At 37.1% G+C, this 72,089-nt stretch overlaps 1 protein-coding gene across 3 annotated transcripts; it reads right to left on the reverse strand.

Moving 5' to 3' along the window:
- Positions 1–9,150: 9,150 nt before the first annotated feature.
- LOC114079114 (T-cell surface glycoprotein CD1a-like) lies at positions 9,151–25,708 on the reverse strand. 3 transcript variants are annotated; one of them, XM_027920239.3, is made up of 6 exons: positions 25,595–25,708; positions 25,029–25,283; positions 16,758–17,036; positions 16,289–16,570; positions 15,853–15,943; positions 9,151–9,376 (listed from the first exon to the last, which is right to left on the reverse strand). In XM_027920239.3, exons 1-6 carry the CDS (start codon positions 25,653–25,655, stop codon positions 9,373–9,375), a joined length of 972 nt encoding a protein of 323 aa, XP_027776040.2. In that variant the 5' UTR covers positions 25,656–25,708; the 3' UTR covers positions 9,151–9,372. The 3 variants fall into 3 exon arrangements, with proteins under 3 accessions (XP_027776040.2, XP_027776039.2, XP_027776038.2); XM_027920238.2 differs by lacking the exon at positions 9,151–9,376 and adding an exon at positions 15,077–15,679 and having other exon boundaries at positions 25,598–25,708; XM_027920237.2 differs by lacking the exon at positions 9,151–9,376 and adding an exon at positions 15,078–15,679.
- Between the last annotated feature and the right edge of the window lie 46,381 nt (positions 25,709–72,089).

The raw sequence follows: 72,089 nt of genomic DNA on the forward strand, positions 1-72,089 counted from the left end.
AGAGTTATGAAAAATATACAAGAAACAAAAGAGAAATAATTAAAAAATAAAATAAAATATTAGGCACATTGTTAAAGCAAATTTAACCTCTAAAATAACATTATTGCTATGGTTATATAAAAATTCAAAAATTGGGTTAAACAAGAGAAAGTAAAAGAATTTTTAATATTTTCAAGACAGAAGACCTGAAAATTTTCTTCTAAGGCAATGCAGAGATAAAAGCTATTGAAAATGAAAAAAACAAAAAAACAACAACAAAAAAAAAACGTTCAAAAATAGAAAGCCTAGCTGGGTGAGGTGGCTCCCATCATTAATTCCAGAGACTCAGGAGACTGAGGAAGCAGGTTTGAATGTTAGGCCAATGTATGCAACAGTGAGATACTGTGTCAAAAGAAATAAAACTAAAATGTGGCTCAGTGATTGAATGACTCTGACTTAAATTCCAGTAAAAATTATATATATATATAATTTGCACCACTTCACAGTGTATTAGTGTACCTTTTTACCCATATCCTCACCAACACTTATTGTTGCTTGTAGTCTTGATAATTGCCATTCTGACTGGAATGAGATGAAATCTTAGAGTAGTTTGGATTTGCATTTCTCTAATTGCTAGGGATGTTGAATTTTTTTATATGACTGTTGATCAATTGTGTGTGTGTGTGTGTGTGTGTATATATATATATATATATATATATATATATATGATATAGATATATTATAGATATAGATATATAGAGATATATTATCCCAATATGTTCCTATGGAAATTAAAAAATATATATTTTTTTCTAATTAGTTATACATGAAAGGAGAATGCATTCTGATTCATCATACACAAATGGAGAACAAAATTTTATTTCTCTGGTTTTATATGATGGAGAGTCACCCTATTTGTGCAATCATACATCTACATAGGTTAATTATGTGTGTCTCATTCCCACCCCCATACTACCTCTTCTGCTCTCACATCCTTCTGGCCCATCCAAAGTTTCTCCATTCTTCCCTTGCCACCCTCCCATTATGAATCAGCATCCATATGTTAGAGAAAATATATAGCCTTTGTTTTCTGGGGAGATTGGCTTATTTGGCTTAGCATGATATTCTCCAACTTCATCCATTTACCTGAAAATGCCATAATTTGGTATTAAGGCTAATATTCATATATATATATATATCACAGATTATTTATTCATTCATCTGTTGAAGAACATCTAGGTTGGTTCCACAGTTTATCTGTTGTGAATTGAGCTGCTATTGACATCAAATTGGCTGTGATACTATAGTATGTTGATATTAAATCCTCTGGGTATAGAATGAGGACTGGGATAATTGGGTCAAATGGTGGTTCCATTCCAAGTTATTTGAGAAACCTCCATATTGTTTCCCAGACCATTTCACAGTCCCACCAGAAGTGTATTGGTGTAGCTTTTCCCCAACATTCTCACCAACACTTATTGTTACTTGTAGTCTTAATAATAATTGCCATTCTGACTGAAGAGAGATTAAATCTTCAAATAGTTTTGATTTGCATTTCTCTAATTGCTAAGTATGTTGAACTTTTTAATGTATATAATTGTTGATCAATTGTATATCTTGTTCTGTAAAGTGTATCTTCAGTTCCTTAGGCCATTGATTGATTTTTCTTGTTTTTGTTGTTTCATTTTGGTTTGGTTTTTATTTGTGGTTAAGTTTTTCAAGTTCTTTATATATCCTAGAGAATAGTGCTTTACCTGATGTGTGTGTGGTAAAAAAAAATTTCACATTCTGTAGACTCTATCTTCATGTTATTAATTGTTACCTTATCTGAGAAGAAGCCTTTTATTTTGAATCCATACCATTAATTGATTTTGATTTTATTGCTTGAACTTTAAGTGTCTTATTAAGAAAGCCAAGTCCTTATCATACATGATGAACATTTGGGCCTACTTTTTCTTCTAATAGGCCCAGGGTCTCTGGTCTAATTTTTAAGTTTTTTGAATTGAGTTTTTTGCAATGTGAAAGATAGGAATTTAATTTCATTTCCTGACATTTGTTGAAGCGACTATCTTTTCTCCAATTTATGTTTTTGGTGATTTTGTCTAGTATGAGATAACTGTATTTATGGGATTTTGTATCTGTGTCTTCTATTCTGTACCATTGGTCTACACGTACATTTTGGTGCCAATACCATGCCATTTTTGTTACTATAGCTCTGTAGTGTAGTTCAAGGTCTGGTATTGTGTTGTCTCCTGCTTCATTCTTCTTGCTAAGTATGGCTTTCCTTATTCTGGGTCCCTTATTTTTCCAAATTACTTTCACAATTGCTTTTTCTATCTCTATGAGAAGTGTTTTTGGAATTTTAATTGCAATTGCATAATAACTGTACAACACTTTTTGTAGTATGGCCATTTTGACAATATTAATTCTGCCTATTCAAGACCATGAGATCTTTCCATCTTCTAAGGTCTTCTGAAATTTCTTTTTTATTATTCTGTAGATTTCATTGTAGAAGTCCTTCACTTCATTTGTTATATAGATTTCAATGGAAATCTTATATGGAGGAAAAACACATAATGGGGAGAGGATATATTTAAAGCAATTGTGGCTGAGAATTTTCTGGAATTATTAAAACATATGAATATCATGATAGAAAAAAGGCAAAAGCTCCACAGTAGAGTTAATGAGTCTGACAAATTGTTTTTATTTTCCAAAGTGAAGAAAGTCAAGAGATCTAGGAATCTCGGAACATAAAAATAAGTAAAACAAACTTTTATTTGTATATTTGTTATTTCCTTAATAAGCATTCAATCTATTCAATACCAAGGGTTAAATTCAACACTAGTACTACAAAGAATAGAATAATAAAGGCTGAAACTCTAGAGAAAAGTACATATTAACCAACCATAAATATAGAGTGTCAGAAAAGGTAGAGAAAAAAGAATGAGCTTTATTAAATACATTTTATTGTCATTAGCACTGAATATATGGCCTTGTTCACTGTGAGCACCAGAAGTTTGCTGAAGTCATCAGGTATGAGAAAGGCAGTGAGAACACATACCCAGGAGATGATCTCAACTGGTTTTTAATTTAGAATTTTTTTAGATGTCAGAAAGGATTGAAGTTGAACCTACCTTCTAAATACCACATATGATAGCTTCAGAGTTCAGATATGAACTTTCCTAACTCCTCAGTAGAAAGCTGAATAATAAGGGTAGTGTCCTGTATTAGCCAGTTTCCCATCACTCTAATGAAATATCTGAGATAATTAACTTTCCGAGGATAAAAAAGAAAAGTTTTATTTGGCTCAAAGTCTTAGAGGTTGCAGTCCACAATCACGTGTCCCCATTATTTTGGTCTTTTGGCATGGCTGCACATCATACTGGGAGAACATGGCAGAGCAAAATTTCTTGCATTTCAATCCAGGGAGCAAAGAGGAGGAAGACAGAAAAGAGAAAGAGCCAGAGGTCCTACAATCCCTTTCAAGGGCAAACTTTCAATGATCCAAGAACTTTAACTCCTAAAGGTCCCATCACTTCCCATTAAACCCACCCTGAGAACCAAATATTTAACACATGAGCCTTTGAGGACATTCACCATCAAAACTATGGTGTGACCCCCCAGGACCTGATCACCTTCCACTAAGACTCACCTCTTTAAAATTTCCAACCTCTCAATATTGGATTCCAAGATTCCAGCACATAAACTTTTGCAGGAAAAAACACACAAAATCACAGCACTGCAGTGTTCTGTTTCTTGACTTAATCTCAAGAAACTAACTTTTTTTACATTGGTGTTGATTGCATATTTGTTGTATAAGTTTTATATATTTGCTCTATGCTTTATTTGTTTTTATGTTTCACAGTAAAATAATTTGTGAAGTAGCACCACCACCACCACTAGAAAAAAAGAAAAAAGAAATTTTCAGTTTGCATCTGTCCTGCACTTCTACTTTCTGGAAACCTATTTTCTGTTCTTATCTCAAATAGGTCTCTTCTAGTCAGGCTTTCTATCATATTCCTGGACTTTCAAGATGAAATACAGAGGGGTCCTTAGCAGTTCCTGTGCACTTGTTCAAAGTGTTGCATAGATTCATATTTCTGAGAAGGCTTTCCTTGACTCCAAATGTACTGTAGAAAATTTCTGACCCTTGGTTTCACTTATTTTGTAATTCTTACTAGAATTTGTGCCTTGAATTGTTTCAGGCATGGTGTTAAAGATACTGTTTTCTCAGGAATAAAATACATAAATGCCTGAATATTTCTATGTATTCTATGCCTTTAGCCTTTAGAAAAAAATTTCAATGATTTCACATGGAAACCCTACAGGTTTCTTAAAAAAGTCAATATTACAGACATTTAAGTCTCCTCAAATTAAACTAGATATCTATGCAATTTAAAAGAAATTTAGTAGGTATTTCCATGGAAGTTGACAATTCTATAAATAATTATTAGTAAGAAATGAACCAAGAATACCCAAGATGTACTGGAAAAATACAAAGTAGGAAAGATATACTATAATTATTAAGATTTCTTATAAATTTAAAGGAACTGAAACAGGGTTATATCAACACAAGGATAAATATATAAAAAAGTGAAGTGAATAGGAGTCCAGACCATAGACATAGATAGATGATATATGATAAATAGATAAATGGATACACAGATAGATACATGTGTATAGATATGATATACTATGTTTGGGGTGTATGAGTTTTATAGAAAATATGTCCAATCAAAAGCTGTTACAGTGAGTCCATGGTGGGTCTCCAATATACTTCTTTTTTTTTTTTTTCATAAAGAGAGGTCCGTCTTGCCTCTGAGCCACTTCAGCCACTTCAGGTGGGACAGAAATACATTTTACTTTCTCCAGTCCCTATGATCTAGGCTGCTATATCTGCATTCCATCTTAGAACTGGACCAAAAATTTGCTAGAGTTTTTCCTGCCCTATGGCCTAGTAGCTACAGGGTATTGCTATTTTTTTTTTTATCTTTGCCAACATTTCCCCATGATCACTAAGGTGGCTACAACACCACAATCCCAACTACTTGGAGACCATGCCAAGCAGAAAGTCCAAGATTCAGGCTTTCAAGCCCAGGTGGCAACATGTAACCCAGAGAGCAAGTAGCTTTGAAATTAAAGGAAAAAAAAGAAAGAAAGACCATTTATGATCATGGAGTAGAAGAATTTATGTTGTTAAAATGTACATACTGTTCAAATTAATCTATGGATTCAAAGTAATCCCCATCAAAATACAAATGGACAATCTTCACAGAGCTAGGAAAAGAGGTCCTAAAATTCATGTGTAAGCACAAAAGACCCCACAAAGTCAAAGCAATCTTGAACATAAAGAAGAAAGCTGTAAGCATCACAATACTTGATTTCAGGACAAACAATAGAACTGTAGTAACAAAAACAGATTGATATTGGCATAAAAACAGACACCCAGACCAACAGAACAGAAGACAGATCCCACATAACTACATCCAACTGATTCTCAACAAAGGCCCCTAAAACATATATTGACTAAGTGATGGTCTCTTAAAATAATAGTGCTGGGAAAAATCTATATCCACATATAGAACACAGAAACTGTACCCCTATCTCTGACCCTATAAAAACTCACCTGAAAATAGAAAAAAGACCTGAAATCTTAAAATTAGAGGAAACAGGGGAAGTATCTCAAGACATTGACAGAGACAATGATTTCATGGACAAAACCCCCCAAATCATATAGAAGAAAAGCAAAAATTGAAAAATGAAATAAAACTTGATAAATGAAATAAAATCTAAAAAGCTACAAAAATAAAATAATACTGAAAATCTCTGTACAGAAAAGGGGACAATTAACAAAGCAGAGAGACAATATACAGAATGGAAGAAAATTCTTGCCAACTATGTATCTCATGTAGGGTTAATATCAAGAGCTATAGTAACAAACATGGCATGGTATTGGCAACAAAATGTACAGAATAGAAGACACAAAGACAAACCCACATAAATATGGTTAGGTCATACTAGACAAAGGTGCCAAAAACATTCACTGGAAAAAAAAAGATAACCTATTCAACAAATGGCGCTGGCAAAACTGGAAATCCATATGCAGCAAAATGAAATTATATTTATCTCTCTCACCCTGCACAAAACTCAACTAGAAGTACATCAAAGACTTAGGCACTAGAACAGAGTCCCTGCACCTAATAGAAGAAAAAAATAGGCTTAAATCTTCACCATGTCAACCTAGAATCAGACTTCCTTAACAAGACTCCTAAAGAATAAGAAGTAAAATCAAGAATCAATAAATGGGATGGATTCAAATTAAAAACATTTTTCTCAGCAAAGGAAACAATCAATAAAATGAGGAGAGAGCCTACAGATTGGGATAAAATCTTTACCACATGCACCCCTGATAAAGCATTAATCTCTAGGGTATATAAATCACTCAAAAAGCTTAACACCAAAAAGAAAAAAAAAATAACCCAAATCAAAAATGGGCTATGGAACTCAACAGACACTTCATAGAAGAAGAAATATAATTGATCAACAAACACATAAAAAAGTGTTCAACATCTCTAGCAATTATAGAAAAACAAATCAAAACTACACTAAGATCCCATCTCATTTTTGTCAGAATAGCAAAAATACAGGCAACACTAAACGTTGGTGAGAATGTGGGGAAAAAGGCACACTCATGTGTTGCTGGTGGGACTGTGAATTGGTGCAAACATTATGGAAAGCAGTGTGGAGATTCCTCAGAAAACCACCATTTCACCCAGCTATCCAACTCCTTAGTCTATACCCAAAGGAATTAAAATCAGCATACTACAGTGATGCAGCCATATCAATATTTACAGCAGCTGTATTCATTATGGAACCAATCTAGATGTCCTTCAAGAGATGAATGGATAAAGAAAATGTGGTGTATATGTTCAATGAAATGTTACTCATCTTTAAAGAAGAATGAAATTATGGCATTTACCAGTAAATGAAGGGAGTTGGAGAATATCATGCTAAGCGAAATTAGGTAATTCCTCAAAACCAAATGCTGAATGTTTTCTCTATTATGCAGATGCTAATTCACAATAAAGCAGGGGGCACTAGAGAAGAATAGTATTACCTAGGATTAAGTAGAGAGAAGGAAAGGGAGGAGAGAAGAGGGGATGTGGGAATAGGAAAGACAGTAGAATAAAACAGATATTATTACTGAATATATGACTACATGAACAATATGATTATACAATCTGTAAACTCAGAAAAATGAAGAATTATATCCCATCTATGTATGATGTAGCAAAGTACATAAATGCATTCTTCTGTCATATATAACTAAGTCAAACAAATAAAAATAATAAAAAATATATACTAATGAAATTAAAAGCAAAAAGTAGTCCACTTAAAAATGGGCAAGTGATCTAAAAAGGCACTTCTCAAAAAAATACCAATAAGTAAATGAAGAAATACCCAATATAATGAGTCATCAGGGAAATGCAACTCAAAACTATAATGAGATATCATCTCACCCTATTTATAATGACTGGTTTAGTGCAGTGTCACACTCTCTTAATCTCTGACTCAGAAGGAGTTCAAGTTCAAGGTCAATGTGGGCAATTTATCAGGACTTGTCTTAAAATAAAAAAAAAAAAAAGAAAGAAAGAAAGAAGGAAAAAGAACTGGAGATCTAACTCAGTCGTAAAATTTCCCTGGATTAAATCCCCGAACCAAATCTACATATATATAAAGATAGATAGATAAATAAATAACCTGTTAGTGCTGGTGAAAATAAGGAACTCTTACACACTGCAGGTGAGAATATAAATTAGTGCAGTCACCATGGAGAACAGTATAGAATGCAGTTTCCTCAAACAAACTGAAAATAGATCTACCACATGATTTAGCCATTTCAATTCTGGGTGTTTCTCAAAAGAAAGCAAATCATCATGCAAAACAGAAAGCTAGGCATTCATGTTTGTTCAATGTTTTCCATAAGAGCTAAATTACAAAATAGGCCCAGTTATCAATAGATGGAAGAATTTATATATATATATATATATATATATATATATATATATATATATATATATATATATATATATATATACACACAATGGACTATTAGTAGAACATAAAGAAAGTCCTATTTGCAGCAAAATATATGGTTCTGGAGGACATTATATTAAGTGAAAGAAGCACAGAAACTGAAAGACAAGTAGTGTATATTTCCTCTCATATGTAAAAGCTAAAAACGTGAAACCTGAAGATAGAATAGTAATCAATAGCAGTTGTGAAGGAAGGGGGCAGTGGATAAAGAAAAATGAGACTGGATCCTGGCATGTTATATGCATGTGTAGATATGTCACACCAAACACCATTAATATGTGCAGTTAGTATGTGTTAATAAGTAAAAATAAAATGTAAAATAGAGAAATTAAAAAATAAAACACATCATCTCTGATTCAGAAATCTCATTTCTATGTGTATTCTCAAGAGAAACAAGTGCTTACGTTCATAAAGACACACACAAGCCAGTAATCCCAGCTATTTGGATAGCTGAGGCAGGAGGATCACAAGTTTCTGGTCACCCTGTGCAACCTAGTAAGACTCTATCTAAAAATAAAATTTAAAAATAAAAGAATATGTGGCTCAGAAATAGAGTTCTACTGGATTAAATCTCCAGTACCATCAAAAAGGGGTATATATATATATACCTGTGTGTGTGTGTTTGTGTGTGTACAAAAATTCTAAAAGTGTTATGGTTCAAAATAGCTAAAATCTGGCAAAAATTCAAATATCTATTTACAGAAGAATGGAAAAAATATTCTACAATCATGTGACATAACAGTACACAGCATTGAAAAGGTTGAACTACTGCCGTGGAAAAACATGGATAACTGAAACAGAAATAATGTTCAGCAAAAAAAGAGGCATATCATAGTACTTACCATTAAGATTTCAGAATGTGAGTTTCAAAAAATTGAATCAAAACTACTCTAGGTTGGTAGAGATCAGAGTATTGGTTGCCTTTAAGAGGTTATTAACTGGAATGAGAAGCCATGATGGAAACTTCTAAGTGCTGAAAATATTCTGTATAAGAGTAGTGGATCATGCTTGTTTTTTTTTTTTTTTTTTTTTTTTTTTTTTTTTTTTTTTTTCACAGTGGAGATCTGAAAGAGAAAACCAAAGTAGTCTATATTGGCATTGGGAGCTTTAAAAATAAAACTTTATTTAGGGACATGATAACAGAGACCATGAGTGGGACACTAGGAAGGGTAAAACAGGAAAGGAGGGAAGGCCATTTCATGATGTTATCAGGCTTCTCACTGCTACAAAAAAAACCTGGGATCTGATCTTGCTGGGGGCTTCTGATTCTTTATACTGATTTTGTCTCTGAATTATCTACCTGAAAAATAAGAAAAGTACATATTCATGACCTCCCATCCATTAATTGTCAAGGATTGTCCACTGAGTGTTACAGCTTGACATTTGCAGTTCTGAGCATTGACAAATGCTAAGTAGCTTCTCTCAGGTGTCCCAATCACATTGCAGGAAAAGTCTAGGGACAAAGGCACAGAGGATATAACATGCAACTGAAGTGAGCCTCTGTCACAATTGCTTCAAGAAAATGGCACAGAGATGTATGCTACTGTCATGTTATGTTGTCACACATGTACACAAAATTCAAAAATCAATCTTTTTGTTTATTCCTAAGAAAGCCTCAATTATCTATATCTACAGCCTTACAGCCTTGGTTAACTGTTTAGCTCTCTACGCCACCTAGTGGTGGAATATAAACATTTTACAAGTGTCAGCGGGATTTCAAAAAGAAAATTTGCTGTTTCTCTCTGTTCCAAATTGAGATGCTGGTGCCTGATGTAGAATGCTCACTGCAGTGACAGCTGTTTGTCTGTTGGAAATATTTTTCTTTACCTTCTACTTTGAGATGAACAGGCAAATCCATTTGGCACTTTTAAGTAAAATATATTCATGTAGGGAGATTTGTAGATGAAACTTTGCTGTAAATGGAGGGTTTTATCTGCATCTGGGCTACTTCCTGTATATTTTCCTTAAGTTATGATCAGCTTTGGGGCTGGGGATGTGGCTCAAGTGGTAGCGCGCTTGCCTGGCATGCGTGCGGCCCGGGTTGGATCCTCAGCACCACATACAAACAAAGATGTTGTGTCCGCCGATAACTAAAAAATAAATATTAAAAAATTCTCTCTCTCTCTCTCTCTCTCTCTCTCTCTCTCTCTCTCTCCCTCCCCCCCCCACTTCCCTCTCTCTTTAAAAAAAAGTTATGATCAGCTTTAAATAACATCTGCACACTGCATTTGTAATCTAAAGAAGCCAACTTTTGTTTTGGAACTATTGTCAGTTAATATATTTGCCATTCAGAGAGTAAAAACTATTATGTGTTGAAAGAAGGAAGGACAAATGAATGCAGGAATGAATTTTTCAGAATGAAATCTTTGGGTGTGGGGACAAGTGCATGGAGTACTGCATACATCACATATCTTAAGGGCGTCTGAGTGGCAGGCAACTCTTCCAAGCTAGGCATGTGAGCGGCAAACCACTTACTCTCTGGTCACAGCCCTGGGCATGAGGCTGCGTGTTGCAGTCTCTGTGCTTGCTCCATGGCCCACTCCTCAATTGATTGCTGCTAGGACAGTAGCAGAAATTGCATTGGTGGCAAACTGTAATCTGCTTAGCTACTGACTAAGTACATACACATGGTAACTGCACAATAAAATAAGACCTGCTTCCTGCTTGGTCTCCAGAGGTCTTGATTAGCAACTCCACAGCCACACACTCCTCTACCCTGTTCCATGGACTTCCTCACTTAATGAAAGAGTATATGAGCATAGAAAAATTTCTTACACATGCTGTCACCTGCACCTGGTCTCTCTAGATGTTCCTGTTTTCCTGGGTTGCCTCTTCTCAAATGTCTAAGCAAATTAAGGCTAAGTCACTTTCCTAGAATTCATTTCAAGCAAGTCCTTCCAGGAAGCTAAGGACAAAAAAAAACAATGAAAATAATAAACTGCAGAATCAAATTGGGTAGACAAAAATTTCAAGCTCAGAACACAGTGATGATCTTTTTTCCTCCCAATACTTTATACTCAATATGTACCTGATGCATAGTAAGTGTATAGTAGGTGCCTAAGAACTGTTTTGTTACATCAGTTTATGGATTTTAAAGTAACTAAAGTCTGGTCATGCATGTCTTAACTCTCATTATCAGTTGGGGTCATTAGTCAATCCCCATTAGTTAGGACTTCTGAATTTCTAATTTGTCTACCTATGGAAACTTTTATCACCTCAAATTAAGTACTCTCAGTGCTTTTGCAGACATTCATAGATATGTAGAGAGTGGTGCATAATGTGAGTTAAATGAAGAACGCATTTCCTATGAAAGTTAAAAAAAATTGAAGCTCTGTCTTGAGGTTTCACTTCTCACTACAGGATGAGCATCCTTTGTGTGGGCTGGTGAGTACCATGATTTTCATACTTTGTGCTCTTTGTTACTGATTTTGTCAATTAAAATGACCCCAAACACATCTCTAACATGCTATCAAATGTTCATAAACTGAAGAAGGCTGTGATGTGTATAACAGAAGATGTTTTTTTAGATCAGCTTTATTATAATTATAATGCTATTGCCTGATAGTTCAATGTTAATGAACAATGCAATACACTGGAAAAAGAAAGATAAAATTTGATCATTGGTAGATGAAGTTATGTTATAAAGTAACAACTATGATAAAGCTATGACAAACAACCATATGTGTGGCTTCCTGAGATGACAACAAATTTTCTTTTTTTTTTTTTTTTTTTACATATGGTAGATAGCATTGTAGAAAGGTTGGAAGCCTAGGAAATTTGTGGTCACATTAAACAGGTTCAAAAAATTGTTAAACACTTCTCAAATAATGTTTTTGTTTAAAGATATACTGCATAAATTCTTAATTTTAATTCTTATGCCATAGGAATCTTATTAAGGAAGTTGGGGCCATTGCCACATGATGGAAATTAGGGCCTAATTTTTCTTCTATTAGACACAGGGTATCTGGTTGTATTCTTAATTCCTTGATCTATTTTGAGTTGAGTTTTATGCATGATGAGAGTTGGGGTTTAATTTCATTTTGTTGCATATGGATTTCCAGTTTTCTTAGCACCATTTATTGAAGAGGCTATCTTTTTTCCAATGCATGTTCTTGGCACCTTTGTCCAATATAAGATAATTGTAGTTTTGAGGGTTAGTCTCTGTGTCCTCTATTCTGTACCATTGGTCTACTAGTCTGTTTTGGTGCCAATACCATGCTGTTTTTGTTACTTTTTGGTATAGTGATGCCACCTGCTTCACTCTTCCTTCTCAGGATTGCTTTAGCTATTCTGAGTCTCTTATTTTTCCAGATGAATTTCATGATTGATTTTTCTATTTCAATGAGGAATTCCATTAGAATTTTGATTGGAATTGCCTTAAAACTGTATTGTGATTTTGGAAGTATGGTTATTTTGATAATATTAATTCTGCCTATCCAAGAGCAATGTAGATTATTCCTAAATGGGATGGACTCAAACTAAAATGTTTTTTCTCAGCAAAAGAAACAATTTGTGAGGTAAATATAGAGCCTACATCTTGGGAACAAATCTTTACCTTTCACACGTCAGATAGAGCACTAATCTCTAGAATATATAAGAACTCAAAAAGCTAAACACCAAAAAATAAAAAATAAAAACCCAATCAATAAATGGGCCAAGGACCTGAAGAAAAACTTCTCAGAAGAGAATATACAATCAATCAATAAACATATGAAAAAATGTTCATCATCACTAGCAAAAATATAAATGCAAATCAAAACCACTCTAAGATTTCATCTTACTCCAGTCAGAATGTCATCTATTATGCATACAAACAACAATAAGTGTTGGCAAGGATGCAGGGTAAAGGTACACTCATACATTTCTGGTAGGACTGCAAATTGGTGCAGTCAGTATGAAAAGCAGTATGGAGATTTCTTGGAAAATTGGGAATGGAACCATCAATTGACCCAGCTATCCTTCTCCTCAGTCTATACCCAAAGGACTTAAAAAATAGCATACTATGGGAACATAGCCACATCAATGTTTAGAGCAGCACAATTCACAATAGCTAAACTGTGGAACCAACCTAGATGCCCTTCAATAGATGAATGGATAAAAAATGTGGCATATATACACAATGGAATATTACTCAGTAATAAAACAGAGTAAAATCACGGCATTTGCAGGAAAATGGATGGAGGTAGAGAAGATAATGCTAAGTGAAGTCAGCCAATCCCCCAAGAAACCAAATGCCAAATGTTTTCCTTGATATAAGGAGGCTGATTCATAGTGGGATAAGGAGAGGGAACATGGGAGGAATAGATGAACTCTAGATAGGGCCGAGTGGTGGGAGGGGTAGGGAGGAGGCATGGGGTAATTAATGATGGTTGAATGTGATGATCATTATTATCCAATGTACAGGTTTAAAGACACAATTTGGTGTGAATATACTATGTATAAAACCAGAGATATGAAAAATGTGCTTTATATATGTAATGATAATTGTAGTACATTTTGCTGTCATATATAAATAAAAAAGATATACTGCATACAATGAATTACTTGTAAGAATATTTTTTTAATTGGTTGTTCAAAACATTACAAAGCTCATGACATATCATCTTCCATACATTTGATTCAAGTGGGTTATGAACTCCCATTTTTTACCCCAAATACAAGTTGCAGAATCACATCGGTTACACATCCACATTTTTACATAATACCATATTAATGACTGTTGTATTCTGCTACCTTTCCTATCCCCTACTATCCCCCCTCCCCTTCCCTCTCATCTTCCCTCTCTACCCCATCTGCTGTTGTTTAATTCTCTCCCTTGTTTTTTTTTCCCCTTTCCCCTCACAAACTCTTATATGTAATTTTGTGTAACAATGAGGGTCTCCTTCCATTTCCATAGTTTCCCTTCTCTCTCCCTTTCTCTCCCCCCACTCGTCTCTGTTTAATGTTAATCTTTTCCTCATGCTCTTCTTCCCTGTTCTGATCTTAGTTGCTCTCTTTATATCAAAGAAGACATTTGGCATTTGTTTTTTAAGGATTGGCTAGCTTCACTTAGCATAATCTGCTCTAATGCCATCCATTTCCCTGCAAAATCCATGATTTTGTCATTTTTTAGTGCTGTGTAATACTCCATTGTGTATAAATGCCACAGTTTTTTAATCCATTCATCTATTGAGGGGCATCTGGGTTGATTCCAAAGTCTAGCTATTGTGAATTGTGCTGCCATGATCATTGATGTGGCAGTATCCTTATAGTATGCTCTTTTAAGGTCCTCAGGGAATAGACCGAGAAGGGCGATAGCTGGGTCAAATGGTGGTTCCATTCCCAGCTTTCCTAGGAATCTCCATACTGCTTTCCATGTAAGAATATATTAAATAAGATTTTTAAACAAAATACACTAAACAAGGTTATGTATTCATCAGGTAACAAAAATATTGTGAACAGACACTCAAAGGAACCTACCCCTCTGTTTACCCTGGAAGCATGGCTCAGTGTTCACTATGGCAGTGTTTGCAGCAGAAACTGTAGAGAACATAACTGCTGAGAATGCACCTTACTCACCTGGACCTACTTCAATCCCCAAGGGCAGCACTTTGATTCCTCTTTTTTGATTCCCTTTTTAGTGATGCACTGATTCCATTTTTCACATATCACCACACTGAGGTGCCTTTCAACCTAAAAATGCACCTGTGAATCTTCTCATGATTTTGTAAAAATGAAAGTTATAATTCAGTAAGTCTGAGACCAGGCCACAGACTCTACATTTCTACCAAACTCCAATGTAATGAATCTGCTGCTTGGACCATAAACCACATTGAATATGGAGGACCTTCATCCTTCCTTGCTCTTTTAGTTTTGAGAACTTGGAACAAAATTTACATGCTAATATTTTCCTAAAATTGAGTAACAGAATTGGTAAGAAGCAAAACTGCATTTCTTCTCAGAGACTTAGAAAAAACTATAGAAATAAGAAAGCATTAAGTCTCTGGGCCAACCAAGACTTTTAAGTCAAGCATCAAATATATGTCAACTACAACACAGGTGTCAGGATGGCAGAGAATTTAAAAAAATACAAACCTACCTAAATTCAACAATTTTTTTTTATTGAGAACATGTTACATGCAGGCAAGACAATTCACCAGGGATACACAAACTTAAAAAGCATGTGCTTTGCTCTCAAACTTTCAAAAACTTAAAAGAAGAAATGAACCTACACACCTGCCACAGAAGCAAGGATATGGGGGTTAGAGTTAAATGTGAGGAAACAGAGGACAAACACTTCGCACCATGAATTAAAGAAAGACCTCTGGAGGGTGTGATATCTGAAATGCATCAGATGATCAAATATACCTACCAGGAAGACATTGCTAACACCCTATTCCATTCAGAGTTAAAACCCCACAAACCAGGTTAGAACAACCAATCCTGCAAGATTACATTGAGCATATATTGGTAACTGATCATGGAATGAAAATGAATTACAAAGGTTTACAAAGAGAGTTGATATTATGTCATCTGCATGTGGCGTTCAGGTGTAGACTGGGCACCTGGGTAGCTGGGTCCTCACTTCAAAAGGAAAGCTCTGCCAGGAACTTCACGGTGTGTCCTAAATGAACCAAATGAGAACAGAGAAATAACAGACCTTCATAAGCTGGAGGTGACAACTGAGCAGAAAATGGAAATGGGGCTGAGAGGAGAAGGAAAAGAGAGGAAAAAGACAAAACAGAAAAGAAGACCATTGGAGATGAGGGACAGGAAAGAAGAATGCAAAGAACTCACCAGTGTTTTCTAAGCCAAAATCCAAGACCTGTCAGAAGAGCCAGGGCCACTATCACTGCCAAGAGGATCAAGCCCAGGGATCTATGAGGTGCTGCAGATTCAAGTGGACACCAAGATGTTGTTTTCAATCCATTCCCCCATTTTACCCCTCGCACTCCCCGTTTGCTGTATTAACCTGTACTATTTTTCTGGAGTGTCTACCTTACAAATCATTTTTCCTTTTTTTATCTCATCTCTTTTCAGAGATGAATCCTTCTTCTATCCTACATCTTTTTATATCTACAGATCCATCATTTAAAATTCTTCCATTCTTTGAAATAAATATTTGTCTTCTTTTGGGGTCTGGAATTTGTAAATGTCATTTTTTTTAGCTGGTCCTCATGCTCTGCTATAAGATCCCCTCTTCCCTTCTGGATCCTGGGCCCCCATCTCTTACCACCCCAGTGGAGGATGAGGTCCTGCCCTCCTAGGCTGCTGTGCTTCACCCTGCAGGCCAGGCCAGCTGCCTCCCCAGCTGCCACATCCAGGGTTGCTCGGAGATACCATGTGCCATCAGCATTGGGCAGGATGTCACCTCTCTGAGTGCCCTGCTGCTCCTGTTCCCCTCGCATCCACATCACCCACACAGGCTTTGGGTAGAATCCAGACACATGGCACACCAGCAGCAGATGGCCAGGCCCAGGACTGGGGCCACTGGACAGCCAGGCCTCGGGCTTCACTGCAAATAACAGAAAACTCATCCAGACACAGACTCTAACATAGACTATGATGTTGAGAACTCCATGTAAGACTACCAAGACACATCATTCCCACTTCTGGAAATGTCACTCATTATCCTTTTCTCTTTTTATCCTGAATTTGACTTTAACATAGAAAAATTCTTTGAAATGGGCTACAAGACTGACCTTGTCGCTGGAGATAAGTCTTCCCTGCATCAAGGAGACCCAAGGTGAAACGTGGGCAGATGTCACTGATGAGCCTATGTATCGTATGTTTGAAGGCTGGGCTGAGATTGAGTAGTAGGCAGGCTTTCTGGGCTTTTTCCCCACCCTTTGGGGATGGTAAGAATGTTTCATTCTGAAAGCTCATGAACTCAAATCCTTGGATTGCTATCTGCAGGAAGCCTACAAATGCCTTCCCAGAATGCAGTTCACAGCCTAGTGTAACCTGTAGATCAAAGGAATCTGGGGAAGAGGAGTAATGAATTAGAGGAGAAAAATAAGAAAACTGGAGTGAGCAGAAGCCAAAGACAATAGATGCAGAAGAGAGTTTAGGGAGTTTAAGGGAAGGGACCCCAGTGTGCTTTGATCAGAGATTCACATTAATAAGAACTGGTCAGAGATAGTAGAGGGAACTGGGACCAAAGACAGAGCAGGCCCAGCGGCCTGCTGAGGGGCAGAGCCGCCCCCCACCCCCCTCGCCTGCCAGGTAGGGGAAGGGTGACCACCGACAGAAAAGGCCCAGTGGCCCAGGGCGGGACAGAGCTTCCAATCACTCCTGCAAGGTAGGCGGGCCTGCGACCCACCGGCAGAAGAGGAGCAGCCGCCTGCTGAGAGGCTGAGCCGCCCCCTCCCCCTGCGCCGGCATAGTAGAGAGAACTGGGACCAAACACAGAGCAGGCCCAGCAGCCTGCTGAGGGGCAGAGCCGCCCCCCACCCCCCTCGCCTGCCAGGTAGGGGAAGGGTGACCACCGACAGAAAAGGCCCAGTGGCCCAGGGCGGGACAGAGCTTCCAATCACTCCTGCAAGGTAGGCGGGCCTGCGACCCACCGGCAGAAGAGGAGCAGCCGCCTGCTGAGAGGCTGAGCCGCCCCCTCCCCCTGCGCCGGCATAGTAGAGGGAACTGGGACCAAAGACAGAGCAGGCCCAGCGGCCTGCTGAGGGGCAGAGCCACCCCACACCCCCCTCGCCTGCCAGGTAGGGGAAGGGTGACCACAGACAGAAAAGGCCCAGTGGCCCGCGGCGGGACAGAGCTTCCAATCACTCCTGCAAGGTAGGCGGGCCTGCGACCCACCGGCAGAAGAGGAGCAGCCGCCTGCTGAGAGGCTGAGCCGCCCCCTCCCCCTGCGCCGGCATAGTAGAGGGAACTGGGACCAAACACAGAGCAGGCCCAGCGGCCTGCTGAGGGGCAGAGCCGCCCCCCACCCCCCTCGCCTGCCAGGTAGGGGAAGGGTGACCACCGACAGAAAAGGCCCAGTGGCCCAGGGCGGGACAGAGCTTCCAATCACTCCTGCAAGGTAGGCGGGCCTGCGACCCACCGGCAGAAGAGGAGCAGCCGCCTGCTGAGAGGCTGAGCCGCCCCCTCCCCCTGCGCCAGCATAGTAGAGGGAACTGGGACCAAAGACAGAGCAGGCCCAGCGGCCTGCTGAGGGGCAGAGCCGCCCCCCACCCCCCTCGCCTGCCAGGTAGGGGAAGGGTGACCACCGACAGAAAAGGCCCAGTGGCCCGCGGCGGGACAGAGCTTCCAATCACTCCTGCAAGGTAGGCGGGCCTGCGACCCACCGGCAGAAGAGGAGCAGCCGCCTGCTGAGAGGCTGAGCCGCCCCCTCCCCCTGCGCCGGCATAGTAGAGGGAACTGGGACCAAACACAGAGCAGGCCCAGCGGCCTGCTGAGGGGCAGAGCCGCCCCCCACCCCCCTCGCCTGCCAGGTAGGGGAAGGGTGACCACCGACAGAAAAGGCCCAGTGGCCCGCGGCGGGACAGAGCTTCCAATCACTCCTGCAAGGTAGGCGGGCCTGCGACCCACCGGCAGAAGAGGAGCAGCGGCCTGCTGAGAGGCAGAGCCGCCCCCTCCCCCCCGCGCCTGCAAGGTAATCGGAACTGAGACCACCATCAGAACAGGTCAGACCTGCAACCGAGAGACAGAACAGGCCCAGTGGCCTGAGGAAGGGTAGAGCCGCCCCCCCCCCACGCCTGCAAAGTAGGCGGACCTGCGACCCACTGGCAGTACAGCCCCAGAGGCCTGCAGAGGGGCAGTGCCGCTGCCTGCGCCTGCAAAGTAGGCAGAACTGCGACCACCGACAGAACAAGCCTAGCGGCCCGCAGAGGGACAGAGCCGCCGCCCGCGCCTGCAAGGACGGCGGACCTGCTACCGACTGGCAGAGCAGGCCCAGCGGCCTGCCGGCGTGGTAGGCACATTGCCCCAATTGGCGGAGGGGCAGAGCCGCCGCCCGTGCCTGCGAGGGAGACTTTGCAACTATACAAGACCAATATAAATATATAGGGGGAAAATTCAATAGCACAACAGTTTCACCAAGAAGAAAGGAACGCGAACAGTATGAAGAGACAAGGAAAGAAAGGACCACAAGCATTGCAGGTCAACTCAACTTTAGAAGAGGTAATAGCTGCAGCTGATGGAATGTCAGATAAAGAATTCAGGATATACATGCTTCAGATGATCTGGAGTCTCAAGGAAGACATCAGACAGCAAAATCAGACAATGAAAGATCACTTCAACAATGAATTACATAAACAAATCCAAGAAGCAAAAGATCAACTATACAGGGAAATAGAGGTTATAAAAAACAAACAAACAGAAATCCTAGAAATGCAGGAAGCAATAAGCCAACTTAAAAACTCAATTGAGAATACTACCAGCAGAGTAGAACACTTAGAAGACAGAACATCAGACAATGAAGATAAAGTATTTCAACTTGAAAAGAACATAGACAGCTCAGCAAGACTGTTAAGAAACCATGAGCAGAACATCCAAGAAATATGGGATAACATCAAGAGACCAAATTTAAGAGTCATTGGGATACAGGAAGGAACAGAGTTTCAAACCAAAGGAATGAGCAATCTATTCAATGAAATAATTCGAGAAAACTTCCCAGACTTGAAGAATGAGACAGAACCCCAAATCCTAGAAGCCTACAGGACGCCGAATGTGCAAAATCATAAGAGACCCACACCTAGACACATTATAATGAAGATGCCCAACATACAGAACAAGGAGAGAATTTTAAAAGCTACAAGGGAAAGGAAGCAGATCACATTTAGGGGTAAGCCAATCAGGATAACAGCTGATCTTTCAACACAGACTCTGAAAGCTAGAAGATCCTGGAATAACATATTTCAAACACTGAAAGAAAATGGGTTCCAACCAAGAATTGTGTTTCCAGCGAAATTAAGCTTCAGGATGGAAGATGAAATTAAAACCTTCCACGATAAACAAAAGTTAAAAGAATTTGCAGCTAGAAAACCATTTCTTCAAAACATCCTTGGCAAAACATTACAGGAAGAGGAAATGGAAAATAACAATGAAAACCAACAGTGGGAGGTAGGACACTAAAGGGGGGAAAATAATCAAAGTGGAAAACAAACCATGTTTAGTAACATAAATAAACAAATATGGCTGGAAGAACAACCCATATCTCAATAATAACCCTAAATGTTAATGGCTTAAACTCACCAATCAAGAGACACAGGCTAGTAGAATGGATCACAAAACAAGACCCAACAATATGCTGCCTACAGGAGACGCATTTGATAGGAAAAGACATACATAGGCTGAAGGTGAAAGGTTGGGAAAAATCATATCACTCATATGGACTTCGGAAACAAGCAGGAGTATCCATACTCATATCAAATAAAATAGATTTTAAGCCAAAGTTAATCAAAAGGGATAAAGAGGGACACTACATACTGCTCAAGGGAACCATACACCAACAAGACATAACAATCATAAATATATATGCCCCAAACAATGGTGCAGCTATGTTCATCAAACAAACTCTTCTCAAGTTCAAGAGTCTAATAGACCACCATACAATAATCATGGGAGACTTCAACACACCTCTCTCACCACTGGACAGATCTTCCAAACAAAAGTTGAATAAGGAAACTATAGAACTCAATAACACAATTAATAACCTAGACTTAATTGACATATATAGAATATACCACCCAACATCAAACAGTTACACTTTTTTCTCAGCAGCACATGGATCCTTCTCAAAAATAGATCATATATTATGTCACAGGGAAACTCTTAGACAATACAAAGGAGTAGAGATAATACCATGCATCCTATCTGATCATAATGGAATGGAACTGAAAATCAACGATAAAAGAAGGAAGGAAAAAGAATATATCACTTGGAGAATGAACAATAGGTTACTGAATGATCAATGGGTTATAGAAGACATCAAGGAGGAAATTAAAAAATTCTTAGAGATTAATGAAAACACAGACACAACATATCGGAATCTATGGGACACATTGAAAGCAGTTCTAAGAGGAAAATTCATTGCTTGGAGTTCATTCCTTAAAAAAAGAAAAAACCAACAAATAAATGATCTCATACTTCATCTCAAAATCCTAGAAAAAGAAGAGCAAAACAACAGCAAAAGAAGTAGAAGGCAAGAAATAATTAAAATCAGAGCTGAAATCAATGAAATCGAAACAAAAGAAACAATTGAAAAAATTGACAAAACTAAAAGTTGGTTCTTTGAAAAAATAAACAAAATCGACAGACCCTTAGCCATGCTAGCGAAGAGAAGAAGAGAGAGAACTCAAATCACTAACATACGGGATGAAAGAGGCAATATCACAACAGACACTTCAGAAATACAGAAGATAATCAAAAATTATTTTGAATCCTTATACTCCAATAAATTAGAAGATAGTGAAGGCATAGATAAATTTCTTAAGTCATATGATCTGCCCAGATTGAGTCAGGAGGATATAGACAACCTAAACAGACCAATATCAATTGAGGAAATAGAAGAAACCATCAAAAGACTACCAACTAAGAAAAGCCCAGGACCGGATGGGTATACAGCAGAGTTTTACAAAACCTTTAAAGAGGAACTAATACCAATACTTTTCAAGCTACTTCGGGAAATAGAAAAAGAGGGAGAACTTCCAAATTCATTCTACGAGGCCAACATCACCCTGATACCTAAACCAGACAAAGACACTTCAAAGAAAGAAAACTACAGACCAATATCTCTAATGAACTTGGATGCAAAAATCCTCAATAAAATTCTGGCGAATCGGATACAAAGGCACATCAAAAAAATTGTGCACCATGATCAAGTAGGATTCATCCCTGGGATGCAAGGCTGGTTCAATATAAGGAAATCAATAAATGTTATTCACCACATCAATAGACTTAAAAATAAGAACCATATGATCATCTCGATAGATGCGGAAAAAGCATTCGACAAAGTACAGCATCCCTTTATGTTCAAAACTCTAGAAAAACTAGGGATAACAGGAACATACCTCAATATTGTAAAAGCAATCTATGCTAAGCCTCAGGCTAGCATCATTCTGAATGGAGAAAAATTGAAGGCATTCCCTCTAAAATCTGGAACAAGACAGAGATGCCCTCTCTCACCACTTCTGTTCAACATAGTTCTCGAAACACTGGCCAGAGCAATTAGACAGACGAAAGAAATTAAAGGCATCAAAATAGGAAAAGAAGAACTTAAATTATCACTATTTGCAGATGACATGATTCTATACCTAGCAGACCCAAAAGGGTCTACAAAGAAACTATTAGAGCTAATAAATGAATTCAGCAAAGTGGCAGGATATAAAATCAACACGCATAAATCAAAGGCATTCCTGTATATCAGCGACAAATCCTCTGAAATGGAAATGAGGACAACCACTCCATTCACAATATCTTCAAAAAAAATAAAATACTTAGGAATCAACCTAACAAAAGAGGTGAAAGACTTATACAATGAAAACTACAGAACCCTAAAGAGAGAAATAGAAGAAGATCTTAGAAGATGGAAAAATATACTCTGTTCATGGATAGGCAGAACTAACATCATCAAAATGGCGATATTACCAAAAGTTCTCTATAGGTTTAATGCAATGCCAATCAAAATCCCAACGGCATTTCTTGTAGAAATAGAGAAAGCAATCATGAAATTCATATGGAAAAATAAAAGACCCAGAATAGCAAAAACAATGCTAAGCAGGAAGTGTGAATCAGGCGGTATAGCGATACCAGACTTCAAACTATATTACAGAGCAATAGTAACAAAAACAGCATGGTACTGGTACCAAAACAGGCGGGTGGACCAATGGTACAGAATAGAGGACACAGAAACCAATCCACAAAACTACAACTATCTTATATTTGATAAAGGGTCTAAAAGCATGCAATGGAGGAAGGATAGCATCTTCAACAAATGGTGCTGGGAAAACTGGAAATCCATATGCAACAAAATGAAACTGAATCCCTTTCTCTCGCCATGCACAAAAGTGAATTCAAAATGGATCAAGGAGCTTGATATCAAATCAGAGACGCGCCGTCTGATAGAAGAAAAAGTTGGCTACGATCTACAGTCGGTGGGGTCGGGCTCCAAATTCCTCAATAGGACACCCATAGCACAAAAGTTAATAACTAGAATCAACAAATGGGACTTACTCAAACTAAAAAGTTTTTTCTCAGCAAAAGATACAATAAGAGAGGTAAATAGAGAGCCTACAACCTGGGAACAAATCTTTACTCCTCACACTTCAGATAGAGCCCTAATATCCAGAGTATACAAAGAGCTCAAAAAATTAGACAATAAGAGAACAAACAACCCAATCAACAAATGGGCCAAGGACCTGAACAGACACTTCTCAGAGGAGGACATACAGTCAATCAACAAGTACATGAAAAAATGCTCACCATCTCTAGCAGTCAGAGAAATGCAAATCAAAACCACCCTAAGATACCATCTCACTCCAGTTAGATTGGCAGCCATTATGAAGTCAAACAACAACAAGTGCTTGTGAGGATGTGGGGAAAAGGGTACACTTGTACATTGCTGGTGGGACTGCAAATTGGTGCAGCCAATTTGGAAAGCAGTATGGAGATTTCTTGGAAAGCTGGGAATGGAGCCACCATTTGACCCAGCTATTCCCCTTCTCGGTCTATTCCCTAAAGACCTAAAAAGAGCATGCTACAGGGACACTGCTACATCGATGTTCATAGCAGCACAATTCACAATAGCTAGACTGTGGAACCAACCTAGATGCCCTTCAATGGATGAATGGATAAAAAAAAAATGTGGCATTTATACACAATGGAGTATTACTCTGCATTAAAAAATGACAAAATCATAGAATTTACAGGGAAATGGATGGCATTAGAGCAGATTATGCTAAGTGAAGCTAGCCAATCCCTAAAAAACAAATGTCAAATGTCTTCTTTGATATAAGGAGAGTAGCTAAGAACAGAGTAGGGTCGAAGAGCATGAGAAGAAGATTAACATTAAACAGGGATGAGAGGTGGGAGGGAAAGGGAGAGAGAAGGGAAAATGCATGGAAATGGAAGGAGACCCTCAGAGGTATACAAAAGTACATACAAGAGGAAGTGAGGGGAAGGGGAAAAATAATACAAGGGGGACAAACGAATGTCAGTAAAGGGGGCAGAGAGAGAAGAGGGGAGGGGAGGGGAGGGGAGGGGAGGGGATGGGGGATAGTAGAGGATAGGAAAGACAGCAGAATACAACAGACACTAGTATGGCAATATGTAAATCAATGGATGTGTAACTGATGTGATTCTGCAATCTGTATATGGGGTAAAAATGGGAGCTCATAACCCACTTGAATCAAATTGTGAAATATGATATATCAAGAACTATGTAATGTTTTGAACAGCCAACAATAAAAAAAAAAAAAAAAAAAAAAAAAGAACTGGTCAGAGATGGAGGTAGAGGAAGAGATGATAATATGAAGAAGGGAGGGAATTGTTCAAAGGTGATAGTGATGGTGTGGGGGTGAAGGACTTAATGCGAGAGAGCAGAGACTGTAACAAACTAGGGGGAAAGTATCCATGGTTACTTTAACGGTTTAGACAGGGTTGACAGAAGAGATTAAATGGAAGAGAAAATAATACTTCAAGGAGTCAACCAAGGAATGAGGAAGCTGAGGGTACCTGGTTGAAGACTGGGGAAAAAGGTGGCCACTAGATGCCCTGAGAAGAGATAATAAAACACAGCCCTGCAGTCAATGAGAGAGCAGTTCAATAGGGGAAAAACTGAAGGTTTTTGAAGAATCAGGTTCCGGCTTATAGCCCTTGGCCAGGGTGTGACTGCAGTCTTACGCTGAAGAGAGTTGAATTAGAATCAGAGCAGAGAAGGCTGTTCCCTGAGTAATCAAAAGTTCACTGAGATGCCCCTCCCCTCATCCCTTTCTTCTCCTCAGCAAGGGAACTAAACTCACCTTTAAACATTAATTGAGAAATGTAAAATCCCTGATGGTTAATGAAGTATGTGTGGAAAAACTTTTCCAGATCCATCAACTCATTATTACTGAAGTTGCCCCTGGACCAGGGATACAGGAAAATGATGGTACCCGAGCTGCTGTTCCATCTGTGTGTCTCCAGCTTCCCCAACCAGCCTGAGCCCAGATGTTTCCAGGAATGGTTGTAAAAGGATGATATCTGGATAAGATGGTAGGAGACAGGCTCCTCAAACCCTGAGGCAAAAGAATAGATAGAATGGGTAGAAATCAAACACTGCGAGGAAGAGACTTTGGGAAGAAAGTTGCCAGTGGGAAGACTCAGAATCTGGAAAAGTGGAGAGCCACCATTACCTTAGCTGACATCTGCTGGCCCCCAGAGTCCCATGCTCTATCAACATCCTCCATGACAGCACAGAGGGCTTGAGTATGAATACGCAGAATGGGTCCAGCTTGCCACTAATTCTCTCCAGGTATGTGCAGGGGAAACTACCATCCCCCCACCACCACACACACACACACATCTGTTCAGATGCCCCAGTTCTTACCACCTTCACTGTCACCTCCTGGGAAGAGAGCAGTGAGCAAGGGAAGTAGCAGAAACAGCATGGCACTTGCAGATGCTGTTTCTTTCTCTCAGAGAAGTTGTCCTTTGATTTCTGTTCTAAATAAACCTACCCCCACAGACCTCTCTTCTGACTTCCTTATTCAATCAAAAGACAGAAACCCCTCCTGCCTGCAAAAAAGAAAGTGTGCACCCTCCCAAAACCTTGATCATCTACTCAGTTCCCTATTTCCCCAGCTATTCTGACTCTCTGCCCAGTCTTTCTACTTCTCTCATTGTTACAAACATCCATCGTGTTCATCTTCCCCTATTTCAACTGCTATGAAACAGTCTTACATGGCACTGAAAATTCACCAGACCACTAGGGACACTTAATTCAGTGCTGAGTAATGAAACCAGGATCTTAAGCATTTTCTGTTATTTCAATAAGTTTTAATTATTCCCTCATGTGTTCTCGTTACTACCTTATCTCCCATTCCAACACCTCCATATCTATGACATCACTGGGTACTTTATTTACTTTTTCAGAGCACCTATGATTGTCCTCTATAATAGTATCAACTAATGAGTTTATGATCATGTATCAAGGCTGGCTCCAAGGGACATGCAGCCAGTGCAGTAACACATTTAATTCTCCGTGATCACCACCTTGAATTTTATAATAATTTTATTGAGTTTGTGTTTCATAAGAGAAGTGCAATGAAATTTGTATAGGAGCTCATAGGATGCTCTTTGGCTTATGTGGGGTTCTGCCTACCACAATTTCACCTGGATGTGCAGCACTCTTCCACCTACTCCCCACTATCTGGGGCCTTGGCAACTCTAGACTCAACCTATCCACCTCCATCCTGCCTCCACTGCATGGTCAGGTCTCGTTGCAGGACAGGCCCCTTCTGCCATCAGCCTCTGCCACTACCTCCTGCCTTGGAGGCACAAAGGGAGAATGGGATATGCACCTAACAGTGTGAGGGCAGAAAATAGGTGCAGCTTTCCCATCCAGAGTCTGAACCAAGTTTTTTTTTTTGTAACTGGTAAGGGTGAGCCTGTTGCTCAATCTTGTTCCAAATATCACATGCATCTCCATGTAATTTGACTCTAATTTCTCAGTGCCAAGTGTCAGGGTAATCATTTGTGAAAAGAGAGATTAACTTCCCCATTCAGTCTAGCAACAATAAGAATCATTTGAGCAGCTGGGGCAACAGGAACCAGGCAGCCAGTGTAGCTTGCATGTCATTATGAAGTGAGCATCACCCCTCAGTTGCCTAAGAGTTCCTGGAATCATCCTGACAGTATCCCTGTGCTAAATGGATGCAATATTAGAAAACTAAATAAAAACAGACACATAACCTTTCATAGGAATTAATAAGTTTTGCATTTTAGTACCTTTAAAAGCACCCCCTCCACAACCTCTTAAACCCAAACCTGCTATGATCTGAATCTTTATGTCTTCCCCAAATTCACATATTGGAATCCTAACCACCCATGTGATGGTATTAGGAAATGGGTCTTTGGGAATTGATTAAGTCATATGATTTCAACCTGAGAAATAAGATTAGTGCCTTAGACAAGGGACCCCAGAGAGACCAAATTACCCTTCCACCAGGTGAAGAAATATTTTGAAGGTGCCTTTGATGAACCAAAATGCAGATCCCACTACAAAACAAATATACCATGACCTTGAACTGTCCAGACTCCAGAAAAATAATATTTTAGTGGTTATAAACTGCACAGTCTATGGCATGCTGTGATAATAGCTGGAATGACCAGGACAAGGCTCCACATTTTTGTTTTTCCCTGGATCACACAAAATATATGACTGCTGCTCTTGAGCGTGGAGTGAGAAAAAAAGGAGAAGGTAGTTGGATTTGGATAGGAAAGAGAGGGAGGAAAATAACTAAATAAGGAATGAGGTTCTGGGACTAAAATGTTGTGAGCCTATAAGAGAAATAAAGGATATAACAGATGCAGGAGAAGGAGGAAGAGGAGTCTTTTGGTCAGCATTTTTGTTTCTGTGACCAAAGAACCTGAGAAGAACAATTTCAAGGAGAAAATGTTCATTTGGGGTCTCACAGTTTCAGAGCTCTTAGTCCAGAGATGGCCACCTTCACTCCTCAGGGCCCAAGGTGAGGCAGGACATCATGGCAGGAGCGTGTGGCAGAGGAAAGCAGCTCTGAATGTGGCCACCAAGAAACAGAGAGAGAGAGAGAGCTCCACTCTTCAAGGCCAAAATATATGCTTCAAAGGCATGTCCCTAGAAACCCACCTCCCCAGCCACACCTACCAGCCCACAGTTACACTCAGGTAGTCCCTGTCTGGTGATTTATGCACTGATTGGGTTAAGGCTGTCATGACCCAGTCACCTCACCTCCAAACCTTCTTGCACTGTCTCACACATGAGCATTTCGGGGACACCTCATACCTAAACCATAACAAGGGAGTCATAAAGGGAGGGGAAGAAGAATTCAAAGTTTCTTCCCCTCAACTTTCCTCTGGCAGAGTTTCTCCTGGTGAGGATGCAGGTAGCTGCTGGAGCTTTGGTCAGTCAGAGTCCCACAGAGGATCTGCAGCTCCCCAGGCCACTGCAATCCTGAGTGAGCTCTCAGCTGTGGAGGGTGAATGACAAGGTCTGAGGAGGAGAGAGGAAAGGATGGACACCATTGGGAGCTGCCTGGGGGATGCTGAGAGTTAGGGGAGCTGAGCGAGAGCAACACTGTAGGAGAAAGTCAAGAGACAAAATAGGTGGGAAGTGACCAGGACCAGAAAATAAGAGAACACCTTTGACAGAGGGCTTGGTTATATAGATCACTGATAGTGGTGTGCTCCCTGGTCACAGGAAAACATGAGTAAGATATATGCCAAATGAACTCAGCAAGGCATCTCAGCTATCTTAGAGGCATCCAGGATTCTTCCGTTTGTCACAAGCCCTACTCAGGATGCCTCTTCTTGAATCATTGTTGCTTAGGGAACAAGCATGCTTATGTTCTTCCTGAAATCTCTCACTGTTGCTCCCCTGCCCACCACCACATCTCCTGATTTTCTCCATCAACACACAGCATTCTTCACACCCGGACATGAACTCCCCTCCCCACACAATCTCACTTTTCATTCTGATGGCTCCCACCTCACCAACACCAACCTCAGCTTCCCTCCTGAGAAACCCATGGCCTGTCACCCTTCCTGCCTGTACTGGGCTTCTCCTTTCCCTCCCACACTTCCTCAAGTTTCTGTCTTGCCCTTCTGACTTCCCTACATAGGGCCTGTATTTTTTTTTTCTTTCACAGTAAATTTCTTGCAGTAAAAGGACATTCAACCTGAGCTTCATGGTGATCTCCTAAATGGGACACCTGCATTGAATTACCCTGGCCTCAGTGTCCTTGAATGTAAAATAACTAGAAAGCACTGAACATTTGATATTATCCCTTGTGTCTCTGATGTTCTGTGTGACTTGCTGTCCTCCCATCTCTTCCCATCTGAGTGTCCTCTATCCCACCTCTGCTTCTCTCTCCTTTCTTCTTCCTCCTGCTTCTTCACTTACCTTTAATCTCATTCTTCACTTAAATTTCATCTCAGCTCCCAGGGTCTCATCTCTGTTCTCTTACTCCTATTCATTCAGTCTAACCTTAATCCTTCCTCCTTGGATCCATTTCCAATCCTAGAACAATAATTCATCACACAACCATGAAAATCCTCTGTGTGAAGGCAGCACACATAGTTATGCAGTTGCTTCTGTTGAGATGACCTAGGACATAGCTTAAAAAGACATGACAATAGAAAACACATGAAAATGTGCAGCTATATTTTAAATTGTTTCAAATGCAGAGCTTCATTTACAATGAAATAAAAAGTATTCTCTTGGGAAAAAAGCAAAGAAATGTAAAACTGGAGGGGAAGATAGCATCTGGAATTGTGTACACAAGATATTGTTATGCCCCAGTTCCCTAGTTGTTGGGCTACTGTGGTCTCCTGAGTCAGAAGATAAGGTCTTAACTTCTGGGCAAAGAAGGTCAGAGTTGCAATGCAGGCTTCTTCTATATCTTCAAGTCTATGACAGAATAATCTAAAAAAAGATCCACCCAATTAAAAAAGGAAGGAAGCTATCTATCTACTCACTAAATGTTGGTTACTTTACTTTTGCTTTTCTCATTCTGAGATATACAAATCACTGGTCTGAGTTAGAGTTAACAGATATCTACTTGCATCATCCTAGAATAAAATGCATTATAACAAAAAAGTGAATGCAAATGTTTGACAACTCAATGAAACTGGTAAAATTTAAAGCAAAGTTGATCAAGAGAACTCGCTCAAACAAGCTCTGAAGGATACACACACAAAAGCCTTTCTTAACATTAACTACAATGCAAAACAAGAGGACATAGATAGAAATAATTCTCCATAAATGGAAGTTGTTAGACAAAACAGTTTAATTCCCCTCAGTAAAATTACACAGACAGGAAGTTACATTTCAAATGCTGAAAGATATGAAAAAAATCATACAAGAAAAATAATAATATTTAAAGAATAAAATACCAGCACATTGGTAAAGCAAGTTTAACTTCTAAAATAACTGTTATTGCTATGATTATGTGAAAATTCAAAAAGTGAGTTAAACAAAAGAAAGTGAAAGAATTTTGAAATATTTTGAAATCTGAAGATCTGAAAAGTTTCTTCTAATGCAATGCAGAGATAAAAGCAATTGAAACTGAAAATGGCATTGAAAGATAGAAAGCCTAGCCCTGTGAGGCAGCTCCCACCATTAATTCCAGATACTCAGGAACTGAGGAAGCAGTTTTGAATGTTAGAGGCCAGCCTGGGGAACAGTGAGATCCTGTCTTAAAAGAAATACAATTAAAATATGGTTCAGTGATATACTATCTTGGGTTGAAATTCCAGTAACAATTAAAAAAAGATATAATGATTATACAAATCCCAATATAATTCAAAGGGGATTTTATTTTTTCTCCATTTGTTCTAATTAGTTACACATGAGAGCAGAATGCATTTTGTCTTGTTGTACACAAATGGAGCACAACTCTTCATTTCTCTGGTTGTATACAATTGAGAGTCACACCATTTGTGCAAATATACATGTACATAGGGTGATTATGTTTGTCTCATTTCACCATATTTCCCATCCCCATCCTACCTTCTGCCCTCAATTTCTCATCCCAATCCAAAGTTCCTCCATTCTTCACTTGTCCCTCTCTCATTATGGATCTGCATATATATGTTAGAGAAAACATTTAGTCTTTGTTTTATGGGGGATTGACTTATTTGGCTCTCCATAATATTCTCCAGCTTCATTCATTTACCTGCAAATGCCATAATTTTGTTCTTCTTTAAGGCTGAGTAGCATTCCATTAAGTATATATAGCAGAGTTCTTTATCCATTCATCTATAGAAGGGCGTGTAGTTGGTTAAACTGTTTAGCTATTGTGCATTAAGCTGCTATGAACATAGCTGTGGATCTCAACTCATTTCTCAACCCAAATGCTCAAAGCTAGGAGGTAACTGGAATAACAAATTTCAAGCCCTGAAAGAAAATGAATTCCAACCATGAATTTAATACACAGGAAAAAATGTTTCAGATTTAAAGATGAAATTAAAACCTTCCATGATAAACAAAAATTCAAAGAATTCACAACTAGAAATCCTACACTACAGAACAATCTCAACAAAATATTCCATGAGTTTGAAGTGAAAAAAAAGTGAAAACCTATACTAAAGGGACACTCAACCAAATAACAAACTAAGACAAATCAAAAACCAGAAATAAATCAAAATGATAAGGTATACAAATCATATCTAACTAATAACCTTGAATGTAAAGAGCTTAAACTCATCAGTCAAAAGACATAGACTGACAGATTGGGTTAAAAAGTAAGACCCAACTATATGCTGTCTTCAAGAGACTTACCTCATGGGCAAAGACATCCACAGGCTCAAGGGGAAAGGATGAGAATAAACTTATTACTCATATGGATTGTGTAAACAAGCAGGGGTTTCCACTCATATCTCAGATTAAGTATATTTCAAAGTAAAGTTAATCAGAAGAGAAAAAGATGGATATTTCATACTTCTTACAGGAATTTTATATAAGCAAGACATAACTGTTATAAATATTTATGTCCCAAACAATGGAGCATCTATGTAAATCAAACAAATCATTCTCAATTTTAAGAGTCAAATAGACCACAATACAAAACAAAAATACTGGGTGATTTTTAACACATCTCTCTCGATACTGGACATATTTTCCAAACAAAAACTAAATAAGAAAACTATAGAACTAAATAATATAATCAGTAATTTAGACTTAACAGACATATATAGAAAATTTTATCCATCAACAAGAAAACATACTTTCTTTTCAGCAGAATGTGGCTCCTTTTCTAAAATAGACCATATTTTAAGCCACAAAGCAACTCTTAGTAAATAAAAAAAATGCAATAATACCATGCATTCTATCAGACCAAGATGGAATGAAATTAGAAACTATAGATAAAATTTAAAAATGCAAGCTACAGCAAAAATGGAGACTAAATAATACACTATTGAATGATGACTGGATAGTAGAAGAAATCAAGGATGATTTCTTACAGGTAAGTGAGAACACTGATATAAAATATGAAAATCTCTGAGACTCTATGGAGGCAGTACTAACAGAAATGTTTATTGCATTGACCACATTCATTAAAAGAATAAAAGTCAACAAATAAATGACCTGAAACTACATCTGAAAACCCTAGAAAAAAAGAACAAATCAACATCAAAAGCAGTAGAAGACAAGAAATAATTAAGGTCAGATCGGAAATCAATGAAGTTGAAACAAAAGAAACAATTGAAAATAAAAATGACAAAACAAAAAGTTGGTTCTTTAAAAACTAAATAAAATTGATAAACCCCTGGATATGCTAAAAAAGAGAAAATTCAAATTACTAGAATGAAGAAGTAAATATCAAAAGAGACATTTCTGAAATACAGAAGATAATTAGAAACTATTTTGAAAATTTATATTCCAATGAAATAGAAAATATAGAAGACATAAACAAATTTCTAAACACATATAACCTACCTAAACTGAACGAGGAGATTATAAAGAATTTAAACAGATCAATGTTAAATAATGAAATAGAAAACATCATCAAAAGCCTACCAACTAAGGAAAGCCCAGAACCAGATAGATTCTCAGCCCAGTTCTACAAGAATTTTAAAGAAGAATTAACACCAGTACTCCTCAAAGTATTCCATAAAAAAAGAAAAGGAGGGAACACTTCCAAACTCATTCTATGAGGCTACCACCACCCCAATATTAAAACCAGACAAAGACACATCAAGCAAAGAAATCTTCAGACCAATAACACTGATGAACATAGATGTAAAAATTCTCAATAAAATTCTGGAAAATTGTATATGAAAACATATTAAAAAGATAGTGCACCATGATCAAGTGGTGTTTATCCCAGGGATGCAATGTTCGTTCAACATACAGGAATCAATAAACATAATTCATCATATTAATAGACTTAAAAACAAGAATCATATGATCATCTCAATAGATGTAGAAAATGCATTTGACAAAATAAAGCACACCTCCATGTTCAAAATAGTAGAAACATTAGGGATAGTAGAAACATACCTCAATATTCTAAAAGCTATATATGATAAACTGAAAGCCAGCATCATCCTAAATGGAAAAAAATTAACAGTACTCTCTCTAAAAACTAGAACAAGACAAGGATATCCTCTTTCACCACTTCTATTTAACATCATCATTGAAAATCTAGCCAGAGCAATTAGAAAAAAAGAAAGAAATTAAAGGAATACAAACATGTAAAAAAGAACTCAAATTATCACTATTTGCTGATTACATAATTCTATATCTAGAGGATCTAAAAAATTCCACCAGAAAACCTCCAGACTAATAAATGAGTTCAGCAAAGTAACAGGACATAAAACCAACACCCATAAATCAAACACATTCTTATACATCAGTGATGAATCCAATGAAAGATAAATTAGGCAAACTACCCCATTTACAATAGCCTCAAAAAAACCTGGTAATCAATCTAACAGAAGAGGTGAAAGAACTCTACAATAAAAATTACAGAATACTAAAGAATTTGAAGAAACCTTAGAACTTGGAAAGATCTCCCATGAAAATAAGGCCAGCAGCTGCATCCCATGCTCCTAGATAGTGAGGATTGGTAATGTCAAAATGGCCATATTGCCAAAATGGCCATATTGTCAAAAGTGTTATACAGATTTAATTCAGTTCCTACTAAATCCCAATGACATTCTTCATAGATATAGAAAAAGCAATCATGAACTTTATTTGGAAAAATAAGAGACCCAAAATAACTGAAGCAATCTTAGCAAAAAAAAAAAAAAAAAAGAAAAGAAAAGAAAAAAAAAAGTTAAGTAAGAGGCATCACAATACCAAACCTTAAATTATACTACAGAGAAATTACATGGTATTGCCACCAAAATATACTTATAGACCAATGGTACAGAATAGAGAACACAGAGACAAACCCACAAAATATTGTTATGTTATACTAAACAAAGGTGCCAAAATATTCATTTGGGAAAAGATAGTTTATTGAATAAATGGTACTGGAAAAACTGCAAATACATATGTAGCAAAATTAAATTAAACCTCTATCTCTCACCCTACACAAAAATCAACTCAAAGTGGATCAAAGACTTAGGCAATAGAACAGATACCCAGTGCCTAATACAAGAAAAACAAGGCCCAAATCTTCACTATGTTGGCCTAGGATTTGATATCCTTAAGAAGACTCCTAAAGCACAAGAAGTAAAACCAAGAATCAATAAATGAAATGGATTCAAATTACGGAACTTCTTTTCAGCAAAGTAAACAACCAATAATGTGAGGAGAGAGACTACAGACTGGGAAAAATAACTTTCTTTCATTCACCTGCAATAAAGCATTAATCTCTAGGATGTATAAAGAACTCAAAATACACCAAAAAAATTAGCCCAATCAATAAATGGTCTAAGAACTGAACAGACACTTAACAAAAGAAGAAATAAAATCGATCAACAAATATATAAAAAATGTTCAACATCTCTTGCAATTAGAGAAATGCAAGTCAAAACTACTCTTAAGATTTCATCTCAGTCCTGTCAGAATAGCAATCATCAAGAATGCTGGCAAGATATTTTACCTCACTGGCCTGCATGGGATCCAGGCTCAGAGTAGGTCTGGTTCTATCCTTCTACCAGCAGACACTGCCCAGAGCCCAGCCTCAGGCACAGGACTGCCCCTTCCAACCAGCACACTACTGTTGGAGTTCAGGCCCTGACCAGATCACCCAAAATCACTTGTGTGGGACCCAGGTCTAGGGTAGGTCTGAGTTTGCCCTCTCCACCTGGAAGCCTAAGCCTAACCCACTTCCATAGTGGGACACTGCAGTCATCACCATAGCCTTCTCCACACAGTAGCCCCTAATTTTTTGACAACATACAGGGCCTAGAAGCAGCTGCATCTCAGAGAAGGCATCCCAAAGAGAGTGTTATAACCACCCTTTCAGCCCCATCTCTGTAAGACATTGCATCCATCTGGAAGCACATCAGCTATTATCTAGAGTTACCTGAGTTACATTGGCTATTGCTGCCACCACCTTTGTTGCAATATCATACATTGAGGGACACCAGAGGGTCTGGAAGCTCAACATCAAGGTGAGGTACAGACAATCTGCATGGGTACTACAAGGATATAGAGTAGAAACTGTAATATCTCAGATCCACACTGCAAGAAAGGAAGACACATAGACAACATGAAAAAATAAGTCAGTAAAGTGCCCACAAACAAATAAGAGTACTGCAATATCAGAATCCATGAACAGCGAAGTTAATGAAGTGTCACAGCAGGAGTTCAGAAGATTCATAATTAGAATGATCTGTGAATTAAAGGATGACCTAAATGAGCAATACAGGCAAAAATTAATCACTTCAACAAAGAGATAAGAGAGCAAATACAGGTAACAAAAAATTACTTCAAAAAAGAGATAGAGACTCTGAAAGAAAAAAAAACTAGTCAGAAATCCTTGAAATAAAGGATATAATAAACCAAATAAAAAACTCAATAGAAAGCATAACCAACAGTCTAGATCCCTTGGAAGATAGATCATCAGATAATGAAGACAAAGTATACAATCTGGAAAATAAAGTTGATGAAATAGTAAAGATAGTAAGAAACCATGAACAGAACATGCAAGAATTATGGGACAGCATAAAAAGACCAAATTTAAGAGTCATTGGGATAGAGTAAGGCATAGTTTCAAACCAAAGGAATGCACAATCTTAATAAGAAAATACCATAAAATTTTCCAAGCATGAAGAATAAATTGTAAGACAAAATACAGGAGGCTTACAGGATGCCAAATATACAAACTTACAAAAGATCTACACCACGGCTCATTATAATGAAAATGCCTAGCATACAGAATAAGGATAGAATCTTAAAAGCCGCAAAACAAAGGAATCAGATCACATATGGGGGAGACAAATTTTTATCTCAGTAGGTTTTTCAAGCCAGACCACCAAAGCCAGGATATCATGGATTACCAAGCTCTGAAAGAAAATGAATGCCAACCAAGAATCTTATATGGAGCAAAATTAAGCTTTAGATTTAGATTTGATGATGAAATAAAAATTTTCCATGATAAAAAAAAAAGTTAAAAGAATTTACAACTAGAAGCCTGCACTACAGAGCATCCTCAGCAAAATATTCCATGAAGAGGAAACAAAAAACAATGATGAAAATCAGGTAAAGGAAAATATAATTAGAGGAGAAACCAAGTCCTTTTAAATACCAAAAATAAACAAAAATGTCTGGGAATACAAATCATGTCTCCAAAAAAAAACTAACCCGAATGTTAATGGTCTAAATTCACCAATCAAAAGACATAGACTAGCAGATTGGAAAACACGACCCAACAATATGCTGCTTCCAAGAGACTCATCTCAAAGGAAAAGACATCCACAGACTAAAGCTGAAGGGAAGGGAAAAATCATACCACTCACATCGACTGTGGAAGCAAGCAGGGGTTTCCATTCTTAAATCAAATGAAGGAGACTTCAAGCTAAAGTCAATACAAATGGATAAAGCAGGACAGTACATATTGCTCAAGGGAACCATTCAACACCAAGACTTAACAATTATAAATATATACGCTCCAAACAATGGAGCATCTACATTCTTCAAACAAACTCTTCTTATGTTGAAAAGTGAAATAGACAACAATGCAATAATTTTGGGTGAATTTAACAGACTTGTTTCATCACTAGATGGATCTTCCAAACAAAAGCTGAACAAAGAATCTGTACAACTCAATTATACAATCAATAACTTAAACTTAACTGATATATATATATGGCTTCATCCTTCAATGAGGGAATACATTTTCTTCTCAGCAGCACATAGATTCTTTTCTAAAATAGACCATAGATTATGCCATAGAGCAACTCTTAGCAAATACAAAAAAAGTAGAGATACTACCCTGCATTCTATCAGATCATAATGGAATAAAATTAGAAATCAATGGTAAAATTAGAAATAAAAGCTACTCCAACTTCTGGATACTAAGTAATATGCTACTGAAAAAAACAATGGATTGAAGAAGACATCAAAAAGAAGATTAAAAAATTAGAGGTGAATGAAAACACAGATACATCATATCAAAATATCTGAAACAATATGAAAATATTTCTAAGAGGACAGTTCATTGCATGGCGTTCATTCCTTAAAATAAGAAAAAGTCAATGAATAAGTGACTTAACATCACATCTCAAAGCCCTAAAAAAGAGAACAAATCTACACCAAAAGCAGTAGAAGACAGAAAATATTTAAGATCAGAGCTGAAATCAATGAAATTGAAAAAAAAGAAACAATTGAAAAAATTGACAGAACAAAAAGTTGGTTCTTTGAAAACATAAATAAAATTGATAGACTAAGGAGCCATGCTAAGCAAGAGAACGAGAGAGAACACTCAAATGACTAACATACATGATGGGAAAAAAAATCATGACAGACAATACAGAGATACAGAAGATAATTAGAAATTATTTTGAAAACTTGTATTTCAATTAAAAAAACATAGAAGCATTGACAAATTTCTAGAGTCATATGATTTGCTCAAATTGAATAAGGAGGATATACACAATTTAAATAAATCAAATTCAGGTGATAAAATACAAGACACCATCAGAAGTCTACTAACCAAGGAAAGTGTAGGACAGGATGGATACACAGCTGAGTTCTACAAGACCTTTAAAGAAGAACTAATACCAATACTCTTCAATTTATTTCAGAAAATATAAAAGAGGCAGCACTTATAAACTTATTCTATGAGACCAATATCACCCTGATTCTAAAACCAGGCAAAGACACATCAAAAAAAGAAAACTTCAGACCAATATCTTTAATAAACATAGATTCAAAAATTCTCAATAAAATTTTGGCAAATCAAATACAAAAACATATCAAAAAATCATGCACCATGCTCAAGTTGGATTCATCCCAAGGATGCAAGGTTGGTCCAACATACAGAAATCATAAATGCAATTCATCATATCAATAGACTTAAAGATAAGAATCATATATTCATCTCAACAGATGCAGAAAAAGCATTTGACAAAATACAGCACCCCATCATGTTCAAAACACTATAAAAATTAGGGATAACAGGAAAATATTTCAATATCATAAAGGTTATCTATGCTGAGTTCCAGACCAATATCATTCTAAATGGAGAAAAAATTGAAGGCATTCCCTCTAAAAACTGGAACAAGACAGGGATATTATCTTTCACCATTTCTCTTCAACATAGTTCTTGAAACACTGGCCAGAGCAATTAGACAGACAAAAGAAATTAAAGAGATATGTATAGAAAAATAAGAACTTAAATTAACTTTATTTGCTGATGATATGATTCTATACCTAGAAGACCCAAAAAATTCTACCAGAAAATTTCTAGAACTAGTAAATGAATTCAGCAATGTAGCAGGATATAAAATCAACACCCATAAATCAAATGTATTTCTGTGTATCAGTGAAAAATACTCAGAAAAGGAAATGAGGAAAACTACCCCATTTACAATAGCCACAAAAAATGCTTGGGAATCAACTTAATGAAAGAGTATTTCATTCTCTATATGTATTACATTATATATATATATATATATATATATATATATATATATATATATATATATATATATATATATATTATATATATTATATATATATATAATGAAAATTATATATATATATTTTATATATATATATAATATATATTATATATAATATATATAATGTAATACATATATATATATATATATATATATATTATATATATATATAATATATAATGAAAATTACAGAACCCTAAAGAAAGAAGTCAAAGGAGACCTGAGAAGATGAACAAATCTACCTTGCTCTTGGATAGGCAGAATTATTATTATCAAAATGACCATATTACCAAAATCAATATACGGATTTAATCCAATGACAATCAAAATCCCAATAACATTCCTCATAGATATAGAAAAAGCAGTCATAATATTAATCTTGAAAAACAAGAGACTCAGAATAGCTCAATCAATTCTTAGAGGAATTAGTGAAGCATGTGGCATCACTGTACCAGAACTTAAACTATATTACATAGAAATAGTGACAAAAATAGCGTGGTATTGGCATCAAAACAGACTGGTAAACCAATGGTAAAGAAGAGAGGACTTAGAGACTAACCCACAAATGTACAGCTATCTTTTATTAGACAAAGTAGCAGAAAATATTAATCAGGAAAACAAATAGCTTCTTCAACAAATGGTGTTGAAAAAACTGGAAATCCATATTCAACAAAATGAAATTAAATCCCTATCTCTCACTATGCACAAAACATTCAAACTGGATCAAGGACCTAGGAATTAAACCAGAGACCCTTCATCTAATAGAAGAAAAATTAGGCCCTAATCTCCATCATGGGATATTTCTTAATAAGACTCCTATAGAACTAGAATTAAAATCAAGAATCAACAAATGGGATGGACTAAATGTAAAAAGTTTATTCTCAGCAAATGAAACAATCTGTGAGGTCAATAGAGAGCCTACATCTTGGGAGCAAATCTTTACTCTCACACATCAGATAGAACATTAATCCTTAGGGTATATAAAGAATTCAAAAAGCTAAGCACCAAAAACCAAATAACCCAATCAATAAATGGACCAAGGACATAAACAGACACTTCTCAGAAGATGATATACAATCAGTCAACAAATATTACAAAAAATGTTCATTGTCACTAGCAATTTGAGAAATGCAAATCAAAACTACTCTAGGATTTCATCTCACTCCAGTCAGAATGACAGCTATTATGAATAAAAACAACAATAAGTATTGGTGAGGATATGGGGGAAAAGATATGCTCTTACACTGCGGGTGGGAGTGCAAATTGGTGCATTCACTATGGAAATCAGTATGGAGATTTTTTTGGAAATTCGAAATAAATCCACCATTTGACACAGCTATCCCTTTCCTTGGTCTATACCCAAAGGACTTAAAAATATACCACAGGAACACAGCCACATCAATGCTTATAGAAGTACAATTTACTATAGCTAAACTGTGGAACCAACCTAGATGCCTTTCAATAGATTAATTGATTTAAAAAAATGTGGCATATATATGGGAGAGGGACCATGGGAAGAACAGATGAACTATAGATAGGGTAGAGGAGTGGAAGAGGAAGGGAGGGTACATGGGGTTAGAAACAGTAGTGGAATGTGATGGACATTATTATCCAAAGTACATGCATGAAGACACAAATTGGTATGAATATACTTTGTATTCAACCAGAGATATGAAAAATTCTGCTCTATATGTATTACATGAATTGTAATGCATTTTGCTGTCTTATACAAATTTTTAAAAATAATAAAAAAAATAAAAAATAAGTAAAAAGAATACAGGCAAAAATAAATGTTGGCCATGATGTGGGGAAAAATTTTATACTCATATCTTACTGGTGGGACTTTGAATTGGTGCAACCACTATGGAAAGCAGTATGGAGATTTCTCAGAAAATTTGGAATGGAACTACCATTTGACCTAGATCTCCCACTCCTCAATTTATACCCAAAGGACTTAATATCAGCATACTACAGTAATGCAGCCACATCAATGTTTATAGCAGCTCAATTCACAATAGCTAAATTATGGAACCAACCTAGGTGTCCTTCAATAGATGAACAGATAAAGGAAATCTGGTGTATACACCCAATGGAGTATTACTCAGTTTTAAATGAGAGATACTATGGCATTTTCCAGTAAATAAATACTATTGGAGAATATTGTGCTTAACAAAATAAGTCCATTCCAAAAAACCAAAGGCCAAATATTTTCTCTAATATGTGGATGCTAATTCACAATAAGTTGCGGGGGGCACTAGAGCAGAATAGTGTTACCTGAGGTTAGTAGAGGAAAGTGAAGGGAGGGGAGGAAAGGAGATGTGGGGATAGATAGGATAGTAGAATGAAACAGACATTATTACTGTATGTATATATGTGACTGCATGACCAATATAATTCTACAACATGTATACTCAGAAAAATGAGAAATAATATGCCATCTATTTGTAATATATCAAAGCACATAAATGAATTCTACTGTCATATATAAATAACTAAAACATATTTAAAAAGTAATAAAAATAAATTACAAAATAAAAAAATGTTGATGAAGCTGCACAGCTGTAGTATGCTGAAGTCAAGTCTTTTGGGTATAGAGTGAGGAGTGAGATAGTTGGGTCAGTGTTTGTTCTATTTGTAGTAGATTCTGAGGAATCTCCATAATGCTTTCCAGAGTGTTCAAACCAATTTGCAGTTTCACCAGCAATGTATGAGTGTACTTCCCCCCACATTCTCACCAGCACTCATTATTGCTTGTATTCTTGATAATTGTCATTGTGTCTGGCCAAAGATGAAGTTTTGATTTGCATTCTCTAATTGCTAGAGAGATTGAAAAAGTTTTCATATATTTGTTGATTAATTATATTTCTTCTTCTGTGAAGTATCTGTTCTGTTCCTTAGCTCATTTATTAATTTGGTTATTTTTTTTGTTGTTGTTGATTTGGTTAAGTTTTTTGAGTTCTTTATATATCCTAGAGTTGTGCAGGTGGTAAAGATTTTCACTCATTCTATAGGATCTCTCTTCCTATTATTGATAATTTCCTTTGCTGAAAAAAAGCTTTTTAGTTTGAACCCATCCCATTTATTAATTCTTGATTTTAGTTCTTGCACTTTAAGAAAGTCAGAGCCTAAGATGACATTATGAAGACTTGGGCCTACCTTTTCTTCTAAGAGGCCAAGGATCTCTTCTCTAATTCCTAAGTCCTTTGTCCACTTTGAGTTGAGTTTTGTACAAGGTGAGAGACAGGCATTTAATTTTATTTTGCTGCATATAAATTTCCAGTTTTCCCAGCACCATTTGTTGAAGAGACTATCTTTTCTCCAATGTATGTTCTTGATGACTTTTTCTAGTACGAGATAACTGTATTCATGTGGTTTTGTTTCTGTGTCTTCTATGCTGTCACAAAATTCTCAAATGAGTATTATTCAAAAGAGTTAAAATCTTTCAAGAATTTAAATGTAATTTACATTAGAATGAATAAATTGTTGTACAGTCACATGACAAAATACTACACAGAAATTAAATAGGGTGAACTACTGCTACATGCAATAACATGGATAAATGTCACAGAAATAAAGTTCAATAAATAAAAGGCAGACATAAAATACCTTAAGTTTCCAGTAGTATGAGGTTAAAAAATGAAATCAAATCTAATCTAGGATGGTAAAGATCAGGATATTGATTGCATTTAAAATGTTACGAACTGGAAATAGCAACCATAATAGAGACTTCTGAGTGCTGATAATAGTCTTTATAAGAGTAGTGGATCTGGATGGACTTGTGGCTCAGTGGTAGAGCACTTGCCTAGAATGTGGGAGGAACTGGATTTAATGTGCAGCACCACATAAAAAAATGAATAAATAAATATTGTGTCTTCTACAGCAAAAAAAATCTTTAAAAAATAATAATGGATCATGCATGGTTTCTTCCACTATGAAGATTATAAAACGAAAACCAAAGTAGTGTATATGAACATTAGGAATTTTAATGATAAAACTGTATTTGAGAACATAGCACCAGGTACCAGGATTGGGACACTAGGAAGGGTAAAATAAGAAAGGATGGAAAGCAAAAGCAGCACTATTATCAGCCTTCTCATCTCCATAAAAAACTGGGACCTGACTCTGGGAGCTCCTCATCTTCCATACTGATTGTGCCCCTGAAGTACCTACCTGAGAGGTGAGAGAGCACATATTCATGACCTTTCATCCATTAATAGCTGAGAGTGGTCCCGTGAGGTATTACCTCCTCAACACTTGCAGTTTTGATGGTTCACATATGCTTAGTGGCTTCGCTCAGGTGTCCCAATCACATTGCAAGAAAAGTCTTGGGAAAGAGGCACAGAGGGTATGCAATACAGCTGAAGTGAGCCTGTCACAATTGCCTCACTAGAGATGGTAGAGAAGCATCTGCTACTAATATGTTATATTGATGAACTATATGTATATGTGTGTGCAACACACACACAAATAAATAAATAAAAATGTAAATGTAAAAAAATAAATAAATCATTTTTTCCCCGTAGAAAGCCTTCATACTCTACAGCCTCATAGCCTTAGTTATCTGTTTAGCTCTCAGTGCCACCTAGGGTTGAAATATAACCATCCACATGCATCAGCAGGTGTTTAAAGAGAAAAAGAGAAAACTGCAATGACAGTTGTTTGTCAAGAACATTTTCTTAACCCACTACATTAAGATGAAAAGGAAAACTAAATTTGATACTTTTAGGTAAACTATATTGATGTGGAGACTTTGTAGGTGACATTGTGCTGTAAATGGGGGATTTTATCTGCCTCTGGCCACTTTTCCCATATTTTCTTCCATAAGCAAAATCAGTCTTTAGTAAAATGTATACACTTAATTTGTAATGTAAACAAGCCTACTTTCTCCAGTACCCTGGGGATCATTCTATTCTTAAATGTTCAAACTAAAGTATCTATGACAAAATATACCAAATGAATTCCATTAAGCAAGCTAATTCTATTATTTTAAAATTGCAGTTTGATAATTTCTACCTTTTCAAATTTTGTTTCATTAAAATACATTTGTTGTGACAAATTATGTTATATAAAATATTTTTATATTTTATATAAATTATTTTATATAAAAATTACATTGCAAAAACTGATGCCTCAAATATTGAAGATAAATGTTTTACATGCTTTCTCTTACAATCATTATTTCTGTAAAATTTAATTTTATTAGATTGAATTGTTTCTATATGTCATTTTGTCCACTATAAGATGTGTTCTGTGTTAGTTTTTGCTGGGATTCATATTTATTTAAGATTCTAGATAAAGCAAAACTGGTTTGTGTAACGGCAGGCACCAATGACCAAAAGGAGGCAGATTAAAGCTGCTGAACAAGGTTTTATTGAGATTCACTTCCAGGCAAGACCCTCTAATCCAACAGAGTGGATCAGGGGGAATCGCACCAAGGCATAGCCAGATTGTAATTTTATTCAGCTTAGGACAAGAAGGGAGGGCTTGGGACAGGAAAGGGAAGTTTTAGAGTCCCTTGTCCTCCTGGGGTTAGCCAGGGGATATTGCTGAAATGAGTTTCCTTTCAGGATTGGTCAGAAGACCCTGATGACTGATAGGTGGTGTGGTATACCTGATACTTTGTTCCCTTAGCCACCTCAAACTGACCTGACATCCTGGCCTTTTTGATGATATAGGGTGGTGACTTCCATCTGTCTCCTTCCGGTTGGCTAGGAGTGCTGGGGGGAAGGGGATGGCTTGGATGTTGGTTTGGTAGGAAGGCAAACGTAGGGATGTAGGAGCATCTGGTTGTATGTCACTCTGGTAATTTCATCCATGCACTTTTGGGAAAACCTGAGGATGCAGGGAGAAATCATTAATAGAAGTCTTATTACTAATACACGAGTGAGAATGGGAGTCAGCCATGTAATGACGGTAGAGTTTAGTCAGCCTGGCCAAGGTCATTTGTTCCTATTTAAGATTATCACCCTAACAATGGAGGGTGTCGATATTCTTTTTGACCACTGCAGGTTCATTGAAATAGTAGCAGCATCCTTCTTTCTGGAATAGACATGTTCCTTCTTTGTCTGGTGTCAGGAGATCTACGGCTCAAGAATTCTGTAATGAAACATTATCTCAATAGATGCAGAAAAAGGATTTGACAAAATACATCACCTCTTTATGTTTAAAACATTAGAAAAACTAGAAATACCTGGAATATTTCTCAACATCATAAAGGCTATCTACACTAAGCTTCAGGCCAATGTCATTCTAAACAGAGAAAAAATGAAGGCATTCCCTCTAAAATCTGGAACAAGTCAGGGATGTCCTCTTTCACCACCTATCTTCAACATAGTTCTTGAAACACTGGCCAGAGCAATTAGACAGACAAAAGAATTTAAAGGAATATGTATAGAAAAATAAGAACTTAAATTAACTCTATTTGCTGATGATATGATTCTATACCTAGAAGACCCAAAACACTCCACCAGAAAACTTCTAGAACTAGTAAATGAATTCAGCAAAGTAACAGGTTATAAAATCAACACCCATTAATCAAAGGCATTTCTGTATATCTATACAATGAAAATTTCAGAACCCCAAAGAAAAAAAATCAAAAGAAGGCCTTAGAAGATGGAAGGATCTACCTTTCTCTTGGATAGGCAGAATTAATATTATCAAAATAACCATATTACTAAAATCACTATACAGATTTAATGCAATTCTAATCAAAATCTCAATGGTATTCCTCATAGAAATAGAAAAAGCAATCATAAAATTCATCTGGAAAAATAAGACACCCAGGATAGCTAAAGCAATCCTAAGCAGGAAGAGTGAAGCAGGTGGTATTGCTATACCAGACCTTAAACTATACTACAGAGCAATAGTAACAAAAACAGCATGGTATTGGCACCAAAACAGGCTCTTAGACCAGTGGTACAGAATAGAGAACATAGAGACTAACCCAAAAAATTACAATTATCTTATATTAGACAAAGATGCCCAAAACATGCATGGAGAAAAGATATCCTCTTCAGCAAATGATGCTGGGAAAACTGGAAATCCATATGGAACAAAATGAAATTAAACCCCTATTTCTCACCATGCACAAAACTTCACTCAAAATAGATCAAGGATCTAGGAATTAAACCAGAGACTCTGTGTCTAATAGAAGAAAAAGTAGGCCCTAATCTTCATCATGTGGGATTAGGCTCCAACTTCCTTAATAAGACTCCTATTGTGCAAGAATTAAACCCAAAAATCAATAAATGAAATGGAACCAAACTAATTTTTTTTCTCAACAAAAGAAATAATCTATGAGGTGAACAGAGAGCCTACATCCTGGGAGCAAATTTTTACCCCTTACACATCAGATAGAGCACTAATCTCTAGGGTACATAAAGAACTCAAAAATGCAAATAACCAAATCAACAAATGGGCTAAGGACCTGAACAGACACTTCTCAGAAGAGGATATACAATCAATCAATAAATATATGAAAAAATGCTCATCATCTCTAGCAATCAGAGAAATACAAATCAAAACTACTCTAGGACTTCATCTCACTCCAGTCAGAATGGCAGATATTATGCATACAAACAATAATAAGTGTTGGTGAGGATGTGGGGGAAAAGGTACATTCATACATTGCTGGTGAGCCTCCAAATTGGTGTAGTCAATTTGGAAAGCAGTATGGAGATTCCTTGGAAAACTTGGTATGGAACCACCATTTGACCCAGCTATTCTTCCCCTTGGGCTATACACAAAGGACTTGGAAACAGCATACTAAAGGGACACAGTCACATCAATGTTTATACCAGCACAATTCACAATAGCTAAACTGTGGAGACAACCTAGATGTCCTTCAGTGGAAGAATGGATAAAAAAAAATGTGGCATATATACACAATGGAATTTTACTCAGTATTAAAAAAGAACAAGCCATGGTATTTTCAGGTAAATGGATGGCATTGGAGAAGATAATACTAAGTGAAGTCAGCCAATCCCCCCCCCAAAAAAAAATACTGGGGAATGTTTTCTCTGATATAAGGAGGTTGACTCATAATAGGGTAGGGAGGAGAAGCATGGGAGGAATAGATGAATTCTAGATAGGGAAGAGGTGTGGGAGGGAAAGGGAGGGGGCAGCAGATTAGCAAGGATGGTGGAATGTGATGGACATAATTAAACAGAGTACATTCATGAAGACGTGAATTGGGTGTCAACATATGTTATATACAAACAGAGACACAAAAATTGTAGTATATATGTGTATTTAGAATTGTGATGGAAAAGAAAAAGAAAAATAGCATTACCTTAGATTAGGTAGAGAAAAGTGAAAGGAGGGGAAGGCAGGGGATGTGGGGATAAGAAAGATAGTAGAATGAGACAGACATAATTACTGTTGAGAGCCACAGCCGAAGGGGCCCCAGCAAACTTCCAGCTGCCAGCAAACTTCCAGCTGCCGCTGATGATTGGCTCACCGCAGCCCCAGCAACATCTAGCTGATTGGCTCCTCTGCGGTGATGCTCATTGGGCTGTTTACCTGCCCTTTCAGACCACGGAGCTGCTCATTGGGGGACTTTTTTGGCTCCGCCCACGTGACCCAGCCAATCGGCCTCAAGAGCAGGAGGATTGTGGGAGGTGGAGAGAAGCTTGTGTGGGAGAGAGAGGCTTGTGGAAAGCCGGTGGTGGCAGTTGGGCTCTGAGGGTTTTTCCTGAGGAGCTGTGTGGTTTGGTGTGTGGTTCTAAAAATAAAGTTAGTTTCTTTTGACAAGTGGCTCCTGATTGTGCCCAGACAGACTGCGGCATTTGGTGGCCCGCACGGGGAGCGACTGAGGGTAAGTGAAACTGCTCGCCCCTGAGGGCAGGGCGAGAGGATGGGTAGCCATTTTAAGATTCCTCTTTTATTTTGCTTCACTTTTGTTTTAAGTTGCCTGTCCCTGGAGATGAGTGAGAGGGAAGAAAAACCGCTCACATCTGAGGAAAAACTATTTACGTCTGAGGAACAGATAGGGAGAAAGGACGGATGCACATGTCAGGAGGATAGAAAGGCTATAATGACTTTTTGTTGTTCCCATTTTATTTCATTCTGTCTCGGTTTTGTTTGGCGTCATCTTGTTGGGTTGTATTATAGTAGAAATACGGGATCAGAAATTAGCAAAAAACAAACTGAAAGAGTGTTAAGTAAATTGTTAGAGGAAGGAGGCATCCCAGTAAAATCAAGAACAATCAGGGCATACGTTGATACAATACAAAAATGTAGCCCATGGCTTTTTAAGGAGGAGTTGTTAAATATATCACAATGGAACCATCATGGTGAAGATTTAAAAAGAATAGAAAAGAAAAGCCCAGGGACTCTGCCAGTTGGCACATTGCCATTGTGGACGTTCATATCTTGTTTGCTTAGTCCAAAGCCTTCAGTTCAGACAATGGTAGAGGAAGGAGAAGACATAATGATTCAAGTAAAAGAGAAGGTCTCTCAAGTTAGTCAGACAGAGGAAAAGATTCAAGTAAAAGAGAAGGCCTCTCAAGCTAGTCAGACAGAGAAAGAAAGTGTAAAACAGAAAAAGCCATCAGGGGGAAAGTTACAACAGGAGACTGCTACTAACACCTTTCTATCACCAGAGGGTGTAAGTGTCCAACCAACAGCACCACCTCCACAGGAGACTGCTACTAACACCTTTCTATCACCAGAGGACGTAAGTGTCCAACTAACAAGGCCACCTCCGTATGCTGGGAGGTCCCCAACCCCCGCAGTTGATAGTTGGGATCCTGAGACAAGATCTCAAATATTAACATGCCCTGTATTTGAGGCAGGAGGGCAGCGATTTTACCAAGTTTTAAATTTCAAAACAGTGAAGCAGCTAAAAGAGGCTGTAACAACCTATGGTCCTCAAGCACCCTTCACTGTAAGCATGGTCGAATCCATTAACAACTTGAACATGACGCCAGCAGACTGGGCTAATATGTGTAAAGCTGTGCTAAATGGAGGACAATACCTGTTATGGAAGGTTGCCAATGAGGAATTTTGCAAGGAGACGGCTAGGCGAAATGCAGCAGCTGGTTATCCTCAGAGAAATCTAGATATGTTGTTAGGAAAGGGACCTTATGAGGATCAGCAGCAACAAATTGCATATGATCCTGGTGTATATGCACAAATTGCTGTAGATGCAATTAAGGCATGGAAGACTTTACAAGGACATGGAAGTTTACAAGGTCAATTATCTAAGGTAATACAAGGAGCTAATGAACCTTATGGTGAATTTGTAGATAGGCTTATTCAAACAGCTACCAGAGTTTTTGGGAATACAGAACAAGCAATGCCATTACTAAAACACCTGGCTTATGAGCAAGCGAATCGTTGGTGCAGAGATATCATTAGACCATGGAAACATGAAGATTTAAACACATATATTAAATTATGTAGAGACATTAATGAACAAGAGCAAGTCGTGGCAGCTGCAGTAAAACAGGCTTTAGATGCCAGGCCAAGAACATGCTACAATTGTGAACAAACAGGACATTTTAAAAGGAATTGCCCCATTGGAGGAGGGTTTAACAAAACTAGGTATCAAAGGAGTAGAATACCAGGTATTTGCCCACGATGCCGTAGAGGGAGACATTGGGCTAATGAATGCCGTTCTCAAACCACCATAGAGGGTACTCCATTATCAAAAAACGAACAAGGACCAGGTGTTTATCCACGATATCGTGGAGAAAGGCATCGGGCTCCATTGCCAAAAAATGGACAGGGGGGCCCAATGCTCCGGGGCCCAAAACCACAAATATACGGAGCACTGGAGGAACCCAGCAACCCCATCAGGGTAGTGCCCAGGACACATTGTCCATCAGATCCCTCATCAGACAAACCAGAGGGAGCGCAGGGTTGGACATCTGCACCTCCGCCAGAGCAGTACTAACTCCAGAGATGGGAGTTCAAATCATTCCCACAGGGGTGAAAGGACCTCTTCCCAAAGGAACAGTAGGCTTATTATTGGGACGCAGCTCTTCTACTCTAAAAGGACTTATGATAAGTCCTGGGGTAATTGATCCCGATTATGAAGGTGAAATAAAAATTATAGCCAGTTCTCCAAAGGGTATATCAGTAATTTCACCAGGAGATAGAATAGCACAGTTACTAATAATACCCAGCCTACATGATAAATTTTCCAGTCGTACTGTAGAAAGAGGTTCCAAGGGATTAGGCTCCACAGGTGTAGATTGGGCTATGCTTTCTTTAAATTTAGATTCTCGCCCCATGCTAAAACTAAATATTCAAGGACATGAATCATTATGTCTTCTCCTTCCTCTACCATTGTCTGAACTGAAGGCTTTGGACTAAGCAAACAAGATATGAACGTCCACAATGGCAATGTGCCAACTGGCAGAGTCCCTGGGCTTTTCTTTTCTATTCTTTTTAAATCTTCACCATGATGGTTCCATTGTGATATATTTAACAACTCCTCCTTAAAAAGCCATGGGCTACATTTTTGTATTGTATCAACGTATGCCCTGATTGTTCTTGATTTTACTGGGATGCCTCCTTCCTCTAACAATTTACTTAACACTCTTTCAGTTTGTTTTTTGCTAATTTCTGATCCCGTATTTCTACTATAATACAACCCAACAAGATGACGCCAAACAAAACCGAGACAGAATGAAATAAAATGGGAACAACAAAAAGTCATTATAGCCTTTCTATCCTCCTGACATGTGCATCCGTCCTTTCTCCCTATCTGTTCCTCAGACGTAAATAGTTTTTCCTCAGATGTGAGCAGTTTTTCTTCCCTCTCACTCATCTCCAGGGACAGGCAACTTAAAACAAAAGTGAAGCAAAATAAAAGAGGAATCTTAAAATGGCTACCCATCCTCTCGCCCTGCCCTCAGGGGCGAGCAGTTTCACTTACCCTCAGTCGCTCCCCGTGCGGGCCACCAAATGCCGCAGTCTGTCTGGGCACAATCAGGAGCCACTTGTCAAAAGAAACTAACTTTATTTTTAGAACCACACACCAAACCACACAGCTCCTCAGGAAAAACCCTCAGAGCCCAACTGCCACCACCGGCTTTCCACAAGCCTCTCTCTCCCACACAAGCTTCTCTCCACCTCCCACAATCCTCCTGCTCTTGAGGCCGATTGGCTGGGTCACGTGGGCAGAGCCAAAAAAGTCCCCCAATGAGCAGCTCCGTGGTCTGAAAGGGCAGGTAAACAGCCCAATGAGCATCACCGCAGAGGAGCCAATCAGCTAGATGTTGCTGGGGCCGCTGTGTGCCAATCATCAGCGGCAGCTGGATGTTTGTTGGGGCCCCTTCGGCTGTGGCTCTCAACAATTACTTTATGTATATATGTAACTGTATGACCAATGTGATTCTACAATATGTATACTCAGAAAAATGAGAAATTATATCCCATATACGTATGATATATCAAAGTATATATTTGCATTCTATTGTCATGTATAACTAATTAAAACAAATAAATTTTTTAAAAAAAGAAAAGAAAATGGAGGAGAAAAAATTGTTGCCAATCATTGAAATAATATTGCTTTGATTAATATTTTAAAATAAATAAATAAAATTAAGATAGAACTATCATATAGTCCAGAAAAAAAATAATAATATCATCTGTGTATAATATTATTGAATGTTAATGAACTAAAATTGCCAATCAAAAGACATAGATTGGCAGATTTAATTAAAAACAAAATCAAACCATATGGTATTTACAAAAGGTTAAGTTTACAAAGACATCCATAGGCTAAAGGTGAACGAATATGAAAAGATATACCATGTAAATTTAAAATAACAGCAAGTACAGATAAATATTTCATATCATAAAAAGTAGAACTCAAGTCAAAATTAATCAAAGTGTAAAAAGTAGGTCACTTCATATCAATCGAAGGACACACCCAACACCAATATACAATTATTCTAAATATTTATGTCCCAAACAATCTGTACACCTACATACATAAAAGAATTAAAATTAAAAAACAAACAATTGCTGAGTGTAAAGAACCAAAAAGATCAGTTATGAGTATTAATGATTTCAACATGCTTCTCTTACCAGTAGGTCATCCAGATAAATTTAAGTAAAAACCCTTCAGAACTAAAAATACTATTAATCAAATGGACCTTACAGACATCTACAGAATATTCATTCATTGAAATATAAATATATTTTATTCTTAGTTGCACATGAGACATTCTCTAAAGAAGATCACATTTTAGGGCATAAAGGAAATTTTAGTAAATACCAAAAATAGAGACAATTCCTTGCATTCTATAAGATCATAATAGAATGAAATTAGAAATCAACAATAAGATAACAATTTAAGTCATTCTAACATCTGAATATTAAATAACATACTTTGGAATGATAACTAGGTTATAGAACAAATCTGGGGAGAAATTTTAAAAATTTACCAAATGAATAAGACTAGATATACAACACACCAAAATCTCTGGAGCAATTTGAAGGCATTTCTAAGAACAAAGTTATACTACTTGAGTTTCCATATTTTAAAAAAAACAAAACAAAATAAAAAAGACACCAAGTAAATAATTTACTCCTCAATACCCTAGAAAAATATGAACAAATAAGTGCCAAAATCAGTAAAACTAAAATAGTTAATTAATAAAATGCCAGACCACAATATATCAAGGCCATAATTACTAAAACAGGGAAAACAACAAAGAGAATAGCACAAAATATCTATAAAACCAAGAGTTGGTTCTTTGAAAAGATAAAAATATATTTAGCCAAATTAACCAAATGAAAGAGAAGGACCAAATTAGAAATAAATATAGAGATTGCCACAGACACTACTGAAATCTAGAGGCTCATTAGAAATAATTTTGAAAAATGTATATTCCAAAACTAGAAAGTTGGTAAGATATTTACAAATTCCTAGAGATGTATGACCTATGCAAAGTGAACCATGAGGATATAGAAAAATTAAACAGACCAATATCAAGTCATAAAATTGAATCTGCTATCAAAAGCCTTTCAACAACAACAACAACAACAACAACAAAGAACAGGACCTGATGGATTTTCAGATGAATTCTACCAAATATTTAGAAAACTAGTGACAATCCTACTCAAAGTATGTCATGAAACATAAATAAATGTAATATTAACATATTCATCATATGAAGGCAGTATTACTCTGATATCCAAGCCAGGAAAGAAAACTTCAGATAAATGTATCTGATAAATACAGAAGCAAAAATAAACCACATTCAAAAGAAAAAAAAAAAAAACATTGAAAAGAAAGTACACCATAATCAAGTGAGTTTTATTCTAGGAGTGCAAGATTGTTTTAACATACACAATCAATAAATGTAATCCACCATATATAAAGAGTTAAAGGCCAAGATCACATGATTTTATCAATAGATGAAGAAGAAGTATTTGAAAAAAGTCTAGCACATGTTCATATTTAAAACACTGAAGATACTAGGGAACTTAGCTCAACACTATAAAGATTAGAGATCCACGATGGCAGAGTAGAGGGAGGCTGCATTCCTTATGGCTCCATGACTCAGGATTCAAGCAGAGAAAATACCGTTTCTTTGCAAGGCAGCCATCAATTTCTCTTATCCTCCATTGTTCATCCCCCACTCCCCTATTAAAATCACCAACTTTTGCCAGTAAATGGCCTACAGTTTGCCCCTTCCATGCCTTTTTCCAGCCTATCACCTGCCTTTCACCTGCTCATATCCTACCATTACCCCCATTGGAACACAGATCTCCTGCTACCTGCTGCTCACTGTTACCAGGAGGTCCATTGTCAGGGTACCATTAGGTTTAAATACACAAGGCCACCACCATTTTTGGCAGACTGTCCAGGGCCTCAGAGTTTGCCACTGCCACTGGCACAATCTCAGGGGGGTGGCTGCCTCAGTCTGGGGACACCAGCAAGGCCCTGAAGATCTATTGTCAGGGCACCTGCACATTTGTTTGCACATGAGGTCTTCCTGCTGGGTGTACTATTGCAACATCTTGCTCCCTTTTTTCAGGGTTACTCCCTGGTGTGAGTACCTCCCTGGTGGTTGTCTCCAAGTTGGAAAGCATAAGATCTTTGGATTCTAGTGAGGCAGACCCTTGGGAATCTGGAACTGAGAGCCATCAGATTATGCCTGGGTCTCTGTGGGACAAATTGAGCATGGAAACCTAAGGAAAGCTGGAGACTGGTGGCATTTCCCCAGCAGGAACACAGGTTAGAGAAACTGGAGAGACTTGGTTCTGAAGTGAATGGGATGGAAAAGGCAAGCTACAATGGACTGGAAGACTGAAAGAGGGTGTGAGGGCATCTTACTATCAGTTCTCCAGTCAGCTGGTCCAGCACTCACCAGACTGGAGCTACCATTGAACTTCAGACAACCTACCTAAGGGCAAAGAAAAAAAAAAAAAAAGCTGTGAAACTTCTGAAAGCCAATGGAGACAATCATTCAATTTTCCTTTCACTTTTGTTTATTTTTCCTCTATCTCACATATCTACTATCTTTGAAACCAAATATTTTTCTTGAATAAATTTATTTAGGAATGGAATATCTGAATATTATATTACAGTTTTATTGTGTATTCGTATATTCTTATTTTAAAAAAATATATATTATTATATCATATACTATCTTATATTCTTATAATATTAATTTTTAATATTATTTTTTAAATATATATATTATATCACTTATCTGTCTTCCTGAATTCTCTTTCTCACATCTTTTGTGCTAGCAGCTAACTTCTAGTAATTCTTTCTTCACTCTTACTATAAATTTTTACCTCTATCTTCTCTCCTTCTCCCTTGTAAACATCACATTTTACACTAATTCTGCTTTCTCTTGGTCCATCATGTGAAATGCGAAACATTTTTATCAAAATTAACTCTTTATATTGTAGGTAATACTTGAACACACCATTTTTGTTTATTGCAAGAAAACTGTAGACACATTAATAGGAGCTACATGGTATAAGGCTATATATTGTTTGCATTGGATGGGGTTAATATTTGTCTCTCCTTTGAAGGTGAGGTACTGGAAAAATTCAGGAACACTCTAAGACTACAGGGAAAAAAACTGCCCCAGATCCATACTGCTAGAAGGGAAGACACACAAACAACAAGATAAAACAAAGGGAACAAAGCACTTCAAATGAACCAAGATGTTCCAATAATAGAACACAAAGGCTGCACAGTAGAAAAAAGTGTCAGAGAAGGTGTTTAGAAGGTGAATTGTAAAACTGATCTTCAAAATAAAGGATGTTATCAAAGAGAAAATATAGGAAGTGAAAAATCACTTCAATAAAGAGTAAGAGAATATAAAAATTAACCAAGAAGAAACCCTCAAAATGAAGGAAACAATAAACAAAATTAAAAATTTTAATGGAAAATATTACCAACAGACTACTCCACTTGGGAGAAAACCTCAGGCAATGAAGACAAAATATATATTCTTGAAAATAAAGTTGTACAGAAAAGATAGTAAGAAACCATGAACAGAAATTCCAATAATTATGGGATAACATAAAAAAAATAGTATTTATTGGGATAAATGAAGGTGCAGAGATACAAACCAATAGAATGTACAATCTTTTCAATGACATAATATCAGATGATCTCCAATATCTAAAGAGTGAAATGGAAAATCAATTACAAGAGGCTTACAAAACCCTAAATATACAAAATAAATGCACACCCACATCAAGGCACATTATAATGAGAATGACAAACATACAATATAAAGGCTATGCAAAACAACTATTAAATTATATATATGGGGAAAACAAGTTGGATTTTAGTTGCTGTCTCAACCCAATTTCTTAATGGCATGAGGTCCTGGAATAATATATGTCAAGCTCTGAAAGAAAATGAATGCCAACCAAGAATTTTATATCCAGCAATATTAAGCTTCAGATTTGAAGATAAAATAAAAACCTTCCATGATGAACAAAAGTTAAAAGTATTCACAACTAGAAAGTCTGCATTACAGAACATTCTCAGCAAAATATTCCATGCAGAGGAAAAAAAAAAAACATCAAATACAGTAACTACACTGAAGGAAAAGTCAATCAAAAGAGAAACCAAGGGGCTGGGGATGTGGCTCAAGCGGTAGCGCGCTCACCTGGCATGCGTGCGGCCCGGGTTCGATCCTCAGCACCACATACAAACAAAGATGTTGTGTCTGCCGAGAACTAAAAAATAAATATTAAAAAATTTAAAAAAAAATAGAGAAACCAAATCAATTTAACCTCCTCACCTCCTCCAAAAAAAAAAAAATGACCTGTAATACAAATAAAAAATAACCCTGAATATTAATGGCCGACAGTCATCAATGAAAAGACATACAGCAGCAGATTGGATTAAAAAAAAAAGACCCAAAGATGTGCTATCTTGAAAAGATACACCTTATAGGCAAAGACAACAACAGACTGAAGGTGAAAGTTTGGAGGGAAAAATCATTTATGTGGACTCTGTAAACAATCAGAAATTTCCATCCTCATATCAGATAACATAAACTTCAAGACAAAGTTAGTCAGAAGAGATAAGAATGATATTTTATACCACTTATTGGAATTATACATAAAGACATAGTAATCATAAATATTTATGTCCCAAACAATGGAGCACCTAAGAACATCAAACAAACCCTTCTCAAATTAAAGAATCAAATAGACCACAAAAAATCACCAGAGTGATTTTAACACATCTCTTTCATTAGTAGATAGATCCTCCAAACAAAAACTAAATTAAAAAATGATAGAACTAATAAATAGAAGTAATAATACAGTCTTAACAGACATGTGTAGAATATTTCATTCATCAAAGACTTAATACACTTTTTTTCTCAGCAGCACATAGATTTTTCTCTAAAATAGACCATAACTTAGGCCAGAAACTATTTTTAGTAAATACAAAATATTGAGATAATGTCTTGCATTCTATCAGATCATAAGGGAATAAAACTAGAAATCAACAATAAAATTTAAAATATAGAAGCTACTCCAAGACCTGGAGACTAAATACCATGCTATTGAATGAAAAATGCATAGAGAAGAGATCAGAGGGGTTAAGAAATACTTAGAGGTAAGTAAGAACACCAATAAAACATATCAGTATATCTGGGACAATATGAATCTAGTGCTGAGAGGAAAGTCACTGTATTGAGCTCATTCATTAAAATAATAAAATATCAACAAATAAATGACCTAACATGATATCTTAAAGCCCTAGAAAAAAATCAAATCAACACCAAAAACAATAAAAGACAGGAAAAACTTAAAATCAGAGTTGAAATCACTAAAACTAAAAAAAGAAACAACTCAAAAATTGATAAAACAAGAAGTTGGTCTTTGAAAAACTAAATAAAACTGACAAACACTTAGCTATGCTTATGAGGAGAAAGAGAGAGAAAATTCAGATTAATAAAATTGTGATGAAAAGGGAAGTATCATAACAGGCCCTACTGATAAATAAGATAAATACAAATTATTTTGAAATATTATACCACCCCCCAAAATAGAAAATCTTAAACATATTTAACAAATTTCTAGAGTCAAATGAACTACCTAAACTGAAGCAGGAAGATATATAGAATTAAAACATCAATTTTAAACAATGAAATAGAAGATGCCATCAAAAGCTTACCAAACAAGAAAAATCTAGGATGAGAAAGATTCTCAGTTGAGTTATACAGATCTTTAAAAAAGAATTAGCATAAATACTCATGAAATTAATAGAAAAAGAGGAAACCCTCATTACATGAGGCTAGTATCACTCTGAAACCAAACCCAAAGACACATCAAGAAAACAAAACTTCAGGCCAGTATCCCTGATGAATATAGACTCACCAAAAAAAAAAAAAAAAAACTCAATAAAATCTGAAAAATTGCATACCAAATCATATTTTTTTAAAAAAAATAGTGCACCATGATCAAGTGGGGTTCATTCCTGGATACAAGGTTGGTTCAAAAATATAAATCAATAAACATAATTCATCACATCAATAGACTTAAAGATAACAATCATATGATTACATGAATTGAAGCAGAGAAAGTATTTGAAAAACTCAGCACACTTTAATGTCCAAAGCACTAGAAAAATAGGGATTATAGAAACATACCTCAATGTTGTAAAATCTGCATATGCTAAACCAAAGTACAACATCATTCTAAATGGAGAAAATTGAAGGCATTCACTTTAAAACCTGAAATAAGACAAGGATGCCCTTTTTCACCACTTTTCTTCAATATAGTCCTTGCAACTCCAGCCAGAGCAATTAGACAGACAAAATACATTAAAGGTATACAAAGAGGAAAAGTAGAACTCAAATTGTCACTATTGCTGATGACATGATTTTATACTTAGAAGAACCAATAAATCCCACCAGATAACTTCTCTAATTAATAAATACATATCCTGGCTCCTGACACCCAAAGCTCGAAATTCCAGCAAATGCAGGACTAGGGAGCGCCTTAGTAGAATCACCTACAGCTCTCTGCAGAACTCCAACACTCACTCCACTCCCATGCAGGTCACGCAGCACAACACCATTGCCCTGCTCCTCCCACCTCACCAGAAACCCCTGCACTGGAAGAAGACAACCTCCATCATGGCTCACCTCCCTCACCATATTTGATGGGGACAGCTCCCACATCAAATCTTCAGCTGGCCAGGTACCAGGTTTCCAATGTATTCTCTCCCCAGGGGTGATAACCCAACACAGTAACTGCCCAACTCAAAAACAACTCTCATTGTTTTAAAATGTAAAACTTAATAAACAAAACGTTATGGCTAAATTAATGTTTTACAAAATCCTTGTCATTTTAACACATAGATTAAACTTTGGGTTATATCAGCACATTAATACTTGACCTTAGGGTGGGGGGACCTTAAAAAGCTTTAACTAATTGTTTTACATCAAGTTCCTAGATGAAAAGGGTCATCTATCAAAACCTGGGAGTGCCTGAACAAAATGGCTCCTAAATTGAAACTTAGGAGCCCCTAAATAAAATGGCTCCAACCTAAAATGGTGGATCTGATGCCAATATTGATGTGATGCCAATACTAATCATACATAAAATCTTTGAGAAAACAGGGAAGGCAGCAGATCTAAATTTATTCTATGAAGACAGCATATTTGTAACACTGAAATCTTACAAAGAAATTATAACAAAAATCATTACAGGCCCTAAAATTCTTAGCAAAAGAAGATTATAGGCAATCGATGCTGGCACTGCTGCCATGCCTGGAGGTCTCTTCTCTAGGCATGACTTCTGTTACCTCCCACATGAATTCCAAGGCCACCTCTGTGGTCAAAGCTGCTGAACCAGAAGTTTCCTATCAATAAACCACCTCCTCCACCACTACTGCCATTGCTGATGCCTCTGATTCCACTGCTGCCAGCCTGAGATCACCTGGAGGTCTTTTTTCTGGGTGCTGCTGCCACAGAAGAAACCGCTACCCTAGATGAAACTGAAGCCTACACAGTTGCTGAACCTTAGAGATCACCTGGTGATGCTACTCTCACAGCTTCAATTGCAGCTGTCACTGTAGCTGCTGCTATTGCTGACCCACTGCCTGCTGCCAAAAACCACCACCACTACCTTTGCTACCAGGGCCTAGAGGATTGCTTCTGGGGAGACTCCACGTTTGGTTGCATGTGACTGTACTATTTTGGGGACACCAGCCAAGGCCTGGAGCCTGGAGGAGCCTGGGGTCTTCCTGCTGAGAGTGCTGGTGGTCATTCTCTCGCTGCTGCAGCTCGGAGTTGCTCCTTTGCATGAGTGTATCCCTGGTGGTTTTCCTGCAAATAGGAGCAGCACTGAGATCTTGAGACTGCAGTGTGGCTGAGCCTAAGGTATCTGAAGCCCAGATCAGTGGTATAGAGACTGCATTTGTGAGGGCTGATCTGGGTTTAGTGATCCCAAGAGATATAAGAGACAGGGTTGAGAAATTGTTGAACTTGTCAGAGACAGTTCAACTTTCCAGCAAGATTTATTTTTTTTTTTGTTCACTAATCTCTACCATATTTAGATTAGGATGTTTTTCATGCATCAGTATGTGGAAACTAGTGATATATGAATGGCATTTTGGATTTTTGTCATATTCTTATGTCTAACTTTTTTTATTTGTTTGTATTTATCCTCTCTCTTTTCTATTTTCTAGAATTTTCTTTCCAACTTTTCTCCAATCAACAGCTAACATCCATTGGCTTCTCCTCCACTCTTTTTGTGAATTCTTACTTTTAGCTGTTCTCTTCCTCCCACACAAATATTCCATACTACACTACCTTCTTTCTCTCATCCACCATTTGAAATTGCAAATCATTTTAACAAATATTCTGTTTGTACTATAGATAGCTATTGAATTCATCATTTTGGTTTAATGCAAAAAGTCAGTAGATGCCTTAGTGGGAGCTATTAGGTTTAAGGCTATACATTTTATACAATGGGTGTTGAAGATATTTGTCTCACCAGTAAAGGAGAAGCACAGGAAACCTTCAGGGACACTATAGTTCTACAGGGCAGAATTTATCCTGCCTTACATCCTTATGTTTACATGGGAAAACAAAGTAACAACATGAAAAAACAAGTGAATAAAGTGGCCCAAACAAACCAAGATGTTTCAAAACCAGAAGTTACTGATAACACAATAGAGGAAATGTCCAAGAAGGAGTTCATGTTGTATATAGTTAAATTCATATGTGAACTAATGAACAGTTTAATAAGTGAAATCAAAGGAAAAATACAGTAAGTGAAATAGCACTTCAATAAAGAGTTAAAAATCATGAGGAAAAAAAAGAAGAAGAAGAATTCCTCAAAAATGAAGAAATCCATAAACTAAATTATAAGTTCAATACAAAGCATCACCATCAGACTAGACCACTTAGAAGACAGAACCTCAGACAATTAATACAAAATATATAATCTTGAAAGTAGAGTAGAACTTATGGAGAAGATGGTAAGAAACTATGAACAGAACATCCAAGAATTATGGGATAACAGGGAAAGACCAAATTTAAGAATTGTTGGAATAGATGAAGGAGCAGAGATACAAACCAAAGGAAAGTACAATCATTTCCCAAGCCTAAAGAATGGAATTGAAAATCAAATACAATAGGCTTACAGAACCCCAAATGTACAAAATTACAACAAACCCACACCAAGACAAATTATAATGAGAATGACTAACACAGATAATAAAGATAAAATCTTAACTGCTGCAAGAGAAAAAAAATCAAATTATGTATAGGGGAAAACCCATTTTAATCTCAACTGATATCTCAACACAGACCCTCAATGCTAGGAGGTCCAGGAATAATATATTTCAATCTCTGAAAAAAAATGGATACAAAGAATTTTATATCCAGAAAAATTAAGTTTCAGACTTGAAGATAAAATTAAAACATTCCATGATGCACAAAATCTAAAAAAAAAAAAAAAAAAAAAAAACTACAAAGCATACAATACAGACAATTCTCAACAAAATATGCCATGAGAATAAGTGGGGGAAAAAAAAGAAAACCCTCATAGAGAGGATCTACACTAAGGGAACATTCTACCAAATGAGAAACTAAGACAAATCATAAACCAAAATAACAGGGAATACAAATTATATCTCATTAATAACCATGAATGTTAATGGCCTAAACTCATCAATCAAAAGAATAGACTGATAGATTAAATTAAAAAGCAAGACCCAAAAATATGCTGTCTTCAAGAGACTTACCTCATGGGTAAAGACAACAACAGCCTGAAGGTAAAATGATGGAAAAAAAAAACTTATCACTCATATGGATTGCATAAACAAACAGGGTTTTCCATTCTCATCTCAGATAAAGTAGACTTCAAAGCAAAGTTATTCAGAAGAGACAAAGAAGAACATTTCATACCTCTTAAGGGAAGTATATGTAAGCACCACATAATAATTATAAACATTTATGCCCCAAACAGTGAAGCATTTATTTACTCCAAATACACCCTTCTCAATTTTGAGAGTCAAATAGACCACAATACAATAATATTGGGTGACTTTAATACACCTCTCTCAGTACTGGACAGATCTTTCAAACAAAAACTAAATAAGGTGACTATACAACTAAATACTACATCAATAATTTAGACTTAACAGACATATATAGAAGGAATAAAATTAGAATTCAACAATAAAATGAAAAATAGAATCTACTGTAACAAATGGGGACTAAAACACTATTGAATGATGAATGGATAGTAGAAGAAACCAAGGATAAAATTTAAAAAAAAAAAATTCTTAGAGGTAAATGAGAAGACTGATACAACATATCAAAATCTCTGAGACACTATGAAGACAGTATTAAGAGGAAAGTTTATTGCATTGAGAATATTCATTAAAAGAATAAACGTCAACAAATAAATGATCTAACACTACATTTCAAAGCCCTAGAACAAGAAGACACATCATCACCAAGAGAAGTAGAAGACAGGAAATAATTAAAATCAGACCTGAAATTGATAAAATTGAAACAAAGAAACAATTTTTAAGAATTTACAATATAAAAAGTTGTTTATTTAAAAAAATAAAGAAAGTAGATAAACCCTTAACAATGCTTACCAGGAGAAAAAGAGAGAAAAGTCAAATTACTAAAATACAAGATGAAGAAGGAAATATCACAATGGACACTTCTGAAATACAGAAAATAATTACAAACTATTTTTAAAACAAAAACAAAAATTACATGATCATCTCAATAGATGCTGAAAAGGCATTTTACAAAATACAGCACATCTTTATGTTCAAAACACTAGAAAATCTAGGGATAGTAGAAACATACCTCAACATTATAAAAGCTATATATGCTCAACCCAAGGCCAACATTGTTCTACATGGAGAAAAATTGAAACGTTCCTGCTAAAAAACAGAACAAGACAAGGAAGTCCTCTTTTACTACTTCTATTCAACATCATCCTTGAAACTCTAGTCAGAGCAATTAGACAAAAGAAAGAAATTAAAGGAATACAAATAGAATAAGAAAACTCAAACTATCACTATTTGCTGATGATTCTATATCTAGAAGATCCAAAAAATCTCATCAGAAAAATTAAAGAACTAAAAAGTAAATTCAACAAAGTATCAGGACATGAAATCAACACCCATAAATCAGATGCATTCCTTTATGTCAGTGATAGTCCACTGAAAGAGAAATTAGAAAAAACTACTCCTTTCACAATAGCCTCAGGGAAAAAAAATGAGAATCAACCTAACAAAAGAGGTGAAAGACCTCTACAATGAAAACTACAGAACACTAAAAAAAAGTATTGATGAAAACCTCAACGATGAAAAGATCTCTCAGGCTCCTGGATAGTCAGAATTAATGTTGTCAAAATAGTCATACTACCAAAAGCTTTATACAGAATTAATGCAATTCCTATTAAAATCCAAATAACATTCTTTATAAAAATAGAAAAAGAAATCATTTAAATTTATTTGGAAAAAATAAGATACCCAGAATAGCTAAAGCCATCCTCAAAAAGAAAAGTGAAGCAAGAGGCATCACAATACCAGACCTTAAACTATACTACAGAGCTATAGTGACAAAAATGACATGGTATTGGCACTAAAATAGACTTGTAGAACAATGTACAGAATAGAGGACAGAGAGACAAACTCACATAAATATGGTTATCGAATACTAAACAAGGGCTTCAAAAACATTGACTGGAGAAAAGATAGCCTATTCAACAAAGGTGCTGGCAAAACTGAAAATCCACGTGTCAAAATGAAATTCAACCTCTCAAACCCTGCACAAAAATTAATTGAAAGTGAATCAAAGACTTAGGCATTAGAACAGAGACCTTGTGCCTAATAGAAGAAAAAGTAGGCCCAAATATTCATCACATTGGCCTAGGATCTTACTTCCTTAACTCCTAAAGTGCAAGAAGGGAAATCAAGAATCAATAAATAGGATGTATTCAAATTGAAAAGCTTCTTCTCAGCAAAAAAAAATAATAAATAAAGTGAAGAGAGATCCTACAGAGTGGAAGAAAATCTTTACCACATTCACTACCAATAAAGCATTAATTTCTAGGATATATAAAGAATTCAAAAAGCTTAACTCCAAAACAACAAATAACCCAATAAATAAAGGGATAAGGAACTGAACAGACACTTCACAGAAGAAGAAATACAATTAATCATCAAATATATGACAAATTTTTCAACAACTCTAACAATTAGAGAAATTCCAGTCAAAACTATTTCAAGATTTCATCTCACTCCTGTCCGAATGGCAATCATCAAGAATACAGGCAGCAATAACTGTTTGGGAGGATGTGTGGAAAATGCTACACTCCGACATTGCTGGTGAGACTGTGAATTGGTGTAACCGCTATGGAAAGCAGTATGGAGATTCCTTAGAAAACTGGGAATGGAACCACCATTTAACTCAGGTATTTCACTCCTTGGATTATATCCAAAGAACTTAAAATTAGCATACTATAGTGAATGTTTAGAGCAGCTCAATTCACAATAGCTAGACTATGGAACCAACATAGGTGTCTCTCAATAGATGAATGAATAAAGAAAATGTGATATACATACTCAATGGAATATTAATCAGCTTTAAATAAGAGCTAAATTATGGTATTTCAAAATAAATAGTTGGAGTTGGACAATATCATGCTAAGAAAAATAAGCCAATCCCACAAAACCAAATGCTGAATGTTTTCCCTAATATGCAGATGCTAATTCACAATAAGATATGGGTGATACTAGGGAAGAATAGTGTTACCTTAGATTAGGTTGAGGGAAGTTATGTGAGGGGAGAGGAAGGGATGTGGGGATAGGAAAGATAGTAGAATGAAACAGACATAATTACTGTATGAATATATGTGACTACATGACCAATATGTTTTCTCAACATGTAAAAAATGTTGAAATCAGAAAAATGAGAACTATCTCATCTATGTATGATGTATAAAGTGCATAAATGCATTCTATTGTCATGTATAACTAATCAAATCAAATAAAACAATTTAAAAAAAAGAAGATTGGAGGAATTAGGCTTGTTTAGATTACATATGCAGTATGCAGATCTTATTGAAGGCTGACCATAACTATAAGACAAAATATGGGAAAATTATCCCAGAAGCATATCAGATAAAATCCTCCACTTATAGCACATTCCAACTACAAATATCCCCACATCATTATTGTTAGCTTTAAAGTAACAAATTGAGTTTTCCTTCTCTTCTTAAAGTAGTGGGTTAAGATAAGTTCACAACAGAAGTACAGCTGTAATTGCAGGTGAGTGTTCTACATCAGGCGCCAGAATTTTAATTTAGAACAGACTTTAACAGCAAATTTTCATATGATTTGCCCAGACTAAGTCAGGAGGATACTCACAACTTAAACAGACCAATAACAATAGATGAAATAGAAGAAGCAATCAAAAGACTTCCAACCAAGAAAAGCCCAGGACCGGATGGGTATACAGCGGAGTTTTACAAAACCTTTAAGGAAGAATTAATACCAATACTTTTCAAGTTATTTCAGGAAATAGAAAAAGAAGGAGCTCTGCCAAATTCATTCTATGAGGCCAACATCACCCTGATTCCGAAACCAGACAAAGACACCTCAAAGAAAGAAAACTACAGACCAATATCTCTGATGAACCTAGATGCAAAAATCCTCAATAAAATTCTGGCGAATTGGATAAAAAGGCACATCAAAAAAATTGTGCACCACCATGATCAAGTAGGATTCATCCCTGGGATGCAAGGATGGTTCAATATACGGAAATCAATAAATGTTATTCACCACATCAATAGACTTAAAAATAAGAACCATATGATCATCTCAATAGACGCAGAAAAAGCATTCGACAAAGTACAGCATCCCTTTATGTTCAAAACATTAGAAAAACTAGGGATAACAGGAACTTACCTCGACATTGTAAAAGCTATCTATGCTAAGCCTCAGGCTAGCATCATTCTCAATGGAGAAAAATTGAAGGCATTCCCCCTAAAATCTGGAACAAGACAGGGATGCCCTCTATCACCACTTCTATTCAATATAGTTCTCGAAACACTGGCCAGAGCAATTAGACAGACGAAAGAAATTAAAGGCATAAAAATAGGAAAGGAAGAACTTAAATTATCACTATTTGCAGATGACATGATTCTATACCTAGAAGACCCAAAAGGGTCTACAAAAAAACTACTAGAACTAATAAATGAATTCAGCAAAGTGGTAGGATATAAAATCAACACGCATAAATCAAAGGCATTTCTGTATATTAGCGACAAAACTTCTGAAATGGAAATGAGGAAAAACACTCCATTCACAATATCCTCAAAAAAAATAAAATACTTGGAAATCAACCTAACAAAAGAGGTGAAATATTTATACAATGAAAACTACAAAACCCTAAAAAGAGAAGTAGAAGAAGATCTTAGAAGATGGAAAAATATACCCTGTTCATGGATAGGCAGAACTAACATCATCAAAATGGCGATATTACCAAAAGTTCTCTATAGGTTTAATACAATGCCAATCAAAATCCCAACAGCATTTCTTGTAGAAATGGATAAAGCAATCATGAAATTTATATAGAAAAATAAAAGACCCAGAATAGCAAAAGCAATTCTAAGCAGGAAGTGCGAATCAGGCGGTATAGCGATACCAGACTTAAAACTATATTACAGAGCAATAGTAACAAAAACAGCATGGTACTGGTACCAAAACAGGAGGGTGGACCAATGGTACAGAATAGAGGACACAGAGACTAATCCACAAAGCTACAACTATCTTATATTTGATAAAGGAGCTAAAAGCATGCAATGGAGGAAGGATAGCATCTTCAACAAATGGTGTTGGGAAAACTGGAAATCCATATGCAACAAAATGAAACTGAATCCCCTCCTCTCGCCATGCACAAAAGTTAACTCAAAGTGGATCAAGGAGCTAGATATCAAATCAGAGACTCTGCGTCTGATAGAAGAAAAAGTTGGCTCCGATCTACATATTGTAGGGTCGGGCTCCAAATTCCTTAATAGGACACCCATAGCACAAAAGTTGATAACAAGAATCAACAAATGGGACTTACTTAAACTGAAAAGTTTTCTCTCAGCAAGAGAAACAATAAAAGAGGTAAATAGGGAGCCTACATCATGGGAACAAATTTTTACTCCTCACACTTCAGATAGAGCCCTAATATCCAGAGTATACAAAGAACTCAAAAAATTAAACAATAAGAAAACAAATAACCCAATCAACAAATGGGCCAAAGACCTGAACAGACAGTTCTCAGAGGAGGACATACAATCAATCAACAAGTACATGAAAAAATGCTCACCATCGCTAGCAGTCAGAGAAATGCAAATCAAAACCACCCTAAGATACCATCTCACTCCAGTAAGATTGGCAGCCATTATGAAGTCAAACAACAACAAGTGCTGGAGAGGATGTGGGGAAAAGGGTACTCTTGTACATTGCTGGTGGGACTGCAAACTGGTGTGGCCAATTTGGAAAGCAGTATGGAGATTCCTGGGAAAGCTGGGAATGGAACCACCATTTGACCCAGCTATTGCCCTTCTTGGACTATTCCCTGAAGACCTTAAAAGAGCGTACTACAGGGATACTGCCACATCGATGTTCATAGCAGCACAATTCACAATTGCTAGACTGTGGAACCAACCCAGATGCCCTTCAATAGATGAATGGATAAAAAAAAAATGTGGCATTTATACACCATGGAGTATTACGCAGCACTAAAAAATGACAAAATCATAGAATTTGCAGGGAAATGGATGGCACTAAAGCAGATTATGCTTAGTGAAGCTAGCCAATCCCTAAAAAACAAATACCAAATGTCTTCTTTGATATAATGAGAGCAACTAAGAACAGAGCAGGGAGGAAGAGCAGGAAGAAAAGATTAACATTAAACAGATACATGAGTTGGGATGGAAAGGGAGAGAAAAGGGAAATTGCATGGTAATGGAGGGAGACCCTCATTGTTATACAAAATTACATATAAGAGGTTGTGAGGGGAATGGGAAAATAAACAAGGAGAGAAATGAATTACAGTCGATGGGGTAGAGAGAGAAGATGGGAGGGGAGGGAGGGGGGATAGTAGAGGATAGGAAAGGTAGCAGAATACAACAGTTACTAATAGGACATTATGTATAAATGTGGATGTGTAACCGATGTGATTCTGCAATCTGTATTTGGGGTAAAATTGGGAGTTCATAACCAACTTGAATCTAATGTATGAAATATGATATGTCAAGAGCTTTATAATGTTTTGAACAACCAATAAAAAAAAAAAAACAGCAAATTTTCTCTTTAAACATCTGTTGAAGTTTGTCAATGTCTGTATTTCACCACTAGGTAGCATGGAGATCTAAACTGGTTAAGGGAAGCTGTGGAATTTTGAAGCATTTGAGGGATTTTTAAAAATCTTTTAGTGTGTGTTTTTGTGTGTGTGTTTGTGTGTGTGTGCGTGCCATGCATGTACCTGTGTGTTTTACTGATTTTTGGTCAAAATGCAGATATAATTTTAGAATAATAAAAACTAAATTGTGTTGATGTAAATTGTATTTTATTTTTGGCCTCAAAATAAACATGTTTTTCCTTTCACCAAGCTTATACTGTGAGTGTTTGAAGCTTGTCAATGTCTGTATTTCAACACAAGGTGGAAGGAAGAGTTAAACAGTTAAACTAAGGTTGTGGAGTATTGAGGCTTTTAAGGAAAATAAATTTTTATTTTTTTGTGCATGTTTGCGTGTGTGTGTGTGTGTGTGTGTGTGTGTGTGTTGCCTTCAGTAAACTAGGTTTGTGTTTTTCTTTTTTCTTTTTCTTTCAATAGTCTGCAAGATCTCTAGTACTACTTAGTTTGGAGATTGGGGCTAGATTGCCAGAGGTATTTATTTCCTTTGTGATGTACCCTGGGGTGATTCCTATGCCCTTTCCCCTTTCTCAATAGTACTGTGTTTTTTACTTGATGTCGTTGCCCTGCTTAAGAAAAGTAAGCACATTATTATTTGTTCTGGTTCAGTCTCATTCTTAAGCAAGTTTCTTCCTTGTGAGAATTTGGGGGTTGGTCATGTAAGCATTTCTGCCTTTCTCCAAGCTCTCTGGGTTTTCTTTTAGTTTAGGAGTAGGATGTCCTCTTAACTCTTCCCATTTTGTTCTTTCCTTCAGTTTCAATGGGCTTTAACCTGTGCCCTGAGGGCCTCAAGAATTTGTCCTTTCTCCACCAGACAGAGGAATATTTATGTGTGAAAAATAAGGGATAAATGACCTTGTTGGGTCTTAACAATATTTCTGTGTGACAATTACAGTCACCCCAGACTCCAATCTTTCAGGGGCCCCTGCTCAGGTATATGTAAAAGAGCTTAAAGACTGATTTGATTTCTCCCTCCATCCACCAAATGTCCTGGCCTTTTTGATAATATAGGGTAGTGAATTTCATCTGTCTACTTACTACTGGCTAGGGGCACTGGGGGAAAGGGGATGGCTCTGGTGTGGGTTTAGTGGGGAGGTGACTGTAGGAGTGTAGGAGTATCTGGTTGTAGGTCACTCTAGAAATTTTACCCTTGCACTTTTGGGTGAACATGAGGAGGCAGGGAGCAATCATTAATAGAAGACCTATGACTAATATAGGAGTGAGAATAGGAGTCAGCCACATAATGAGGGTTGAGTTTACCCTGCCTGGCCAAAGGTCATTTGATGGCTGCTGTTTAAGCCTCTCATCCAAATGACAGAGGGTGTCAACATTCTTTTTCACTAATCCAGTTTCATTGATATAGTAGCAGCTTTTTTCTCTCAGGAATAGATATGTTCCTCCTTTGTCTGCTGTCAGGAGATCTAGGGCTTAACAGTTTGGTAATGAAATTTGGGCAACAGATGTTATTTGCCTTTGTAAGTAAGAGAGGCAGCCAATGCCTCTACTGCTTCCTGAAGTTGTTGTTTAAGCTTCTGAGTAGCACGTATTGCATAACCAAGTCCTCCTTCCCCCAGTCTGGAGGCAGCAAGTTAGAAGGCCAGGGAATTAACAAGCCATGTTAATTCAGCCTCACTGTACAAAGTTAATTGAGGGATCAATGTGGAAGGAACATAAAAAGCAAATAACATGTTGAGGCTTAGATTTTTTGTTGGAGTACCATTGCACCAGAAAAAGAAACCAAGAAACCTGGCAGAGTAAAGGTTGGGGAAGAAATTTGAATAATATGGTCACAGGGTGCTGAACCAGAGAAAGTATAGCAACAAGGGAAATACCCTGATGAGTTATGCAAAAGAGGTACTACTCAAAGGCTGGAGAAGGGGGCCATTGGGATATGGTTGAAATATTAAGAGGAAGATCAATGGGAATCTCAGTTAACAGAGTACAATCCAAAACTGTACACATCAATGAAAACGGGTCAGCTTTAGGATGGGCAACTGCATCTATCTGGTGTTGGAGTTCCTTCTCTTGCTCCTGGATGGTTATGTGAATTTGAGGGAACACTTGTATATAAGTTCTCCATATCCTAATAGAGGCCAAGGGGTGTTTGGCAAAACCCTATGAAAAAGATTTACCATCAACACCAGAAGCCCATTTTGGGCCCCATGGGTCCCAAATAGTTAATTTGGTTTATTCTCATAGCAAGCGTTATCTAGGAAGCATTTATTGCATGAATTATAAGGACAGCTGCCACAGGTGTTAGGCCAGCACTTACAACATTCCTCAGTTTTGTCTGGTATGACGCATAGTATTGCTGCACATAGGTGGAGCGAGGTGGCCTGGTTGAATCCAGTAATGTTAAGGGTGCCCACCAGATTGCAGCCAGTGGAAGGGAAATTGCCTTCACCCCTAAACTGAGAGTGGGTGGTGCCATACTGGTGTCATGTCGCTTGGGTGTAGAAGTGCCATCTGTGGGTTGATATATAAGCTTGAGAGAGATTAATGGTTAGTAAAATAAGAAGAGGGTTGGTGAGAAATCTTAAATTTGGTGGGCCCCAACATGGTGGAAGTCCAGGACTGGACATATGGAGCAGGTCTTTTTAAAGGCGAGAGACATGGTATCAAGGGGAGTGGCCCAAAAGCTTGGCCACCATAGGGGTAGTAAGAATGACTGTATGGGGTCTCATCCAAAAGGTTTCAATGTTTTAGGATGCAGCTCTCAAAGTAAGACTGGGTCATCTGATTGAAGAGGGTTTGATTCAGTTTGTGCTTGTGCTGGGACTGAGGCAATGGATGGTGTAGGAAGGCACCAGTCTGTATGTTCCCTTAGGAGTTTGTGTAGAAGTGTGAAATAGGGAAGGTAGGACACAAGAGGAAGGGGAGTAATTGGAAAGCTTTGGTTGATTAAGAAAGGGCACCCATAGAGTAGCTTAAAGGGGCTAAGTCCTGAAGAGGCTCTAGGAACTGCTCAAATTCAGGTGAGGGCCAATGACAAGATATTGGCCAGGAACACCTGAGTTCAATAGCAGATTTAATGAGATGATCCTTGAGAATGCAGTTAGCTCTCTCAATCTTACCTGAGGATTGGGGTTGGTAGGGGATGTGGAGACTCCAAGTGATGTTGAGGCCTTTGGAGACTAGTTGAATCACCTGAGAAGTGAAGGCTGGACCATTGTCTGACTGGAAGGAAGCTGGAAGTCCTAACCTGGAAATTATCTGCTTGATGAGGGTGAAGTCAATGGTGTCAGCATTTTCCCTGAAGGTAGGAAAGGCTTCTATCCAACTGTAAGAGTGTGCTATTCCTCAAGTCACAAGCAGTTAGATCCTGTACCAAGGCTTGCCCAAAGAGGTGGGGACTGTTCCTGAAACACTGGGGTAGGACTGTCCATGTCAGCTGTTGAGACCTAAAGTATGTAGGGTCTTACTATATGAAGGCAAAGAGGTAGTAAGAGACAGGATAGAGGAGCACTTTAAAGAGGGCATCTTTAAGATGCAGGACAGTAAAGTGAGTAGTCAAAGGCAGAAGCATGAGAAAAAGAGTGTAAGGTTGGGAACCTCCAGGTGGATGAGAATAACTGCCCCAGAGGTCCTGTACTAAGCAATAGCTCCTGAGGGTTTGCATAACCAGCAATATGGGAGTGTTGCAGGGGGATTCAGTCGGAATGAGGAGTCCCTGGGCAAGTAACTGGTCTATGATGTGTTTAAGTCCATCCTTGTGGGTTTTAAAGATGTGAAATTGTGATGCAAAGGAAATTTAGTTTGGGGTTTTAGCTGGATACACACTGGCTTGTGCTGGGAGGCTATGACCAGCTTGGAGATGTCACAGACCTGGTGATCAACTACATTGGCACAGTATGTACT

The sequence above is a fragment of the Marmota flaviventris genome, chromosome 10 (genome assembly GCF_047511675.1).
Source record: "Marmota flaviventris isolate mMarFla1 chromosome 10, mMarFla1.hap1, whole genome shotgun sequence".
Lineage (NCBI taxonomy): Eukaryota > Metazoa > Chordata > Mammalia > Rodentia > Sciuridae > Marmota > Marmota flaviventris.

What these genes read in the sequence shown, in the direction of transcription:
- LOC114079114 (XM_027920237.2), bottom strand. Translation starts at nt 25,655, where the DNA reads ATGCTGTTTCTGCTACTTCCCTTGCTCACTGCTCTCTTCCCAGGAGGT. An exon ending in TTCTCAATTAATGTTTAAAG is followed by an intron (nt 17,037 to 25,028) that starts GTGAGTTTAGTT and finishes CCTCTTCCCCAG; the next exon opens with ATTCCTTTGATCTACAGGTT. An exon ending in TTTTGGCTTAGAAAACACTG is followed by an intron (nt 15,680 to 15,852) that starts GTGAGTTCTTTG and finishes TGGTTCATTTAG; the next exon opens with GACACACCGTGAAGTTCCTG.